Source organism: Aythya ferina (genome assembly GCF_964211825.1).
Source record: "Aythya ferina genome assembly, chromosome: 1".
Taxonomy (NCBI): Eukaryota; Metazoa; Chordata; class Aves; order Anseriformes; family Anatidae; genus Aythya; species Aythya ferina.
Window position 1 is genome coordinate 42,530,289 of NC_140296.1, and position 72,089 is coordinate 42,602,377.

At 36.5% G+C, this 72,089-nt stretch overlaps 1 long non-coding RNA gene across 2 annotated transcripts; it reads right to left on the minus strand.

Annotated features, from left to right (window-relative positions):
* Positions 1–6,684: 6,684 nt before the first annotated feature.
* LOC311430097 lies at positions 6,685–21,190 on the minus strand. 2 transcript variants are annotated; one of them, XR_014688557.1, is made up of 3 exons: positions 21,063–21,190; positions 11,798–11,895; positions 6,685–9,717 (listed from the first exon to the last, which is right to left on the minus strand). It is a non-coding gene; the product is annotated as an uncharacterized lncRNA (long non-coding RNA). The 2 variants fall into 2 exon arrangements; XR_014688558.1 differs by having other exon boundaries at positions 21,036–21,177.
* Positions 21,191–72,089: the final 50,899 nt, after the last annotated feature.

The window sequence follows — 72,089 nt, forward strand, 5'->3', positions numbered from 1 at the left end:
CTGTCTAAAGTAAACATAAGAAACTGAATGCACAGTGGCAGTTACAAAAACTGTTATGTCTAAACAAACTAATCATAACACAATTTCTAAGACACAGTGCTTTATAAATTGTTTGTTTAAGGTGTGAGTTTATGGAAAGAAACATTCCATAATGCTTTCATAAAAAGGAAAGAATCCATGGGAAATTATATAATTGTTCTGAATCCATCTTATTAAAAATATATAGGCATACATGTAAATACATGTATACACAACACGTGTGAAACATTGTCTCTTCTTGTAAGGATGATATCAGGGACAAAATTATGTCCCTGCTTCAGTCAAAGTAACATTTTCAATTGACAAGGACAAGATTTTTTTTGAAATTTCTGATGGCAAATGAAAAGAAATAATGGCTCTAGTGCTTTTGGGTAGTACTAGTATTTTAATTAAAAAGAATGATGTATTGTACTGGCAAAAGTCCCAGTAAGACCAAAATGACTTATAGACCATTTACTTGTATAACAAGTGAAGATCTCCCCAATATCCCATTTATTTTCAGCAAAAAGCTTACAATGGATTCTCAATATTTTACTTTTCCCAAAAGTCCATCCTTAATTCTTCACAGAGAAACAACAAGGTATAGCAATTGGATATAAATCAGTATTTCCCATTATATTCACAACTTCAAATGCAGGTCTTCTGTCTTAGTGTGTCACCCAGACTCCATTTACAGTTTTCAACTTTTTTCAGCTTGTGGATCTCACAAATTTTCCAAAAGCAGTATGAATCCTCATGTCAGCAATTCTGCTGGCAATAGGTTTACTTTTTTGTTTTCCTTTCCCAGATCAAAAGTTGAGAACCACCACTCCTTCATTAGCCTGAGAAGAGACAGACACTACTATTAGGTAAATCCAACCTATCTCAGACACCTATCTTAGGCTGGAACAAATCACCTTCCAGAAGCAGCTGTCCTCTTCCTTCATTGTAGGTAGACCCAATTAGCAAATGTAAATGGAGGTGAATCCGTAAAGCAACATCAAAAACACAAAAACACTGGTGACCAGTCACTAGTGGGGTTTCCCAGGGCTCCTTTTTACAGCCACTTCTCTTTAATGTTATTTAACATGTGGAAAGGGATCTGGGGGTTCTGTTTGATGGAAATTTGAACATGAGTCAATAGTGTTCCCTGGCAGACAGGAGGGCCAACCATAACCTGGCGTGCATCAAGCATTCCAATGCTAGCTGGTCAAGGGAAGTGATTGTCCCACTCTGCTCTGTGTTAGTGTGGCCTCACCTTGAGCACTGTGTGCAGTTTTTGGCACTGCATTATTAAAAAAGGACATAAAACTATTGGAGAGTGTCCTAAGGAGGGCTGCAAAATATGTACGCAAGTCATATGAGAAGCAGTTGGAAGTCACTTGGTTTGTTCAGCCTAGAGCAGAGCAGGCTGAGGGGAGGCCTCATGGCAGCCTGCAGTTTCCTCATGAGGGGAGCAGAGGGGCAGGAGCTGAGCTCTCCTCTCTGGGGACAGCAACAGGACCCAAGGGAATGACATGGAGCTGGGACAGAGGAGGGTCAGGCTGGGTGTTAGGGAAAGGTTCTTCATGGAGTGGGTGGTTGGATACAGAACAAGCTCTACGGGAAAGTGGTCACAGCGCTTAGCCTGCCGGAGATCAAGAAGTGTTTGGACAACACTGTCAGACACATGGTCTGATTTTTGTGTGGTCCTGGGTGGACCCAAGAATTGGACTTGATGATCCTTGTGGTTCCTTCAAACTCAGGATATTCTGTGACTTTGTGGTTCTATAGATATGTATGTAAAGCAACAGAGCAGCCCTGAAACCTCTGTGTCTCACAAGTAAGACTGTGAGTCAATGTGATAAGCCACATGACTAAACACCCTATGTAAATATAACTTCAAAGGCGTAGTCCTACATTCCTGCCTTTAAAATTTTAGATTAATGTTATGAAACTTTAGTTTCTTAATAAACATAGATGGATGGGAAATCTCCTCCATATTTTTGAGATTTGTTTGAAAGCAGTTTCCACTTTATGAGAATTTATTATTATTATTCCAGCCTAAAGAACTGCAAATCTCCAAATTTCCAAAATCCCTATGAATGAGAAATTCTGATAAACATATTGTTGCACAAGCACATACTGATAATCAGCACATGCCGATTCTAAAAATAATATCTTGCAGGTTTTGCACCTGTGTCCACTGATTGACCTCAAGGGTGCAGAGAGCATGGTTGATAGGCTGCAATATCTGGGCAACCTCAGAGTCACCACAGACCAGGGAAAAATATTTATATTGTAAAACAAAAGAAGAGAAAAAAACAATTTGAATGCTTACCAGCCACTCAATTTAATTATTAGCTCTCCACTGACATGGCTATGCACAACTTTAACTAGATCTCTCAAACAAAGCTTGGGTCCTTGTAGTGGATTTACGTGGCAAGGTTTTTGTAGCAGGGGGCCACAGGGGTGGCTTCTGTGAGAAGAATCCAGAAGCTGCCACATGTAAGGTAAGGACCCCACTGCTGACCAGAGCCGAGCCAATAAGCGATGTTGTTTGTACCTCTGTGAAAACATATTTAAGAAAGGGGAAAAAAATAAAAACAAAAACAACACTACTACACAGCATCTGGGAGAGTGAGAGGAGTGAGAAACAGCCTTGCAGGTGCCAAGGTCAATGAAGAAGGAGGGCGAGAGGTGCTCCAGGCGCTGGAGCAGAAATCCCCTGTGGCCTGTGGTGAGGACCATGGTGAAGCAGGCTGTCCCCCTGCAGCCCAACGAGTACCATGGTGGAGCAGGCTTCCATGCTACAGTCCATGGAGGAGACTAGAGTGGAGCAGGTGGATCTGCACTGATGGAGGCTGCAGCCTGTGGAAGACCCCTGCCAGAGCAGATTCCAGGCCGGACCTCTAGCCCGTTGAGAGGAGAACACGCAGAAGCAGGTGAGCTGGCAGAAGCCACTGCCTATGGGGGACCCAGGTTACAGAATCACAGAATCACAGAACTGTAGGGGTTGGAAGGGACCTCGAAAGATCAACGGGTCCAACCCCCCTGCCAAAGCAGGTTGGAGCAGTTTGCTCCTGATGCATGGGCCCCATGGTACAGACCCATATATGGAGCAGTTCCTGAAGAGCTGCTGCCTATGCGAAGCCCAGGCAGGATCAATTTGGCAAAGACTGCATCCCATGGGAGGGACCCCACAGCACAGGGAACAAGAGTGACTGAGAAGGAGTGGCGGAGATGAAGTGCTATAGCCTGACCACAACCCGGTTCCCCTGTTCCCCCGCACCGCACTGGGGGGAGGAGGTGGAAGAAGGTGGATGGGGGGAAGGCATTTTTGGTTTCTTTCCTTTCTTTCTCACTGCTCTAGCTTGTTAGTAATAGGCAATAAATCTTACTGTCTCTCTACTCTGTGTCTGTTTTGCCTGTTATGATAATTGTTGAGTGATCTCCCCATCCTTATCTCAATTCTTTAGCCCTTTGCATCGTATTTTCTCCCCCTTCCACTGTGAGGAGGGGGAGTGAGAGAGCGGCTGTGGTAGAACTCAACTGCCCACCTGTGTAAAACCATCACAGTCCTTCTGGGGACAGTTCAACAGTGACTACTTCCAAAAAGCATAATGGTCAAATCTGCATCAGGTTCAGCTCCTTCCATCTTATCTAGTCTTCCAGCATCATCTCAACAGGCCTTGCCCCTTGAAACATGATACATGATTCCCCCCTCCCCCCTTTTTTTTTTTTGATGCAAACACTTTTGTGGAGAGCCAGCACAAAGATTTAACATAATTTCAAATACTTTGAACAGAGACTTACTCACACATCCTCAGTGCTGCATGCTATAGGCACAGCAGTATGGATGTCATACTAGCAGTATACAGCTAGCAGTATGGATGTCAATCATCCTGCATTATTTGGCAAGGGATCCCTCCTGGTCTTTCTTACTCAGAAATACAGATGCCTCCCAGTGTACATCCCAGGGTTTGAATGCTCTGTGCTGCAGAAAGGCCAAGAGTCCTGAGCATCTCCCTCCTACCTCAAAGGCTGTCAGACTGTCTAGTAAAATTTGTCAAATAAAATTTTAAAACAATTTAGCCAACTGACAAGGCAGGAAAGCAGAGAGTAGTTTTAGGCTTAGTTCTGGAAATTCCAGCTGTTTTATATTTACACAAAGTAACAGCTTGTAAGATGAATCTTTAAACCACTATTTTCCAGTTTGGGAAAAAAGAGAAACTCATTTGGCTTATAATAAAGGGAACTATAATACACTTCTCATCTTGCAGAAAACAGGCCTCAAAAATAGCTCAGAATGGCCACGTTCAAGAACTCTGGCAAATTCTTGCTTTGGAAATGAAAGCTTCTCACTTTGCCTTAAAACCAGCAGATGTAACCAATCAACTGATAAATTTTATAGTTTATATCTCATAGCAGAACATTTCTCTTTGTAATATCATTGGTGTTGTACTAACATAACACACTTCTGCAGTTCACTTGTGTAAGTTAGGAAGAAATCAGCACTTGTACTAGAACATCATATCTTCTCTTAGTCATATACTGAAATCCACCACCAACTTCATCAGTAAATCTCATAGGCAGATGTTATCTTTAAAATTGTCATGTATATGATATAATCCTATAATCCACATACAGAGGACATGTTTCAGAGCACATTCTATTCGTTTCTTCCTTGGCATAGATAACCTTTAAAGGGCCTACCTAATATCAAAACTGAAAACATTTTTCTATTGAACAAGTAGAATATCTCAGTAAACAGATGACTCCTACCAGACAAAACCTAAGGATATCCAGGGTTTATGTAACGCAGGTGAAATAATGGAGTTGAATCTAGCTGAAAACAGAGGTATGTAATGCTAGAGTGTTTTATGTAAGTGTCTTGTGGCCACATCAAAAAGAATTTCTCAAGCTTTAAATATTTAAGACCAAAAGAATTGCAGGGAGAAATCAGTCTGAACGGTTCTTGTTTCCATGAAACAGGAAAAAAAAAAAAAAAGGCAGAAAAAAGCAGATGTCCATAATGTCCATATTACTCTAGACTGGCACTTCAAGATTGTCTAGTGGGAAAAAAAAAATTAAAAATAAAAATAAAAATAAAAATGCTGATTTCTTAATGTCAGGGAAAAGCTATTTCAATTGCTTTTCTGTGGGAAAATGGTGATACTTGGTAACCAGTTAGGTCGATCACAGCTGGCTATTTCCTATGGATATATCAGGAGATACTGTATTGATCCACTGTCAAGTTTTCTAATTTGAAGAAAATTGTTTGACTTCAGGGGGGCACTACACATTGCTTGAACTCCACACTTCCTGGTGTGGGGGGTTCTTATTTATTTATGTTTAACACCAGAAACCTCCATTAATCAGCTGTAGAATACAAGCAGAATTCCAGCTGGCCTTGGCAAGAGACTCTGCTGGGAAGTAACCCCAGACAGCTTCACTGTGGCAATTAAGCACTCATTCATTAGTAGTGTGAAAATATAAAGGCTGTCTGATGAAAACAGACATATATTACATCCAAACTTTTGAAGGAAGGAATTCTGTGTTAATTTCACAGATTGTTTTGACCAAATTAATTTATTCCAACCCTGCAAGAAGGTGGCTTGAACTGTAAATAATGGATTGTGAAATCTAGTTTCAGTTTTCCTAATGAAAAGTTTCACTGGGTAACTCTCAGGAACAAAAACAGGCCCACATTTTTTTCCAATCTACATGCAATCTTCAAGTTCACAATTTCCATGAACATTTTATAAAGGGAATTAATCCAATATCATAGATAGACCAGACCAGCTGCTATTGCAAGTTGCTCATGCTGTTATTTAGAATTAAGCTTAACTAGTTAAATTAAACTTAGAGAAGTTAAGAATTAAACTTAGAGGAATTTGCAGGTTTTGGTAACATTTGTGTTTAGAGCTCAAATACCAAGGGCTAACTATTTTAGCCTCAGTAGGAAAGCATCATTTACAGACAGAGGAATGAGGGATAGGGTATGACCAAGGTCCTGGAGAGAATCAGTGTCACTGAGTGCAATTTTGTTGTCAGCCATCCTTCAAGAAGGATGCGTCTGACCTTATCCTTATGAAGAGCTTGATGGTAACCAAATGGGCTGCATTTGTAATCACTCTTGTACTTTGACTCAGGAGACGATTAGTCTTGTAGGCTTTAAAAGAAAGTAAAATGCAACCTCTGCCAAATGCTCAGCCACTGGAGGCATACATGAATTCTACTATTGAAGTATTTTACATTGTATCAATTACTGATGGAGAATAGTGGAAGGGCAATAACTAAGACCTCTTTAAGACCCTTTAGTTCTGAAAATAATCTTGCAGAAGTCTGAAATACTTTAAAGTAAGCTGTGGTTACGCTAGTTGGCATAAAGAGCCAACAGACCATTAGCCAGATGAAAATTGCTGCAATGTGACAGATGTTTGACTCCATTTCTGCCTGAAGGCTGGTGTAAACTAGTAACATCAGTTCTTTGCCAGCTGGATAATATTTGTATACACGATACTATCTCTTGCTCAGGTAATACAGTGACTGTCCATTCCATGTTAGCCACTGGAATGAAGGAAAGAATTAGCCTAGGCAAAGGATAATTAATCTTATTAAAACATACCAAAACACAACAACTGGAACTCATTAGACTAAAACAAGATTGAACTTCTGGTCTCAGTTTAATTCCTTGAAGATAAGTGTCCAGAAGTAAGCACTTTTATCCCTGTGGCACATTTATTAAACATCTTAAAAGAGAATTAACAATTGAGAATCAGCAAAAAGTCCAAACAACTCATTTTAACCATGCAGAAGTATTCTAGGTCAGCACAAATAAATCTGACAAGGTAGGGTGGAGAAAATTGTGTTGAAGTGTATTTGTTCTGTAGTAAAAGAACAAGCCATTCAGTAAAATTATTTGGGAATATTTACCGAGCCAGGTACATTTCACTTGAAATAGAAAATATTTTAATATTTTGTTTCATATGCTGAGCAAAACTCTATATTTTTATCTTGAATCTCAGTATTTTAGTGATCAAATCTTCTTGGAATTTACATTAAAAGGCAAATATTTTATTATTCACTGTCTATATGTCTTGCTTCTGTCTATAAAATCTTTTTTTTTTTTAATTTTTTTTTTTGATAGTTTTCAAACTCTTCCTTTAGAATCTGTCTAGGACAAGAAAACCTAATGTGTATCACAAATGTATTCCAGCAGCTCAGTACAAACAAAATGTTGCAAAATTCTTTACTGAATCCTGCTGTAATCAACCAACAAAAACCCCTTCTCTCCCTTCTCTAATAGCTATACAAACTGAATACTCTGATTCTTTATAATCATTATTCTAGGTAATATTGCTCTCAAAAAAAAAAAAACAAAAAAAAAAACCACAAAACAAACAGAAAAAATACTTGTTTGCAGTCAAAAGTAGCTTGCATTCACTGGTACAGAACCACTGTCATTTTCAGAGTACCAGACGCATGCAACTACAGAAGCTATATAATTATAAGGCTGTTCTTTGGAATGTAATATTTGAAGAGTAACAAAACTCATAGTTTATTCGACCTGCATATAAAACCATAGAAGTATAATACATTTATCATATTAAAAATGCATCATTAAAGTTTAAAAGCAGGTGCAGTTACTCAATAAGTTAATGGTATAGTCTGAACACTCCACTCAAGATTGTATTGTTGAATTCCCGTTGGGATAAAACAGAAAGAGAAAAACAGAGGGAAGGAATTAAAATGACCTTGCACCAAGGTGCTGGTGCCTGAGCCTACATTGCTGGTAGGCTGTGGTTGAGCTCCACTCTGAGGATCTTTATAGCACTGCATTTCAGTACTGTGAATGGATGAACGCTACAAGTGAACGTGAAAAAAAGCAACAGTCACTATGGAGAGAGATGTGGGTGACTCTACATGTACACTAGGGCACAGTTTTTCATGACAGTAAGCCTTAGGCAGTCTGTTGAAGGAAGAATAAAAGAATATATATCAACAGGAAAATATTAAAAAGGGAGCAAGTGAAAATTTCCCCTACCATTTAGGACTCATGTACATATATATAATGAACCTGTATGATCCCTAAGGAAATTGAATAAAGAATAGGATTTCCAATTTATATAGAAAATAAATCAGTGACATTATCAAAACATCTGTGGTTTTGAGCACATGCCTTTTTTTTTTTTTGTTAGCTCCAAAACAAATTTATTTCATATCATTTAACTAAAACTAATAATTTAATTTAAAAAACTATTATAATTTCTTTAAAGGACCATTTGTTTGGCTTCAGATATAAAATTGTCATCAGATGAAACATGTCAAAACTCCCTTTTCCTTCATCTGTTTTAGCCAAGAGTTCAGCATAATAGGAGTGGTTAAGTAGATCGGAGCAGTTTTTGCTGGGATCTTTACATCCTCCCTATTTGAAATTCATGATTTTCTCATTTAGATATGGCTTAAACTGAAGACCTTAACTGTATCTCCTCAGCATGTGCCTATCTAAAGAGTGTGTTTGATATGCACTGCCACAGAGCTTGTGGTTAAGTTTCCTCTGAAAGGTATCTGACTTGTTCACATCATTGCATGTTAAAAATGGACCCAAGCATGTGGGAATATTTGTGGGATCAACCTCCATACTTCACCAGAATGACCATGGCGATGTAACCACAGACTTCAGTGGGAAGCAATGCTGGATGAGTTTCCAACAGAGACAAAATTTAATTTGATGAACTTAGATGGCAGTAAACCATGTAAACCACACTACCTACATGATAGTGACTTGAACCACAGAAATTTGAGGGAGCTTCTTAAGCTCTCTCAAACTTATGTGAGGAAGCTAGCTTGTTATCTCATCAGGACAAGGCTGATAGTAGTAAAATAGCTACCAGGTAGCTAGATTGTTTCTAAAGAAAAAAGATAGAGCTGGAAAACTGGCTTGGAATTGAAAGCCTCATTTCTGTTCAGCCTGCACTCATACCACAGGTGTTTAAAACCCATGGGTTTTCAGGGTCTGCTTTATTTAAGACAGAACTGCAAGTATGTAGGCCACTTAGTACCAGGTAACATTAATGGTTTTATTCACAGATAAAGTTTATAAATAATGAAGTGGCCAGCTCAGGAAAAAAAAATAAATAAAAAAGGAGGAATCGTGTTTATCTTCTGTTCAGTCTTTTCTTTTCTTTTCTTTTCTTTTCTTTTCTTTTCTTTTCTTTTCTTTTCTTTTCTTTTCTTTTCTTTTCTCTTCTCTTCTCTTCTCTTCTCTTCTCTTCTCTTCTCTTCTCTTCTCTTCTCTTCTCTTCTTTTCGGGTGGCATCAGATAAAAATCACAAAAACTAAATATCATTTTTGACAAAAAGGAGGTGAAGGGGAAAGAGGGGAAAATAATTAATTTAAAAATACTACTTCAATCATTCTGCTGAAAATTATTGAATGCTTCATCAGTGATAAATGATGTTTTAGCTGACCCCTGATATTGGTTCAAAAAATTTTGTAATGTCTGTAAGGCATTATGAAACATGAAAGGTTTTTGAAACTGCAAGTTCCCACAGCTTCTGGACATACTTGCATACTGGGGCATTGCTTTAGTAGTAGAATCCTCAGTGGGAATATATAAAGAGCTTCTGAAAAAAAAAAAAAAGGCACAAGGTTGTCCACTAGGCCATGGAAGAATTTGTGTCCCTCTTCCTCCTTTTCAGAAACCATAGTTCTCTGGAAGAGATGAAGAGATATTTTGATTCTTTTTCTTCAAATGTGCTTAAACAGGAATGTACAGAAGTAGCAAACTAAGCACAAAACTAAATTATACATGTATATGCATGTGTGTATTATAGAAATTGTCTCCTTCGATAAGCAAAGCTGTGTTTTGGAATGGATATGGATATACACTTTCAGAACATAGGCCACATATCACCAGGTTATATTGATTACAATACTATCACTGTGTAAAGAGACAAAACTGAGGCAGACTTTATAGACCAAAATCATATCATTGAAATGCAGTGTATTGATTGTTGTTTAATTGAAATATAACCCACAAGCTAAAAAGAAAAATATTTTAGATGTGCAAATTCTTTAACAGTAATTTGCACACATGCATCAAACACAAAAGCATTTAAGGTGGGATTTAATACCTGAAGCATTTAATACCCAAGTACGCACAACCTGACAGTGTGATGATACATATGCGTATTCATAGTGATACATTCCTTTAGTTTCCATAGCTCTTTCTCTGTATAAGAGTGTTTTTCAAGCTTCAAACTAAATAATGCAATGTATGTTTGAATTTCCAAATAAGTTTATACTTTTAAAAGAACACAGCTAAAGTCTAGAAGCAAACAAATTTCTAGTCCAATTAGAAGTTCAGAAAAAAAATCACTAGAATATTCATTATTCACATTTCCTTAATTTCACTGGACAAGTACACTACAAATTAACCCAGAACTCATTATTACTTTGGAGGCCAAAATTATTATTCATTTTCTGCCCTTCAAACAAGAAAACTTAGTTTGGTATGCTCTTAATTTTTCTACTAACATAAAATGGAATGGCTAATTTTTCAGCATTTGCTGTTCATTATTCACTAAAGAAAATTATCTGTTTTATAATTTATCATTGATGTTCTATTTATGTACCATGAGTGGTTGTCATGGTTTGTTTTTCATCTTTCAAAAATTAAAGATGTACTAGTTCTTTTGTTGTTATCCACAAATGAAAGAAATGAAAACTTGTTCTTCAGGTTTCAAAATCCACATATTTGTGCTGACAACATATTTCACTCTAAAGAGAAGTCACCTTCATTGTGAACTTTGCCTAGTTCCTGGTTTATTGGCTAATACTTTAGATAGTACATTTTGGGGAACACTACATAAATTACTGTTTGATCCTGAAAATTTGCATTATTTTATGAATACGCTTACAATAAAGTTACATATTGATCAGTTTTAAAATCCTTTCATAACGATTTTCCAAAGTAGAAACAAAGATTTATAGACAGATACCTGTATTGAAAACTTAGCTTTCATAACTGCTACTCCTGATTTCTGTGTTGTCCTTACAACTGTTTGTAGGAAATAATAATAATAATTATAAAAAAATCAAGATGTTCAAATTCATAAACAATGATAAATTTTGCTGTGCATACAGAAAAAGTTACTGAATAGTCATACCACAAGTTGGTGTAGACATTATCCTGAAGACAGTACTTCATGTATAGAAAGCCTAAGTTTGAGAATCTATCCTATGAATGACACTACAGCAGAGATGCAGGTGCCTATTCAAATGACTAAATATACATGACCAAAGACATCTTTGGTGTTTTAAATAATACAGATTTTTTACACAAAGTTGGCAGATGTGCCACAAAAAGTACAGAAGACTGCATCCTTTCTGAGCAGTAGTGAAAGGAAGGATACCCTGTGGAACTGAATATGGTCATCACAGCTATCATTAGGAAATCAAATCGTTTCTCCCATGATGATGCTGTAGTTTGAGTTGTAGTTTCGTGATGGTGCTGTCGTAACACTGATGATACAGTAGTTTGGTATTTTGTCTCTGCCAACTCCACTTCTATATTCTATGACTACCAAAGAGTTTTTGGATAGACACGTAAAGTTTTTAGATGGTAAAAATAATAATAATAATAATAAAATCTGAGTTCAGTCAAGCACAAGAAATGCCAAGATCAGTTCTGAGAATGTCTTCCAGTGATATATGTCAAATTCATGTAAGTTCTAGATTCATGCTTCTGTTATTTTATGAGCACTGATTCCCAAGAATCACTGATGCCTACCTTAATCGTGTTTGCCACAACCCATCTATGTGATCACCACCTGTGGTGTAGCAAGACTGGTCAGGCAGGAGATCCTTGGCTGATATCTGTCTTAATTCCTGTATAAAAAGTTACATGGGTACATCCAAATTAGAAGCTAGTCCATCAGATTATATAGTTTACTGGTGTAAATTATATAGTAGATTATTATATAGTTTATTATGTAGATTATACAGTTTACTGGTGTCTCAAAAAACTTTGTTTATTGACAAGATGTGAAACTGAGTAGTGACAGACATGCATTGCAGCAAAAAGTTGATATTTTGAGATTGTCATTTAGGGAATTATTCAAAAGTGTAACATTGTATTTAAGTATGGTTGATAATTGGTGATAACACTACCAACATGCCTCTTATATTTAAGCACTCAAGGTATGTAGGAGTTAGGCATTCAAGTGACTTGTTCCAAGAAATTCATCTCCACGAAAGTGGAGTCTCATCAGAAAATAAGTTGACTCCAGAGGGAAAGAAGACATTAACGATCCCAAATTCTTGGTAGCCAAACCAGATCCATATATTTTCTTAAAAAGAATTCTTCACAATAAACATCTGAAATAAATTTAATAAAAATGAAAAAAAAAAAAGAGAAAAATGTATTGTGATACTAAAGCTTTTTATATGAGATTCCCAACTAATCACTGATAGTCATCTTAGTAACAAGTTTGTTCATTTACCTCTGCTTCAATAAACAGTAAAACAACCACAAAGATATTAATTACTTTCTGGGATAGTAAAATACTATTATCTTCAATTTTAGTGCATATTTACAGTATCATTTGCAAACCAACTGTGTAGCACACAAACAATACTCATTTTGTAACACAGAATTCCTTCTTGAAAATCTCAGTATTAACACCCCCACGCTTGAAGAACTAATTTAACTGGGCGTGCAGCAAAAGTTTCACAATGTAGGTATTATAAATAAATAAATCAAAAACTCAAGAACATCAACATGTTCCACACCACATGTCAAATATGTTTTAGAACATCATAACATGTATTCCAGAGTGAGTTCAGCAAAAATTCTGCACAATGCACCAGTATCGTAATACTCTTTCCTGTAAAAGTAGTTGGCAACAAATGCATCCCAGCAAGTCTCACAGTCCCCATGCAACACAACACATTATTTGGATTGCAAGTATTGTGTAGCAACTGTGGCACACCCCGTATGTGATTTCTACAACTACTCAAACGATGGATTTTTCCGTTCATATCTATTATTTATGTCAAGGGTGGCTTTTCCCTTGGTAACCATTGATAGGCCTTCTAAACAGTTTAGGTGAGCTACATATTAATACATGCTAATGTTCTGAAGCAATAACTCTTCTGAACTGATACTACTATGGACTGTAATGAAATACATTGCAGACTATATTCAGCCCACAATGGGTGGAATATGGATTCTGCTGTCCTGATTTACATTTAAATAATGACTTGACTTATTGCTAATGAGATTCTAGAACTCTTATTTTGTTTTTTGTTTTAATATAGTTTGCATTATACAAATTTGTAGTTTTGATGGTTACTTTAGGTTTTTCATACTGAAAAAATACCCTTCTCTCTCTTTTCTTTTTTTTTTTTTTTTTTTTTTTTTTGCTTGTTTTAATGTAAATTCATTAGTGCTGGCAACTTTCTCTTCAGTTCAGTTTTGAAAAATGGTGTCTACAGCGGATTTTGAACAATAAAAGAAGAAGAAAACATCTTGATTAATTTTATGTTGATCTAAACTTGCCCAATAAAAGGTCAATTTTTAATAAAATTATTGATAACATTTAATTCTACAAATGTGAGGAACTCATGCACTCTCTAGCTCTTCTGTTTCTAAAACATTGGAGATAAGAAGGAAGGAAGGAGTATATTTGGAATTTAAGTTGCCTTTTTTTTTTTTTGTAAATATTTGCTTACTGTCTACTTCGTTATTCTATTTTCTTTCCCCTGGAGCTGTATAATATTTTTGTACTTATCCTTGCAGTGCCAAGTGAAGAGGGATGGAAGGATTTGTTCAAGGTCACCTGAGCAGTCTAAAATGATGCTGGAAAATGAATTTTACTAGTCCCAAGTTAACAAGTTATTAAATCACACTTCTCAGTGTAGCATTACATTCCAATTTGAATTTGGGGGTCCATGGACTATTTTTGATCTTTATTTTATGAACGCATGCAGAAAGATGGAAAGGATTGAAAGCAAGATGTCAACAATAAAAATAAAAAGGCCTTCTGTTATTGCTAAGATGTAAAAATAAATAAATAAAATAAAGAGCCACAAACAAGCTTAATTTCATATGAGAGAAAGGCAGGACTACCTGGCACAGAGCTTCTCTGTGCAACAGAAAAGTATTAAATCCCATTCTCTCAAGGATGCTACCAATTTGTATCAGTTCACTACCATATACAAAGTAAAAATCCCCTTTCAGTCTGCTGTTTGGTTACCAGCATTAGTCTAAGCATGTTAGTGATCCATGTTCAAAATAAGGAAGTAAATTTTGGCAAACATAATATTATTGCTACCTGATAATGAGGTCTTATTTAAAAATAACAGAGCACATGAAAGCATATGGGTGTGAATTTCCCTCTGAGAAAAGGGAGCAGATCAGCTCTCTTTCCCTAGCTCTTTTCTCCCTTTGCAAGAATGAGGATACTTAATGATGTATTCATAAAAAATGTCCCAAAAGCTATGGTTTGGGAGGAGAGGAAGGGAAGTGCAGCTTTGTACATTAAATATTAAATGCTTGAACATGTTTACATTTCCTTTGCCCTCTTACCTTTCGTATGTTGTTTTTTCTTTTTCTTTTTTTTCTTTTTAATATATTTATTTTTTTTTCCTGCAATATGAACTATATCTGAGTTCTTGTCAATCCTGGGCTCTTTTTGTAGAACCTACTATGTGGACACAGCTGGGGCATGTGAATGCTTCTCAGAGATTTGGGAAGGAGAATTTTCACCCTCTTTTTCTTATAGAATAAGATATGCCCATAGCCTCTTATATATTTCAGGTTTAGTTTTGTGACTTAGAGTTAACTTATACCTTTAAAGAAAGTAAATAAATAAATTTAAAAAAAAGGGAAGGGAAGGGAAGGGAAGGGAAGGGAAGGGAAGGGAAGGGAAGGGAAGGGAAGGGAAGGGAAGGGAAGGGAAGGGAAGGGAAGGGAAGGGAAGGGAAGGGAAGGGAAGGGAAGGGAAGGGAAGGGAAGGGAAGGGAAGGGAAGGGAAGGGAAGGGAAGGGAAGGGAAGGGAAGGGAAGGGAAGGGAAGGGAAGGGAAGGGAAGGGAAGGGAAGGGAAGGGAAGGGAAGGGAAGGGAAGGGAAGGGAAGGGAAGGGAAGGGAAGGGAAGGGAAGGGAAGGGAAGGGAAGGGAAGGGAAGGGAAGGGAAGGGAAGGGAAGGGAAGGGAAGGGAAGGGAAGGGAAGGGAAGGGAAGGGAAGGGAAGGGAAGGGAAGAAAAGAAAAGAAAAGAAAAGAAAAGAAAAGAAAAGAAAAGAAAAGAAAAGAAAAGAAAAGAAAAGAAAAGAAAAGAAAAGAAAAGAAAAGAAAAGAAAAGAAAAGAAAAGAAAAATAATTTAGTTCAGTTCTATGAATAACTGGGCACTTAACATCCTAATTCTGATCCCAGTAAAAGAGTAATTCCCTTGAAGTCAGTGAAATGGTGCTGGATTTACCTCAGGGCAGAATTTGGCCCCCCACTAGTGATCCAGCTATTAATAGCTTTGCATTGAGAAAAATCATTCAATAAAATAATTACCTGTCTTGTCAGTGGAACCATTTTTTTAATGTCCTACATAAAATCCTTAGACCAAAATTCAAAGCTATGTAGAATAAATTAATTAATTGGGGAATTAATTGGGCCATGTTGCCTTTTTTAAAACTAAGCTGTGTTTTAGTTATATTTTGTTATGTGCCCAGAGGCTCCTGGGCATGGGTGCCCTATAAATACAAATGGATAACATATTATTATTAATAATAAAGGTACCACAAAATAGTTTCACTGCTTTTTCTATGCAGCTCTTAGAACAATCACAGTTGAGGGGCAGTGAAGAAACAGTCCGGGTTGTGAGAACATGCTGTGGAGAAGATTGTTTTGCCAACAGCGAGGACTATGTTTCAAGTCATTGTTCTCCCCTTCTCCTTCACCCTCCTCCCTGGTCCTTCACAGACCTTCATCTCTGTTCCTGCTTGGCAGCATCCGGTAGTTCCCATTTCCATTCAACTTGCATTCTCTCTGATGTGATTCCTGCAGGAGCTGATCTCAGGCAGCTCCTCCTTCCAAGCTCTCCTCCCCTCTCAGGCCTGAAAACCTTCTGGTCTTCTCTGCTCAACCCCAGTCCCACTACACATACACAAGGTGTATGGGGTGAAATCCCATGGAGCTGCAACACTTTGTCTTTCATTCTTTCCTCTCTTTTATAAGCTATATATTTTAGTGTGTGTGTGTATGTGTGTGTGTGTGTTTCCCAGAGTTTATGAAAATATATCTTATATATACATATATATTTTTTTAACACTTAAAAAGAATCTTTTGACTTCACCAATTCTTTATGTAAAAACCCTCCTGGCATTTTGACAGCAAATGATTAAAAGCCTTTCTCAGTATGTTACAAGTAAATATGAATTTTAACAAGTAAACTTACAGAAATGAAATATTCTATTGTTGTCTAATGCTAAACTAGCTGTCAAGTTTCAGACACTTGCACTTAGTATAAGGAATGATTAGAATGAAGGTATGTTAAAAAGAAATACAGTCCAGGTTTTACCTATGTGTTGCAGATATAAAATTGGGATTTATAGATTCTTTGGATGATATCAGGAGTAAAGTGGTGATTCTGCTCTGGGATTTTACATTTTGCTCCACAAATTAGTATATATCATGTGCCTCCGTTTGTGTCTTGCACACAGCAGTTCTCAACAAGTTTCCAAGTCAGGGTAGAGGAGAAACTTTGTTAAAAACAGTGTATAGACTATAGAAAATACTTAAAAATTACTTTTTACAATCTTACAGGAGGAGACAGTGAGAGAAAGACTTGAAGTGTCAGCTAGGAAGAGAAGCTGAGAGGTCAAGAATTTTAGCAGCTTTCTGATGGGAATGTGGGAAAGGAAAGGGAGGGATGGGTACTGCTTAAAAATGCAGATGAAAGGAATAAAGCAAATGATTAAATGGAAGGTACTGGATGAGCTGTCAAAGGCACACTGTGAAGTCGTAAGAGACAGCGAGGCCTCTTCACCTAAGCAGAGGGAACAATGACAGAACATGGTTGAAATAGCATTTATATTCTTCACTTGCAATCCCTCCCTTTTTATCTGCTTTCTAATCACCGTGAAGAATACTAGTATCCTATCTGTCACTCAGGCGCATAATCCCAATGTCATTGATGACTAAGGTATCATTAACCTTCTAGCAATTTCTTCAACAGATCTAGCAGTTTCTTGTTGCACAATATCTCTTACATACAGATTTTTCCACCCATTCATCTTTTTTGCTGGTGTTCATTGTCTAACACACACAAAGTTAAAAGTCCTTTTCATTGATCTTGACAAATGCTTCCTTGGCCTGTTTTTACCCCTCCAAAGTGCTGCATTTACCTAGCTCATCATTTTGGCCAGCTCTTGGAATTCTTTGATGGCTCCCTCATCTCTATTAAATGAAAGTTTAAGTATTTCTTTTTATCTCCAAAGCCCTGCACAATCTTCTCTTTCATTTAATTCTCAGAGGTGGACCAAAGGTGCCAGTTCACATGGTGTTATATTTTCAAGAAAGCAGCTTATCATACTTACCAGTATTGTCTTACTGCTTCCTTGTATTCCCCTATCTGTCACTATCTGTGTGTGATCCATCTATATCTTGTAAGTGCTACTTGATGGGACTGGGATTTTTGTGCCATTTTAACATAGAGTGCTCAGTACACTGAAATGCTCATCTGCATCTGAAGTTCTTAGTAAGTTGTTACAATATTCTTACAGTAAAATATAGTATCATATAGTGTCATAATAGAATATTTAACTCTATGGTGCAACACAACAGCAAGAAAATGAAAACAAGAAGGGTAAAAAGCTGAAGAAATAGCTGTCAGTTATCAGAGTTACTCTGAAGATCAAAACTAAAGGAAGTCTGCACATGTGAGCATCTTGGTTTGAGGTGGATGAACAGAAGACTTCCTTTAGAATTGTCTCTCATACCAAACACGCTTAAGCACCAAATGGTGTCATCTGTAAGATTTAGTTCTCTGCATCAGACCTTAAGAGCTGAAGTAGCAGACTAGATGTGAAAAATCATAACCTTCTTGGACACGAACTGTTCTCAAGATGTGCTAGCTCTTTTGTAATGCCGTTTTAGTAGCACTTCCCTAATTTTAGTGTTGTTTTTTACAGAACTGCCTCTACACTTGTGAAAGAAGCAGGTTGTGGACCAGTGAATTACTTAGATTTATCAATATTCAAGTGTTACTTAACAACACTTTGATTACACCAAAGTTTGTAAGCAGATATTAATCATTTACTACTCCTGATAAATTAGGCCTAATTACTCTGAATGTAACATTATATCATGTTTTCTTGGTGATGTTTTGAATCATATTGTTTTCATAGGTCACATCTTTAAATGTCAGTCTTGAACAATCTAAATAGTTCTGTGATAACACTAGATTTCCGAAGATGTCATGTTAGTGTTTAAGACAGAGCTCCCTTTAGATAAGTTTTGCTTCAATGTCATATGAACTCAGACAAGTTCAGAAATGAGAAGCTAGGAGTAAAACACTGCACATGCATATGGTGGAGTCTGATCTACTAAGTTTTATGTTGTTCTCTTTGGAAAAGAGAAAACGAAAAAATCATTTCTATGCTTATGATCAGAAATATCAAGACAATTTATACATTAGACTTCTAGCTTGCCTTGTGAGGTATTGGAATTTGTATTCTGAAGAGAGCAAAATGGGATTGGGATTAGGATGCTAAATAGATACATGGATAAATGCACAAAAGTCTTTTTTCTATTCTTTTTTCTTTCTGAAAGGTCATCATATAAGCAATTGAAGTCTGATATAATCTCACAGACTATGTTAATGGATCTATATCCAAAGTATCTCTGAAAGTTATAATGAGTTCAGTTTTAGAGAAACTTTTGCAAACCTTACCCTAAGATCTGGAATCTGATATCTCTCTACAACACTCCACTCCAGGGTTAATTGTCTAACTTGAGAGCTACTGATGCTATCCCATATCAAAGGGGGTTAAAATGAAAAGAGAAGAAAAAGAAAATAAAATATTAAAAGAGAGTCAAAGGTCTCAGTACCAAGTCACTAGTTTATATTCTTTTCCCTGAGCTCTTTCTGCATCACAACTCTACACACTTTTTCAAAACCTACGATTTCTTTTTTTTTTTTTTTTTTTCCCATTTGGAAAAGAAAGTAAAAATTGTGTGAAGAATAATGTGAAGCACTGTCTTCAGACTAGATTTAAACTCACACTTGGCCTAATTTTAGTTTATAAAATTCCTTTGAGAAACTAACTAAAATTTAATATGGGAAGGTGTGTATAACGCAACTATTATAAAGAAATTCAGACATTACTTTGATATCCTGGAAGACAGATTTTGAATTAAGGAGAATGCATGCAATAAAAATGTTACCAAAATTATTAGCATAAGTAACTGAAAAAATGTGATTATAAGAAGGTAAAGTAGTTTAACACACGACTACATTCATAAGTATGAAATATTATAATTCTATTGTCTATTCTTCCTGTGAAAAGTTAGCTCCTTCAGGAATGTCTTAATGAATAATAAAACTGACTTGATTTTCCCACTGCAGTCAACTTTGCTGTCAGGCTATTAATGATTCATAATGACTGTATGCTTAATAGTTTTATGCCAGATAAAAGCCATCCAACAGAAGCAAGTAGCCAGTGTCACTCTTGCAACTGCTCTCTTGATATTTTCAGTACTATTGGTAAAAACAATCTCTAAAAATGCAGAACAGCTGAGCTGAAATGGGAAAATGGTTTTAAATCACTCAATAACATCAGTGCTGAAGTCGTATAAAATTCTTTATTGCGTTACCTCTGCTGTAGAAGAAAACACAGAGGACTAGATTGCATGCTGTTTGTAAAAGTTGTCATATTTTCCTATTCATATAATTTCATATTCTTGGATATTTTATTTTCATAATGCAGTGATTTGGATAACAGAACTAGCCAATGCTTAAATGAGAACACAATGTGTACTCTGAGAATAGCTGAGCAGAATAACACTCAAATCAGTTCTGCACAAGATGATAAACACCCGGACCGCTCTGAAGCTGTAGGAGTTTATCTACAGTATATGTAAATGTTTTTCTTTGCTTTGAGGAAAGCCTTTGCAAGAACAATGTCCTTTAACAAAGGTCTAAAAATGCATGTGAAAGCCAAACATAATAACATTGTTATTCTGCCACTTATTAACAGAACAACGGGTCTTACAACAATTAGATATGAATATTGCAAACTGAATTTAATATTAAGCTGTCTTTGAAATGCCACTTTGCAGCAGGTTTTCAAATGCTTAAAGCACAGCAGGAGGCTAACTCCATCTTCAAATATTAAATCAAAACCTTTTTCTAACCTGATAAATCTTTCTGAAAGCAAGTTCTCTTATTCAAGAGAGAATTATTAAACTAACAGGCAAGAAAACTGAACCTCCCAGCTTATTCTTGGCACAAGGTATATACCCACAATGATTAAAAACAATAATGAAAAGGATTAACAACATTTTAGAATAGTATCTGAGAACATTCTTAACCAAACATAGGTTATAAATTGCTAATAAGTCCAGTGAATTGGAAACAGCACATACTTAAGCATAGTCCCACTCTCTCAGCTAGAAATTTCACATTAAATACAAGTCACTCAGCAATGTTGCATTCGTTGATCCCTACAGCCAGTTTCATGCCATTGAAAAGATCAAAGATCTCCAGGAAATGGTAAATGCAATGGCACATCACTTAAGAATACCACAGAAGAATCACAGAGACACATTCTGTGCTTGAATACCTGCTCCTAATAGCAGCAGGAACTGCATGCAGTCTTGATATATTTGGCCCATATTAGTGACAGAAACCACTTATTAAGCTATATAAAACAATACATCTCACAGATTTCAGTCCAATCCACTTTTTAATGTCCCAAGTGAAAAAGCTTCCCTTGGAAGAAAGCCTAATAGAGACAATTGGCAGGAAATATACCTGGTTATTTTCCCTTCATTTATCTACCTTTTTCCCAGTCTTAGTGCAGTCGTGCCAGGATTTGTATCAGCCAATTCTTTTCCGTCCCTGGCAGTTCCAGGACATTTTAATGTTATGTTTTTCCTTTAAACATTGCTACCCAAGTCTCCAACATTTAGCTTACTAATTTCCACCCCCGCTACCCAGTGTCAACAATTGCTTGTTACCTAATTACCTTGGCTCTTCCCAAACTGCAATTCTGATAATGAAATACCCAGGAAGGAATGCACTGCCTTAGATGGGATCACACCAGAGTCCTAGTGAAAAGGAGTACTATCTTCATACACTGTGGTGAAGTGCTTTGCTCCAAAACTAGGATGGCATTCTTTGGCTGTCACATCACAGTTCAAGTTCATGTTTAATGTCCTTCAACACACATAAAATCCTTTTAGTTTCTGTCTTCCCTTCAGTGTTGGTATTTCAGATTATTTTGCTTTTGCTAATTCACACCAGCTCAGCATGTAACTGACTTTGCTGTTTTCTATCCTAATCTCTCTGGGATGCCTTTTATTACTCTTCTGTCCTTGTCATTAATCCCCTCAATGCATTTACTGTCTCTTCCAAATTATTAATGCAAAGGTCAGATAGAAGACTGAACCCAAACCCCACCAATATTCCATAAGCTATTTCCCCATATCAGGAAAAAAAATAAAAATAAAAATAATAAAATAAAAAAAAAAAAAACAATAATTAGTTGTCTCACATATAATTTTCAATCATTCAGATCATTCAGCTTGTAATTCTCATAACTATGTTCCTTTTGTTCCTTTTTTTTTTTTTTTTTTTTTTTTTTTTTTTTTTTTAATATATATATATGTGAAACCAAAATTTGCATGCATTTCATTTGCTGTTCTCTTTGCTTTCCTTTGGACTATTTCCATAGCACTACAACATTTCTCTGTGATTACACTAAATGCATGACCTCAAAAAACCTACCACTGTTGTTTCCAAATTAGGATACAGGCAGGCACATGTCTCAGAGGAAGGCAGCAGGCCCTGGATTTCCCTCACAGCTGGTAGCTGCTGCCTCCCAGGTGAGACTGGTGCCAACCAAGAGGTTTTAGTTTTTTTCCAGACAAGTTTTTGTGAAGGGAGGCATAGTCTCAGTTGGACAACTGTGCTTTTAGTGGCCACATACTAGCAAAGTCTGCTGTGTGGTCTGAGTGCTTCTCCATGTCTGCTCCACATATAAGCTCACCTGCCTGACTTTAGGTTGGAGAAAAAGAGCTGCTCGGGCAGCCAACAGTGATCTCATCTAGGGAAAGTGGAAATAACAGCACCATGTTTTACCACCCTGTTCACATGGAGTAAATATCAAAATACAATTCAGCTCATTTTCACGATAGATATCTTTTGAGTGTGGGGACCCAAGAGCATTCATGATCCTAGGAAAGGGGCATTATGTCTGGGATATAGAATTTCATTTGGTGGTCATATACATAAATACAGACTCACGCAGAACCTGTACCCTAATAACATTGTGAATTTATAAACTACAGCAAGCTGCATCCCCTCCCAGTATCGGTGCTAACAGGTATATCTCTCTGTATAAATATTTAATCCCATTTAGCTACAGTGTTGCATGCTCATGAATAGGTACAGGAGGCTGTTAAGACATAAGTATCTTTCCCTCATGTATTAGTGGACCTACTTTCTCTGTAGCATATCTTTTCTTAATGCACTTTATAAACCCTGTGTGTTGCCTTTGAAATTCCCTAACTAATATGAACATATTGTGTGTATTTGGTTTCAGCTCTCCTTTTTATGTTCTTACAAGTGTCATCGACTGTCTCACAAGAGCTAAGCTAGCAGTTTTAAATTCTTTGTCTTTTGTGTACTGGGCTACAGCAGAAGTTCATCATTATTATCTTTTTATTTATTTATTGGTTGTTAATAACTTTAAAGAAAGAAAAAAAAAAAAAACAGTTGCTGTCACAGCAGTCTTTCTATCTGAAACTGTGGCATTGGTACTGTATTTTTACTGTGATGTTACTGTCCACCATCTTCTCTTTTCACCTCTCCACTTGAGAGGATACCTTCAATTTTCTTTTCACTTAAGAGAATCATTCCAGTATGCTTCAGCTGTGCCCATCATTTCAGAAATTACAAATGCAATTAATTTGTCTGTTTCTTACAGATGTAAATACTTCAATTGCATTCAATGTAATTCCATCTTCTGCCATATTTTCTTATGTAAAGAAGTTCTTGTTTCTTGTACTTTCTTGTTTCTTTCAGCCTTAAACAGAATAAAACGTGACTTCTTGCAAAAATCAGATCTGATTTAAGATCTACCATCCTATTTTCTTCCTGCAATCAAACAAAACCAGACCAATCCAAACCCGACCAAACCAAATAAAAAGTATTCTTAGAAACCTCAAACTTGAAATATTTTTTAAAAATATTTGCTTAAATTGAAGCCTAAATAAATCAATGAGGTTGATTTCTTATCCATAACTTTGTCTATCTTTTATAGTCATCAGTGCTAGTCTATCCCTTCTCTTACCCACACTGGTATGGGAAGAAAAACTTGCGTTAATATTGGTCTATTTTCAGTTAACTTCTAAAAATCCTGAACTCATTCTAGCTATACTCTATAAAGCTAGTTATAAAGCATAGTCATGTGTGTCTGAGTTGTTCTGGAAATTCCCTGGCATTTCTAAGGAAGCCTGTCATTTTCATGTTATTAGCTGGATATCTGAAAATGGATGATACTACCCTGCCTGAGCCCCAAGTCAACTTTCATTTTCTAAAGAGCCAACAAAAATATTAGACGTCTCTGTTCTTTTTCAGCATTTGCCTTTTAATTATTTGTGGTCTTCAGTTATCTTAATAGGTTGTCTCAACAAGATTACCTTTTCCATGACAAAATATTTGTTGGAGTCACCAAGTTTAAAATGTTCTATATGTGATCTCTTAATTTCCTTTTGTTGCACCTATTGTGTCTTATTTCTTAACTCGGTACCTATCTTATGCCTTTTGCTCATCAACATGGTGTTTGCCTGCCTTAGTTTCCTTTGCCTTTCCCAAATCTTCAACTATCTTGCAAGACTGAGAACCACACTACTCTCAAATGAAACCCAACAACAGATACAGATAAGATTAATGTTTATGTTGTTTAACTTTATCTCATCAAAAAGTTAGGTGTTTAGCCTCTGTTTTTAATCCAGCAAGAATGACATTTCCAGCCTGTGATACAACACATACATGTTTCTAAGCTAGGTGAAATCAATTTCTTACGAGATTTACTGTGGACATACCCAGCTCTTTCCACTACTATTGACAGAGACTGGATACTGATTTTAACTAGATGCTTCCTATACTGAATGGGTTGAATTCAGAAGTGGCAACTTTAATGCCTGCCATTTTCCTTAAAATATTATATTTCAGCGACATTCAGCAAAACTCCACATTGCAAGAAAAATATGTTCTTTCATGCTTTTGAAATCTACTATCATTGGACAAAGGCATGAAAAGTGGTAGATGGTTGTGATTCTATCTTCCAGATGAGCATCAGCATTCATTAATTCACCTTTGTAATTCTCATTCTTTTCCTGACTTCTCTGTCTTCTGGAAGCGGAGCATCTGGCAATCAAATGGATATATTAAATCATGGAGAAGTGAAAAAAATAACACTTCTTAAACCAAAGTACGGAATAAAAATTAACATAATAAACAGTTTGCTTTCTTTTGTTAGGCAGAAATTGTAGATAGTGTGTTTTGCATCATTAGTGGTTATGGTATGATGCAGACTTGGAGAAGTAATGTTTTTAGGCAGTACCCCACTTCCTAAGCAATTTAGTGTTTGGTATCTTTTAAGTGTTAGCTACAATGGATTTCACACAGGCATGGGTGGTGAATATCACCTGAGTGGGAGAAGTGAGTTCCAGTATCTTATAGTAGAGACACGTAACAACACAGATCCTCTACATCCTGAATACTTGTTTTAACAGTCAGTTGGTTATTTATACATAGATAGCACTATAACACTTTAAAAATATCTATACATGTAAGTAGTAATTTAATTGTCCATAGTTGCTTTTCAATGGGTCTAATTTTAACATTTTAGAATTTAGAGCCTACACTACTAAATTCTTTTTTTTTTTTTTTTTTTTTTTTTTTAATAGTGAATAGACAGAAAAAAATAATCCAAAACACATTAACTGCACATGCCATGCATTCAAGGTAAGATGAATCATCTTCCAGAGATGCTCTCTCCACTAAACATGGGAAAATCCAACTTTTAAATACTTTAAACACCATACTATGAAAAAAGAAGAACATAAAAAGAAGACTTAGATGTCTGAGTGGTGAAGCTAGTTTTGTGCTTAGCATTTAGTTTACAAACAGGTTCCAGTCTTAAACTAGAAGAAAAGACAAGATTTCATATATCTTTCTTTTATTGCTTGTTGGCTTCCTTGGGAATCCTCCAGTAGCGTTTTTGTTGTGAGACTTTCACAGTGCTCTCTTCAGCAAGCCTGTGTTCCCAACTACGTGCAGTCACCAGCTTTGGGCCTTGCAGAACCCAAGAAAAAAAGAGGCATGGTGCATTTGGTGGTCCAAATGAGCAAATGAAAAAGTTAAACAAACAACCATTAGGTAGAGGGGTAAGCTTGTTGCAAAGCTTGTGAATATTTCAAGAGTACCATTATACCTAAGTGATTCTTCTGTTTTAGTCCAGGTCAGTTGCCAGTAACCACAAACCACATTAAGTAAGGAATCCACAGTGATTACTGCAGGTGTTACATGAGGACAGACATTGGGAAAGAAAGTCCTCACCTGTCATGATCATAAGCCTTACTGAGGCTAGAGAGAGAACAACACTTGTGACTGACACAAATTCTTCACTCTTTTTATAATGCATCTCCTTTGGATCAGCAGCTGCTGCAAACACTGTCTGTAGGTAGAGAAGTGCAGGTGCTTAAGAAGGGAATTAGTAGTAATACAGGCATCTGCTTGGTTGGGTCTCATGGAAGATCTCTGTAAGCCGCTTGGAACACAGAGCCAAGCCTTGAGCAAACATTTCACTGATGCAGCCAAGTGACATCTAGAGATTCAAAACAGTGAGCAAAGTACATTGGACTGAGAAATATCCTTACCTCAGCAGCATTTGCTTATAACTTAGGCATAATATATGATGCAGTTTCTGAGCTGTGTGATTTATCCAAACATCTAAAAGAAAGACATAACATTGCCAGAAGCTTATTCTGGGGTGTCAAAGCAGATTCAGGTTTTCACATCAATGGCTGACAATCCTGGCTCTTTCACTGAAGAGGCTGTCAGTGCTTTTCAGAACGTGTTCTCAAAAAAAATAGAATAAAATAAAAAAAATCCCTGCACTAGGGGAAATGTCTTAAAAGCAGTTGCAGAGAATTTTCTGGGATTCTTGAAAACAACATATATTGCGAAATGCTGTTCACAAGAGCATTGAAAATTAGCACTGTTCTTTATAGTGTTTCTTGCAGAAAATCACGCAATGTGATTACATACCTCTTGATAGGAGATGTCAGCTCCTGTGTTACAGCCAAATTCTAACCTGTATAATTACCTTCTGCTTATCTAAATTCCTCTCACAATTTCAGCTGAATAAGATCTATTGTTTTAGTTCACATCCTAAAATGCTGAGAAGTGCAGTGCTAATGTACTTATAACCAAAGATAGTCGCATTTTGTTCATTACTTTCATGAGAACTTTCTCTTACAGAGAATGTTAGGCCAATTATCTTTGTATAAGAACTTGATGTAGAATTTTTGCTAACATCAGAAATGAGAGAACTTGTAGCCAATGGATGTCACTATTAGGTAGAAAGCCTGAAGGCTTGATGTCTTTCAATAAAATTAGAATTTTATATTTAGTATTAGTATATATAATTAGTATTATACTATTATTATTATTTACTATATATAATCATTATACTATAATTAGTATTTTATATTAGAATTTTATATATAGTATATATTTATATATAGCAGATATATTAGCAGATATATTAAAATATTATACATATTAACATATATATTCTATTTTCATTCAGAACAGAACTGAATTAAAAAAAAAAAAAAAAAAAACACAAAAAACAACAACAATGAAAATCCTTCTTGTCTAAATTAGGCTAAAAAGTACAAAAGGAACTTCCATGACTTTTCCCTGTCTTAGAATTTACAGTTTATATTTGCATAATTTATAGTCTTTCAGAACCTTCTGCTGCTATGCAGTTGGCTGAGATGAACAGATGAAATGGGTAAGACCTATGCTTTACCAGTAGTCACGTCAATTAAATCTTAAATACTGATGGACTTATTCTAGCACTTTCAGAAATCAGCAGATATTTATGTTTATTAACTTGAGAGCCAAAGCTCCTGATCACTATTTGTTGCTCTCTACTGCTATTTGTTGTTGTTGGTTGTTTGGTTCATATATATATATTTTTTAAGAATACATTTTTCACAGAAGCTAAATCAATCTCTGGAACAACCTCCCCAGGTTTGTGGTAGAGTCCCCATCACAGGAGGTTTTCAAGATGTAGTCGGACAGGGTGTTAGATAATGTCATCTAGGATGTGCAATATCTTACCATATACCTTGGGTTAGGTCTTTTCATTCAGTCAGCCCAGCCTTCTGACAGCTGGCAAAAAATTCTTGTTTATACATATTTTTGTGCTTCATCCCCCTATCTTACAAAATCACAATTATTTTTTTCTGTAACAGTTCAGAAAGGCGAGATGAAAAAAAATATCAGAAAGAAGAGGCCATCGATCATGTAAATAAAACCATGATTGAAAAGGACAGACTTTAGGGTGCAGAAGTAGCCTTTGCTTTGGAATTTCAGTGATCTACTTCAGTTTTGGCTTTCACATATATTTTGAACTATTACACATGTAATATTCAATCCCAACTCTTAGCCAAGTTAATACAACCAACTATTGAACTGATTAACTGATTTTAGTATTAAGCAAAAAAAAAAAAAATCTGTATAAGAAAAGGAAGAAGGAATGATATAGTACCAAGAATGTTCTAGAGAGTATGATTTTGAATTCATCAATTCAAGTAAATGAAAAAAACAAAACAAAACAGACTTTTCCTTTATGCACCTAACTAGGTGTAAAGAGACAAAGTTAATGGTATTGCTACTAGGACAAGTCAGGTGAATAATTTTATCTATGTTCAGTTTTCCAGCTGTAACCTATTTCTTTACCTTACTGGGAATATTATAAGGATAAATTAATTTTAAATCTGTGAGACTCTGAGAAAGCATGGTAATGAGTTCAAAAAGGAAAAAAAAAATAAATTAAAAAGCTGAGTGTATGAACCAAGGCTGACCTGGGCTTCTTATACTACGCCACTACCACCCCAGGACAGAAAGTAAAACTATACAACAGGTAAGGAATTACATGTGTTATACCTTTTGCCATCATGTGCTGCTAAGTTATTAGGCTCCTTTAAGTGTTCCTATTCCCACAGTCTCTATAGGGTCTTAGTAATTTTGCATAATTCTTAATGACAGTTTCACAACAAAACCAACCTACCTATGTATCTCAGAATGATGGGTGGGTTGTGATCTAGTAGTTATGGGTTTCAGCAGCACCTAAGTGAAACACTATTTGTTGTTTATAGTTACTTTTCTGTTAAATAGAAAATCATACACTCCCTGAAAGACTAAGTTGGTGGTATTATTCCAACTCAGTAGTGACTGACATATGCCAATTTACTTGTCATCATATTCATCATGGCAGTATTAACATTTTCCTAACTAAATTACATTTTTTCTCACAAATGAATTTTTATAGCACCTTCTTAGTGCTACGGACATGCATTTACTACACAATAAGATGAAAAAGAATAAAAAGAAAATAAAATCCACATTTATTCATATAAATTATATATATAAAATTTAGTTTGGGTAAACTGGAAGATGCTTTCAAAAATCAGCTAACATGAAAAGCCTACTTGATAAACATGAATCCTTTTTATAATTTATACTCTGATTTTTCAGCATTCTGCAATATGTTCTGACATATCAGACTATTTGATTATTTAAATATAGTTTTTTATTTAAAAAGAAACAAAATAAAATAATCTACAAACATATGTCAAGTGAGATCCTCTAAAAAGACATGAAGCTGTTCATATACTTAACTGAAAATGTTCAGAAATTTAACTGTAAGTACACAGAATTGAAAGTGGATATATTCTATTTCCAGGTTGAAGCAGTGGAAAACAGGAGTTTTATGTACAATCATTTATTATGAATGAAAACTTTCTAAGTTTCATACACATGCTCAGTGTAGCAGCCAGCAAAGAGTTAAAAGTCTTAACTTCCAAATACTTTGAACGTAAGAACAACAGAAATTTAGAAGCCTCAATATCTTTTTGGATATGGAACAATACACACAGCAGATTTTAAAACTGTGGAAACCATAAAAGTAAAGGGAGAACAACAACAACAACAACAACAACAACAAAAGTGTACACTTGCACATTACCATTCTTATAAGTGCTTCCCAATTTGCAGAAGCTGAAATACTGACATTTGGTTTATATTTGGGAAGGAAACGAACAGTTTTTGTTGAGGTCAGCTGCCTTGGGAGCAGCAATAAAGCATGCAAGTCCCTGGGCTTTACTACATGTTAGTGGAGCTCTTTGACTCAGCCACTGTCAAAACCACGTGACTGGTTGCTCAGTGTAACCTCACCTGCTTGCTTACATGCAGCAATGTGTGGCTAGCCTATCACCAAGCAAAATATTAACAAGGTCATAGTAGTGTAACACACTCCTATAACTCAAAGATTACAAAAGACATTAAAATTCTGATGCCCCATTCATAAGGAAAAGATTGTAATGAGAACAGAGAATGGCACAACATTAATTCATTGTATGACAAAGAATATAATGAGAATGGGAAATAGTACAAACATAACTCATTCTTGTTACAGCTTTAAGATTGTAATGTCATGGTTCATATCACATACTTAGAAAGAAAGGTATGGCAGAAGAAGAGTTGCAGTGTTAAACACAGTTAATCTGAATTCAGTACACATTATTATATACATAATATAATACAAAAATGAAAAATTACTTAGAAATGGTTTGTGAAAATTATTATAATTTCTCCACACATTTTTGTTAACATTTTATTAATGCCTCTGATATGGATGGTTGCAATGTGTGTCTATACTTATTAAAAATAGAATTGTTCTCAAAGTAATTTTATTCATACATATCTTTAGAAATCTATTACAATTAAAAACAAAAATATTGAGGACAGTACCTGTGTTTCTCATGATGAATATTAATCTGCCAGAATAGAGACAGTCATTTAGTCATTTGTCTGACACAGAGAAATTAAATAAAAAGTCATAAAAGAAGTGATATATTTACCTCCTGAAATTATTGAATAATTTTAGTTATTGCTCATATACCACTCACTTAGTGATGTGCAATATCCTACCTAATGTAGTAGACTTTATCGAAGCATTTAACCCATAAGACATTAAAAATCTTTGACCATCCATCTGAGAGTTTGCCAAAGCCCAAAGCAACTTGTTTCATTCATTAGGTGCTAGCCAAGATCATCAAATCAATACATTTTATTTTGGTTTTTAAAGTAAAACATTAACTTTGTAGTCACTTCTGCTAACTGAAAAAGGAAATGTCCTCAAAGACATACCCTGTATATTAAAATTCAACGCCAACAGACAATTTCAATGCAGTAATGATACTACTAGACATTAGCTACATAGTTACCTTGCAACAGAGAAAAGTCTGCATCAAGTGGTCCAAAGCCTTTTTTTCTCTTTACTTTCTCTTCATCTTTTTGATTTCTGCATTCTTGATTGCTCCACTGTCTATTCATTGTATGAAGCTGGGAAGCCCTCTACACATTGCAACCCTAGTTTATTAGCAGGGGCCTCCTTTTGGACCTGTTTGACTTCTACCAAGCTGATGAGGATCCACCTCAACCTCTCACCTCTTGGACAACTGATCTACTTAAAAAGGGAAGCCATTAGTATTACAGACTCTGCTTTTAAAAGAAAATAAAAGTATCCATGATCAAAACTACAGTTTAGGGACCAGCAAGTAGAAGAAGAGCCATTAACAGTTTAATAAGCTAACATAAGTAAAAACAGCACTCAAATTTCTTAAGTAGCAGGTGGGAAAACTACATATCTAGTTTATACTTGCAACGTCAGCTTCAGGAAAACACCTAAAACATTACTTTCTGGGTATTGGTCATCAAAAATCTCTTTCTGTGTCTTGGCCACTGTTAAACCCACTGTGATACAAATATCAAAACAGTACAAGGAGAGAAGAAATAATCACATATGTATACAGCAACAGAAGACTATACTCTGGAAGCACTACCTCCAACTCTGTACACAAGTATATTATTCTCACTTTAGTTCTCTTTATTTACACAGGGTTTGAAACTCCTCACACACTTGCAGGAATTGCATTTCACCATTTCTTATTTATCAGTGTTTGTTGTATCCATGTATCTTTTTTTTTCTGCATTCACACATAGAATGTGAATTTTTATCAAATAAAATCAGCTTCCAAGAGGCAATTGAAAAGCGTATTTGTAACTTAAAGATGATATTCATGTTTAATGTCAAACAGGCAGCATTTTTAAGTGATTCTAGAGATGTTACAGAACAGCATCACTTTTTTTTCCTTAATAGAACAACTCCATTTCCCATTGTTTTTATAAAGGTATGTGGCTCTGTGTATTGGAATATTCCAGAATCACTGAAAGGCTGAAGCTGGAAGGAACCTCTGGAAATCACCTGACCTCCCTGCTCAAGCAGGGCCACCCAGGACAACGTCAAGATGACTTTTAAACAACTCCAATAATGGACACTACCACCTCTTTGAGCCAATATTCAGTCATCTTCATTGTAAAAAAAGTGTTTTCTGATGTTCAGATGGAATCTCACCTGTTTCAATTTGCACCTATTGCCTCTTGTCCTGTCACTGGGCACCACTGAAAAGAGCCTGGCTCTTTTCACTTGGCTTTGGAACCCTCCCTTCAGGTATTTATACATGTTGATGAGATATCCCCCTCAGCTCTCTTTTCTCTCGGCTGAAAAGTCCTGGCTCTTTTAGCCTTTACTTACAGGAGAGATGCTCCCGTCCCTCCCTCATTTTAGTAGCCCTCCATTGGACATTCTCCAGTCGCTCCACGTCTCTGGAGACAGTAATCCATGCTCAGTTTACCAGTGCTGAGCAGAGATTATCAGTGCTGAGCAGAGGAAATATCCAAAAGAATTTGCTCCTGAATTAGGGAAAAAAAAATGCTCTGGATTTGGAAAGAAAAATAAAACAAAACAAAATTAGTAGATTTCATCCAAAAAGTTTAGGACTTTGAATGTTTGAATGTGTGGTGGTTTTACTCAGGTGGGCAGCTGAGCTCCACTACAAATGCTCTCTCACTCCCCCTCCTCAAAGGGAAAAGTGGAGAAAATATGATGGGAAGGGCTCAAGAGTTGAGATAAGGACAGGGAGATCACTCAACAATTATCGTCACAGGCAAAAGAGACTCAGCGTAGGGAGATTAGAAAAATTTATTACCTATTCCTAGCAAGCTAGAGAAGTAAGAAACAAAGAAAACAAACAAAAAAACACCTTCTAAAACACATTCCACCCCTTTCTACTCCCCCCACCCCCTCCAAGTGGCACAGGGGAACAGGGAATGGGGGCTGCGGTCAGTCCCTAGCACTTCTTCACTGCTCCCCCATGGTCACTCTCTGTCCCTGCTCTATGTGGGGTCCCTCCCACGGGATGCCGTCCTTCCTGAACTGAGCCTCTGGAGGCTGCCCACAAGCAGGAGCTCTTCAAGAACTGCTCCCACATGGATCCATACCACGGGGTCCATCCATCAGGAGCAAACTGCTCCAGCACGGGTCCCCCATGGGTGGGCAGCAGCTCCCACCAGACCCCCTGCTCCTGCATGGGCTCCTCTCCACGGGCTGCAGCTCTGGCCCGGGGCCTACTCCTGCGGGGGCTCTCCATGGGCTACAGCCTCCTCCAGGCCACATCCACCTGCTCCACTGGGGGCTCCTCCACGGGCTGCAGCGTGGAGATCTGCTCCATGTGGGACCCATGGGCTACAGAGGGACAGCCTGCTCCACCAGGGACTCTTCTGCAGGCCACAGGGGAACTTCTGCTGAGTGCCTGGAGCACCTCCTGCCCTTCTGCACTCACCTTGGGGTATGCAGGGCTGGTTCTCACTCCTTACTCTCCCAGTTGCTGTTGTACTGCAGGACTTCATGTATTTATTTTTTTTTATTTTTTATTTTCCCCCCCTTTCTTAAATCTGCTCTCACAGAGGCACAAACAACATCGCTCATTGGCTTGGCTCTGGGCTGTGGTGAGGCCCTTTGGAGCCTGCTGAAACTGTCCCATATCTGAAATCGGGCAGCTTCTGGACTCCTCTCAGAAGCCACCCTCTCCCCTTCCCCCCACCCCAAAATCTTGCCACGCAAATTCACTCCAGAATGATATCAACATCTGAATGTGAACCCTTGCTATATTATTGGCAATCTAAAACAGATTTATTGTGATAAAAATAACATTTCTTTTTCTCTCCTCTAAAAATAACATTTCATTTCTTTTTTCCTCTAAAAGGAAAGTTACAATATTAACAAAACTATAAAATTGTACCACATGGAACACTTAGAGTACTCATTTGTCCAGAAGACTATTATTTGTCAACAATTGCGGTACTATTTTCAACAAATTGGTTAAAAAGTAAAAGAAATTGCATTTATGTGGTTACTGCTTTTTTCTAGTCTGGGTGGATTTATTTGATCCTGTATTTATACAAATAAGTACATTCCAAATTTGGCAAATACGTTTTTTATAGGATTAGTTACATTTGAGTATCCATATTACAATCAAGCACATTGTCAAATTGAGAGGTGCAAAGACAGTGAGAAGAGGAAAAAACATTATTGTGTGAGGGATGTTATGATAGTTCTGTATGCATAATACATGCATCCCAGGAGGCAATTGTGCATCTGTTACATATATTTATGTATTTTTATTTGTAATTTTTGAGATATTTAAGATTTATGGTTATAGATTCTTTCCCCTTAAAGACAATAAAAGGAAAACATGCATCAAGGGTACAATTTTGTTAGTGAATGAAGTAAGTAGGGTGTGAAAGTTGTGCATGTGGTAAGCTCTGTGAAGGTTAAAAAAAAATCTGTTTTAACACTTAGTAGCCTTTCTGCAGTGGCTTTCAAAATACTTTCAAAACAAGGCTAATAGATTTGATCTATGTGCAGCTAAAGTATGGTTCTGTTCATTATAATGACTGAAAGAGGGTAGGAAAACAATTGCTAGATGTTAAAGACTAACAGAGAAATGATGAAGACATTTTGTGAGTGAAAAGAAAAATCCTGAAGTCTCAGGGAGTGAAGGAGGTGATGATAAATGAATACAACAACACAAGGGTAAAGAGACAGAAATGATAAAATGGCTAAAGAGACAGACAGTTTTATACAACTAACTTATTTGAAGAAACAATGCACTGCCTTGTACTGTAATGACATCTCCTGACCATTGAATTTTCTATGAAGAGACAGATGAGTCTTCTACTAGTTTCCATTATACAGCATGTATTTCTTAGTCTCTGTTATACAAGAGATTTAAAAACAACAGCTTCTTCAGAAAATTCTTAGATTTTTTTGGAGGGCAGAGAATAATATTTCTGGTGTTCGGTTTTAACTCTTTGAAACGGTGACTTGAGTATAGCTTTTTCTGAGCAAAAAATGACCATCTATGGGAAGAAACAAACAGGCATGCCTCAAGGCACAGATGAACCAAAAAGAAGCTGCAACTTCGAGGTTATGCATTCTCTACTATTGTCTGTTATATGGTTTCCTGAAGTTTCTTCTAAAACATCTTGTATCAGTCACTGTTGGAGACAGGCTGTTAGACCAGATGAAGTGCTCATCTTATCCAGTGTGTCAAATGCTATATATAAAGCTAAAAAACACAATGAACTTTAAAGATAGATATGGACCAAACCCTGAAAGTGAAAATATAAATTTGATATACAATATATTCGTCTCCAATCTTTGTTATTTCAAAGCAATCATCATCTGCCTGAAGAAATTGAAACTTTTAAAATAGTTTGGTAAGTAAAAAGCTGTTTTTACAAACTGGCATAAAAACATATTTTCTTATACTTTCAATGACAAAGCTCTAGTAACTCATATTTGCCTAAGTTGGAAGGAAGAAGTCAAGCTGTTACCAATTTCTTTCTTCATTGCCTAAATGCAGTTTATAAAAGAGATCTATATTAGGATATAGGATAACTCCTATCAATAATATTATACTGCATTGAAAAATTACATTTACAAATCATATATGAATATAATGGTATATTTATCAGTTAAAATTTCCAGTACCGATCTACCCGTAATTTCTTAGCTACTTCCAGAAATGGCATATTAATATCATTTATATAACACATAATATATAATATAACAAATAATGACTTTCCTATCAAGAAAGAGCAATGCAAATACTTTAGTGTTATACATTGTCTCAACACCTGGCAATATATGCTAAGTGATAAACTGCCACAAGCAACTAAAAGCCTTAAAACAAAACTTGAAGTAACAAAAAATCAAAATACAAACAAAAGACATTAGATAAATTTGTTTGTCATAGATAAATGTATTATTCTCAGCTGAAATAGACATTTTCTGACACTTTTTTTTTGTGTGTGTGTGAGCTACACTATTGGTATAAATTATTTTATAGTATTATTTTATATTTAATGAAGAAATTTGTGTCAATGCTTATGTTACAGAAACAGGTATTCACAAACATTTGAGGGAGAAAGAGAGAAGCACATCTTTACGCATGCTTACTAATCGAATTTCTGACCCCCTAGCAAAATTGTCTCTACTAGCATAATTAGGCATGTTTTAGCACAAGTACTAGAAAGACAGGTATTCTTATACTAAGTATTTTCAGATAGTTTCCTTTGTTATTGTAATGAGAGTTTACCACCTTAAGTTAACAATAGGAAGAATAGAGTCTTTGATTTAACTTTTTTTTTTTTTTTTTTTTTTTTTTTTAACAATTGTGCAGGTTTGTTTGTTTGTTTGTTTGTTTTTTTGCTTGCTTTGGGAATACTACAATAGGAAAGTACTCTCTGAAGGCCTCATATTTTTTAACTGGTGGTGGGGAGAGACTAATTTTGCCCATTGCAGTAGCTCCAAAGAAGATTCAAGTTACTTTTTTTAAATTTTGAAACTTTTAGTTTTCCAGCCTTTTTGTTAAACAGCTCCATTCATCAGTAGAAGGTAAATCAATGGGTTGCAGTTGAAGACAGCTATTTAAGATGTTTAAACCATACATTTAACTGGCACGTTTAAAATTAAAGAGTCAGAGTCAACTCCAGTACATAAAAATGTATAAGCACATAAACTATAGCGCTCCATTCCTTGACTTAAGAGGCATCATACCAGCCACTTCATCTCTCATGGGTATGCCCCAAGTCTCAACACATGATGATTTGCAATTGTTCTTTGTACATGCTCAGTTGTAAGAACACAAAGGTCTGTCTACAGTGGAGTAAACTTAAGACACTGATCTCAGATTTGAAACATTAATTTTAATAAGCCAGCTCACTTATTTTACTGGCTTCATGGTTTCTTGTTATCCTAATCAAGAACAGAACTGCTACTCCTGGCATAGTTGAAGCAATAGTTGAGAAAGATAATTCTGGTACTCAGAACTGTTAGCTCTATTACTGCCAATAGCGTCAGTTATGATGGTTCTTTCTGAAGAAAGACAGCTTTTATTTAGAAAATGAATTAACACCACACCTGATTAGTAAACATTGCGATGCCCAGCAGAGAGCAAACAGAAAGAAATGACTGTGGGTTCCTAGGTTAACATCTTCTAGTGTCTCAGGGTTAAATGTCTATTCAAAGGAAAAGCTGAAGACCAATGGAGAGTTCTGGCAAAGGGGCAGGGGGGAGAGGGAAAGAAGGATGTTAGAATGTTAGAATGTTAGAATGTTAGAATGTTAGGAAGGAAGGAAGGAAGGAAGGAAGGAAGGAAGGAAGGAAGGAAGGAAGGAAGGAAGGAAGGAAGGAAGGAAGGAAGGAAGGAAGGAACTTTTCCTGTTGTTCATTTTATTTCTATTTCCCCCAGGAAATAGAATCTTTATGAACAAGTGAAATTTTTGAGTTAGAGGGCTATACCACCCTTCCACATCTAGTCAGGAAGTGCCCGTATGCTGGATACATTTGTCCAAATGGAAACACAATCTTTATTTGAAGCTAGGTGACCATCAGTAACAAGCGTTCAAGATGTCTGAAAGAGGTGACATAAATCTAATCCAATAAGTAGCCACTCAACCACTCTTTAAATATTTTATCTAAAATTTTATTTATTTATTTATAAATGTTATTTATATATTTCATATATAAATAGGCTTTCTAGTTTTAATCAGTAACTAACTAGCAGATTCCCTGCTCTAGCACAGTTATTCCCATTTATTTCGGACCTCAACAGCACATTGTGTTTCAGTTTCAAGCTGCCTCATATTTCACCTGTGCTGTGTGGAAAAGCTAAATTCTCCATGACTGGTCCCAGGGATCTGAAATGATGTATTTCCATGGTGAATGCTGCATACTGTGCAGATTCCTGTTTCTCTCTGAACCCCGAGAAAACTGGACATGTTTTTGAAAGTGAACTGCCATAACTGCAAAGGATATTCTAGCTGGTTAGCATTTGTAACTCATATGGCCCAACGCTTTGCATATAAATGGCAAATATTGTCCAGAGTTTGTAAAGACTACAAAGACAGCATAGAAAATGGCTAGCACTGCTGTAGTTAGGAAAACACACAGCACTAATCTCTGAGCAGGTACTGAATGAATAGTCAGTTCTGGCTAATATAATCCCCAGAATCAGATGTCTTCTTAAAATCCATTACGAAAGTATTCCCCTTAGAACAGTAGTTAGTTTCATCAATTCACAGCTTTATGACCTAGCCAATTAATATGAGTGATATCCTGACTTCCGCTCATAAAAACAATCTCTCTCTAATGCTAGTATAATTTGGAGATATAATACTCAAAGAACTAGCTTTCTGAACACTGAGGATGATACTTTGTAAGAGCTCATATACCATTACGCAAAACCTGGATTTCCAAGGTGATGAATTTCCTTTTGAAGACATATGACTGAATAGCACCCACTAAAAATGCATGAAACATTTAAAGTACATAGAGGAATCAGCATTCTGTCAAATACTCCACACACAATTTTCCTCAGACTAACTAAGATGGTAATGCTGAGGTCTCCAGTTTCTCTGCATGTTGCTCTAATTTTTTATACATAGCCTGTTACAGTGGGCCAAATTTGATTTAGGGACTGGCATGTTCATCTCAGTGGAAGTTGCATTCAACTTCCACTAAGGCCAAATAAGGCCTTAGATATGATAGCCATTGCTCTCTAAAAATTTATATTTCTTATATTATTAATTTGTTGTTGTTGTTGTTGTTGTTGTTGTTGTTGTTGTTGTTGTTGTGGGGGGACCTTATAGCAGCACAAAGATAAAGGCTATTAGGATAACTATATCAGGTAGTGGTGCTGATTATTTTGTTTACTCAGCCTTAAGTAAGATTTCCTGTGAAAAAGTTGGAATTTACTCACCATGGCAGATTCTGAATTTTTAGTATTGCTGAATTTCTTCAAAGAATATAATGCAAGAATGGATTTTGTTGGATTTCACTCTCAAAGGACAGTTTCTGCCTGAATTAATTTTTTATTTAGTTTTCTTTCACATTTCCATTCAATTCAAATTTGGCATATTTCATTAAGATGACAGATTTGGGTTTTTGCTTTGGGAAATATTACAACTTTTAATGTTATAACATAACTTGCAAGAGAGACAGAAATTTGATAGGGAGAAAACTGGTATCAGCTTCTTCAGAGTATAACATATGTCCCATTGTACTATGGACAGACATTTTAAGAAAAATGACCATTGTCAGATATTGTCTCAACTTGATTACTTGGCAGTTACCATTCACATACACATTCACATACACATGCATTCACAGGAACAAGTGTGGTGTAATTTGCCCTTAGAGAGTATTTGGAATATCTTTACCCTATCACCAGAATTTTAACTCTGATTATCTCCGTTCATCGTTTAATAGAGCCTCTGTCTCCCTATCATCCTCCCATCTGATAACAGGCAGGATCTAGGGATACCATGTTCCTAGCCATAGTACCTCACTTAAACACCTGAGTGTGGGACAGGTAGTTAACACCCTTAGCTGTTTGTATGACTTCACACAATACCAGACAGTTACTATTAATCTTATCATGAAGCAAAATATTTACTAGATAGGTAGCCATTACACTCCAGACAGTTGGTAGTATATCCTTGTTCATACTGTCAGCTATTGAGATTTCAAGAGACACAGATTTTAATGACTGCTTCCAACAGTCAGAGTCAGACTATGATGCCCCTGCATCCTATATGTAGGGAATCCAGCCATCTTCAAAATCCATCCTTCACTTAGAGACACTTGAGACAAATTAATTCTGGACAATGTAACCACAAAGCTTTCTGAAATTCAATTACTATGTGTTATATGTTCTGTAAAGCACTATTCCCACATGTGAGAAGCAATTTTTTCATTACTATTACTCAACAAATATGTTTGGAAGGGCAGCTTGTATTTGCTAATCATGGTGACATAATTTAAAAATTCAGCCTCTAACTATCTGTGGGTCAGTAGTTTTGGATATTGGAGGTTTACTTCTGTTAAAAGTCACAATTAGGGAATTGACTTGGTCTGGGTGACTTTTATTCTGGAAAGAAACAAAGAGGAAAAAGGACCTGACAGGAAGAATCCCAAACTTACGTACAAAATAAAGTAAATGAAAATGTGGAAAATAATTTAAATTGCTTGACTGTCATTTAACAAATTTCCCAGTGAATTGTCCCATTTTTCTACCTTATATGGGGGTTTATTATCCTATCTCATCTTATCTAGGTCACAACCTTGATGCAAAAGTACTCGTTCTCTGTTCTGTAGAATTATTTACATTGCAGAATTAGAGAATTTGGATATTAGAACAAGTCTTCTGCAAGTTTCAGCTTTCATAGCTGTGTAGATTTATCTGAGCTTAAAACCTTATAAATAGGCAGCTGAAGGGTCAGTCTGTCTGAAAATATCTATAGGCATTAGAGATCAAAGCACTGTAGAGAAAAGCTATTTAAAAATGAAGCTACTTAAATATGAGTTTCATCATAACAAAACAACAAAACAAAACAATCAAAACACATTATAAATATCCTGGAGAAAAGAGCTATGGAGTGATCAGCAAATGAGCTAATTTAAACTTCTTTTTTCCATCTATACCTTTCTGTAGTAAGTTCTGTCCTCCCCATGATTCAGAGAAAAGTGCACCCCAAGTAGTTAGACAAACAACGTTGTAATTTTGTCAAGGCTGAGAGAGAGATTTGATTCATAATTTCTAATAGTAGAAATAGAAGGGGAAAAAAAAGCCTTTAGTGGGGATTTTCTTGGATTCTATTTTATTTTATTTTATTTTATTTTATTTTATTTTATTTTATTTTTATTTTATTTTATTTTATTTTTACTTTTTGGTGTTAGTTTAGTAAACTGGGAACCTGAGCAAGTAAGGCTATCGAGGGCTGCATAACTTCTGCACTTGATCACAGCACTTCACAGTTTCTCACATAGCTATGTTATTTACTTGCATGCAAAAATATGTTGTCTTATTCTTTCATTTTGCAACATATATCTGATGGGATCCTGCAGATAGCAGAGAACTCAGTTCTTGTACCCCAAACATGAATTGACAGACTGAGTTTCCTTCCTTCTCAGAGATTTTTTTTTCAAACATGAACAGATGGAATGTTTAGAGGGGATACATTTGAACTTTCATCCAGATTTATAAATTGATATCTTAAAAACAAACAAACAAACAGCAACACTAAACCATGTTGGGCCTATTTATTTCTTATATTCACAGGAATCTTTATATTTCTGCTTGCCTCTGCTGTGCCAATTTGATTTATTTTCAGACATATCTGATCTGGTCCACAAGGGAATCACCAGACACATCACAGAAGCTTCCCAACCTCTTGGGAATATGATTGCTTCTTTTTCTTATGCTAGTTCACTTTGTCCTCCAAGTAAGAATTCAAATGTCAATCATTTTTTGTTCAATTTCATGGGCTAGAATCACAAAAATGGCAACCAATCCAATTGCAAATTACTTGATGAATCTTCTTTGAAGAGTTGCCAATAATGCTAATCATCAAATGGTTGAATCCAGCTCTGTAGAAATGCATTTGTGAAGAACAGCAATCTCTGTGACTTTGACAAAGGAACTGCTGACTTGCCTCACTGTTTGTCTTTTGATGTGAAAGAGCAAATCGATTTATAGAGCTTTTGCTTGCAGATGTAGGATATGATTAGTATGCAGAAAGACCTTTCTACAGTGTCATTTGTTTATTTAGCTGTCTCTGCACTCAGCCCTGATTGTATATACTTAATTAATGTATACAAAGCTAAAAGAAATAAAATCCTGGAATCATGATCATAGAATACTGTACTATATGTCATTCATCACCAGGAAAATGTTATTTATATTTCATTGACTACAAGGAAGGGAAATGTATACATTTAAAAAACTGTTTCAAAAAAGTCCTTATGTTTGTCAAAACCAGTCAGTTATAGATACACCAAAAAGTGTCAATGAAAGCTGTTTGATTTAAGTAGGAGGTTCTTTTTCCCAGTGTTTAAATTTTTATTCCAAGCAGTTGTTGAGTCTTTATAAAAAGTACCTCTGATGCCTTCCTGAGGTCAAAGTACTCTGTAAAACATCCTGAGAGACCTGCATCATTCCGTTCTTCAAGGCCTTCTGATTTCGTTGCTTGGAAATTTTAGCTGAGAAAGAGTTTAAAGAGGAAGGCAGAGACACTAGAGACCTTCATGTCAATAATGAATGATCAATAGAAGTCACACACTAGAAAATTGACATTCAGTCAGCAATTCTGTGTTATTCATGCACATTTTACATTGTCTATTCAAGTTTCTTGTGGAAAGTAGACACAGATAGAAAGGCATAAAAAAGTAGAAATCGTCAGAATATCAAATAATGAAATCCAGAGTGACATCTAGTGACATGCTGCATCAGAAGCATGAGCATTTAATTGCTTAAATATACTGATTTTACTAGTCATATTAATTACAGCTTTCCAGAAAAGTTATTTAAAAAGGCGTTACAGAAATTTCTAACAAAATACATTCTGTAAGCTTATGAGACCCTTTGGAAATTAACTTACTAAAATGTTTGCTCCTGTCTGTTATTAACATAAATTCAAGTGGCAAACAAGTTTTCTACAAAAGCACTTTACAAGTTTAGTATCACTTATGTTACAATTAGTTTGTCAGTACAGATTCACCTTATAAATAACTTCCAAACCTGAACTGGAAGAGCTTAGACTCTTATATCTTTCTTCCATAAGCACCAACTTAAAATCATGAGTTTACATAATTTTTGAGGTCTTTGTACCATTTTCAAGATTGCAGAGCAATGTCTTCAAAGCAAGTTGCACTCAGCCTTCTGTTCTAAACTTTTCCATTGGATTATCTGGGAGAATCTGGTGTCTGGAAGTACTAGAACAAAGCAAACTTTTATTTAAAAAATGAAATACTGTTCTCAACTTAGTTTCCATCGAATAGACAATAATTCCCTTTATTAAAAAAATAAGTAAAAGCAATTTATGTTATTAAAAGAAAAATGAAAGGGCTGTTGAATGAAACAGGCTGTTGAACAATAAAATACTTTATGGAATTGTAAGCAAATTGCTAAATATACCTTTCAAATAATATTTTAAAATGCCTGGAAAAAATATTTGCAAATTATTTTATAGTTAATATGCTTCAGTAAATAGGAAAGTACAGAAATCACTACATGTGAATAAAACCCTTTGACTTGTTTGGTGAATGAATGTACAAGTTGTTTTAAGAAAATTTGCTAATTTAAACCATATAGCCATTCATCTTTTAACTTTAGTGTGTAAGAAATGCTTATAATTTTTGCCTTTTCACTAAAATTGGTGTAGCACAGAGAGAAGGCAAGAGAATCATGTTAGACATAAAGCTTCCACGTCAGTAACTTTTAAATTCAATTAACATGAGTGGAGAAACAGAAAGAGAGAGAGACAAAGAGAGAACAAAATATTTGGACAAAAGAAATCTATATTTTCTTTTGGGGGGGGTTATCTTCTTTATGGATAATGAACTAAGGTAAATTATAAATTGATATTATAAGTATATTGTAATTATAACACAATTGTCCTAAAATGAATAAATCTTGTATTTTAAAAATGATTTATTGTGTAAAGACCAGCAGCAGGAAAGACACTAGATTTCTTTCTCTATTTTCTTATGGGTTTCTACCTTCTTTTCTCCCTACATACTCAGACTTTAAAAACTTAACTTTCTTTTGGAGACAAATAAAATTTTCTATAGATGTTTCTCGCAATTACTCTTATGCACTTGCAAATCTTGAAGGTGCAAATACATTTTAGGTTGTATTTTTCTGTAAATGTTCAACTCTATAAAGAAAAAATCATAGACATCAGTTTCAAAGAAGTAAATACTAGATAAAATTTAGAGAGTAACAGTCTATTTTTATTGTTCTGTGTTGTTGTTGTTTTTTTTTTTTTTTTAAGTAGGATTAACACAGAAGGTAAAAGTCAGAAGGTGCTTGCTCAGTTCTTTATGCTCTAGAGCAGCAGAGATTGCAGTAATCTGGCCAGGTAAATTGAATTCAGTGGTTTTATTTCATTAACTTTGCAGAAAGGAATGTGTACAATGAAGTGTAACTTTTAGTCTTCATTGGATATATCCTTCCAATCCACACATATATCCAATAATTTCCTTTTTTCCATCCCTTACAGAGGTCCCCATGTTTTACACATCAGTTTCTCTTCATTTCTTCTCCCTAATTTCTCCTGTGTTTCTCCCCTCTTCCCACTCTTTATTAATTCATATCCCTTTCATGTCCTCACTACCAATTACAGGAAAACTTTACTGTACTGTGGCCAGCAGGTCAAGGGATGTGATTCTCCCCCTCTACTCTACACTTACGAGACCCCACATGGAGTACTGTGTTCAGCTCTGGGGCCCCCAGCACAAGAAGGACATTAAAACAAGTCCAGAGGAGGGCCACGATTAAAGAGATGGAGCACCTCTTCTATGAAGAGTGGCTGACAGAGTTGGGATTATTCAGCCTGGAGAAGAGAAGGCTTAGGAGAGACCTTATAGCAACTTTCCAGTACCTGAAAAGGGCATACAGGAAAGTTGGAGAGGAACTTTGTCAGGGAGTGTAGTGCTAGGACAAAGAGTAATGGCTTTACACTAAAAAAGGGTAGATTTAGATTAGATATAAGGAAGAGATTCTTTCCTGTGTGGGTGGTGTGTGTTCTAGTTAGATTCCAGGGGCTGAAGCTGATTGGTTCCACTCGGCAAGGACCAGATAATATATATATATATATATGTCTATATGTATAAAGTAAGCAAGTTTTATTATGACCAATTTATGTACATACTAACCCCAGGGCAATGACAATGGTAGCGACAAGCACAGTGCTTTTCCTAATCATTGGTTTTCTGGTGGAAAGAGCTGGCAGACACACTACTTGAACAGGCATCCCCGTTGAGGCAACATTGTCCTCAGTAGTGCATCTCACTCTCCTCTGGGGGAGTCCCAATTTTATCCCCTCCTACCTGGTAGCTGTTCTGACACGTGGGTCCAACATGTGTCGCAAGGGCCACCAGGCTCCTCATGGTGTTGTATAAGCATGTCTACAAATGTCTATGTGCACTATTTGAGCTGGGGGCTGCACTTGCTCCATAAAGGTTGTTACTGTATCCTTCATTGTCTTCCTCTGCTGCCCTTTGGCCTGCTTTTCCAGATGCAAGTGTTGCGGGCACAAGCCAAGCCACAGAGTTTCACCAGCCTTGCCACAGTCTCTCCAGCATTGTCTCAAAGCTTGGTTAATTCCACATTTTTCTTCCTCTTTTCCCCTGCTCAGCAACTTACACCCCCAGCGCCACACGCCTAAGGATGAGCTATTCCACAATGGACAACATGACCACAGTCATAAGATCACTGTGTTCTTAGCCAGTGAGGCACTGGGACAGGTTACCCAGGGAAGCTGTGGATGCCCCATCCCCAGAAGCGTTCAAGACCAGGTTGGATATGGCTTTGAGCAACCTGGTCTAGTGGAAGGTGTCCCTGCACATAGTTGGGGGGCTGGAACTAGATGATCTTCCAACCCAATCCATTCTATGATTTTATGATTTACCATTAATAGTAAACAAGTTAACCACCCAGTTAATCAAATAAGCATATCAGATAATCAAATAATAGCCCTTAAAAGAGGGGTGACTCTTTTTTTGCAATTGCTAGTTAAATGAGATTGGACCATTATTAACTTTTTTCAAAATGACTACCCTTCAATGATTTTTCTGAGCAAGCTCAGGAAAAAGTTGTCTCTCTTCACAGTCAAGACGGTGAGACCACAATTCCATCAAAACACAATAACGAATTTTGCACTTTTCAAAAATCGATGCATTAATTCACCAACAATTTTCATAAAACATTTTTTTTACTCAGAACTTCTCATATGGTTTTAGCCAGAGCATTGGAGATTACACAACTCCACACAAACTAGCACAATTGCATCTCTAAAGTACTAAAAGTACTGCACAGAAGCTTACTTGTGACCTTCCTAACACATAAAATATCTCCCTTCCAGACTGAGGTGGGAAAGCTGTTACATGGAAATACAACCACAGAATTTACTATTTTTAATTTGAAAGTCCTGAATGGGTGTTACAATTTGACGTTACATATTTGATTACACTTACTCCCTTTTTACTTTTACTTACTCCCTTTTTACTTTTCCTTTCTAATTCTACAGACCTCTCTACTGTGTTCAGAATTCCCTCTTCCATCCTCTTTGTTCCTTTCTCATTTCCATCCTCTCCACTGCATTTCATTGTTTATGGGGAGTTCTGGCAGTTTTGTCTCTTTCAATTGCTCCAATCTGTGTGCATATAAAACACAATATTTCTATCACAAAGTAAAATAACAAGTGCAACAAGAAATCTGAGCTCTAGGATGTATGTAGTAACAATTACAGCAACAACTGGTTTGTCCCATGAAATCTGAGACCCTCAAATACTGCTCTGTTAATTAAATAGAGTTAATTCAAATATGTCATGCCTTGCACTTTCTCTGAAGCTGCTAGTGCATTATTTTCCTAAGAATGATGACCTAATTAAATAGATTTTGGCAAAGGCTCACAAAATCTGCACTTATTTCATTCATTCAGGAAAGACCTTTATAATTCTTTCATAACTGCAGGTGAAAAACTATTTCTCAATACCTCTTCAATGCATAATGAACATTAAACAGGAAATACCAGCTCAATGTGCCTTTATTATTTTTCAGATGTTGAAAAGGTGTAGACCAAGACAAGGATTTATTAATAGGATTTGGGTGCCTAATGGCCTTAGGGTTCCTTGAAAAACTCAAGCCAGAAGAAGAATGTTCTCAGCATGTTTGCACAACAAGTTGATAGAATCATTTCATGTATTTTAATCACAGTCTTCAGATTAATGACTGGCATGAGAGTCTCCAGATTTTCCTGGACTGGTTTCCTAGTTCTTATTTTGGTATCATTACTATTTATGATCTCTTAATTTTCCTTATTCTTATTAACTTTGATAATCTTTCTCTTATCTTGAGAATTTTGATGCCTTGATTCATCACAATGTTATAAAACTTTCAGGAAATGCTTGATTAACTAATTGTATGAAAGAGAGGGAATGATAACTTCTTTCTCTGAACACAATTTTAGCCAAAGCAGTTGTTGTGGTCTACAGAATGCTACTCTTTTTGGGCGTATGTGTGTGTGAATGCACATTAACTTTGTTCAGAGAATGCCTACAAAATTGGTCTCCTATGTAACTGATGTGGAAAAAATGGCATGTCTGCTGATGCTAAAAATCACTGGGAAACAAACAAAAAAAAGAATCCAACACAAACATCACTGATTTCCAATACCAGAAGACTGCTTTAAGTACTGTCATATAGAAACAAACTTACTGTGGTTTGCCTCTTTGATATCTCCACTTTGATTCCTTTTCTCTTCATTTAACAAAGGAGCAAGAAGTAGCCTTTGCCAAAACTAGTGCCTACCCTTGCCATTGAAGAATGAATGATACAGTTTTGAAACATTCAGTCTGAGAAACACCTTCTCACAATTTCTAGGAGGAATGACTCACATTTCAACCCAAATTATAAAGCATAAGGGAAAAGAAAGGGGGGATTGAGTGGTAGGGGTGGAGGGGGAGAAGAATGGGAGCAAAAAGAAAAAACAAAAGAGAACAAAAAAAATGAGAAAGAGAGCAAGATGGAAGCTGCCCTGTCACAGTTGTAAGAAGCAGAAGCAGATGGACACGTGCTTATAAATGACACGTTGCAGGATTCTGAGATTCTGAACATGCCTTTGGATTTCTTTAAGAGACGTTTGCTAATGGTTTCCTAGAACTCATGGGGAGCACAAAAGAATAATTTGTAGGCATCTAATATTTTCAAAAGGTTGGTGCTTTGGTGCTCTGATTCCTTTAAATGATGGTAGGTACCTATAGTAAAGGTGTATAGTAAAGGTGTTCCCCCACTTGGGAATTGTAAAGTATATTCCTGAGTCTCTCCTTTATCATAATTTAAATCATCTCTCAATGTTCAAGCTACCTAGTGTTTCAGAAGTAATTAGTCTCCATAAATTGAAAACGAAATGAACTGCAAATACTCAACAATCTTGAAAATATGCTCAAATATTTAGATGTCTAAATACAGGTTAGAAAGCCTGTTTTGAAACAGGTTTGAAAATGTGTTTTTACAAAAAAAAGTACTTCCTGATACAAGCAGACAATATAGCTCTACAAATATCTTCCTTTTGCACACACACATACATACACCCAGGAAAAACAATTTTTTAAAAAATAAAAATAACAACAACAAAAAAGAAACAAACAAGCATGCAAACACAAGCATTAGGGCAGTAATACAGGTGCTTAAATATAGGTTTCTAGTGCCAACTACATCTAAATTAGAGAGGGAAAACAATGATGGACACCTGACTATTCCGGTGAAGAAGATGATATTTATCATGTAAGTCACAAAGCACTTCTACTGTTGCTTATACAGACTTGCAAAGACAGTAATTTACCTGCAATCAGAGGCTTGCAGGTATACTTTACAGTACTTTTTGAGCTGATAGTTTGAAAAATGAGATTAAAACATTTATGTATAAACCTGCTGTTAATAATTTATAACACTATACTTTAGCTTAAAATAAATACTACGATTTAATATATTAAAAAATGCAAGTAATACAATTTTGTAAGTATGTTTATGTAGTCAGTCATACATGCACACACACAAGAAAGATAACATTGTACTCTGTGTCAATAAATCCACTGCTGCAAAAGCAGTGTGTATGCTTGTAAGACTAGACTTACTTCTTTCTGTTTCTACTGCTGTACGAGCACCCTCAGTGTGATGCTTTGGAAGCTTTGGGAGTTGTAATAATAACTATACTGCAGGAACCAAATGTGGCAACATTTACAGGTCCTTGAGGAGCTGCTTTTGTGCTCTCCCTGCTACACACATAAAAGAAAGAATCCACTATTAGAGTAACTTTGGGAAATCATCAGTTTAGATGGTATATCATGTAACAAAGGGAGATTTCTGGGTTTTGAATAAAAGGCAAAAGAAATTAGGGGAAAAAAAAAGTGTGAAAAAGGAGGAAATATTGCACTGCTTGTGGTTTGATTTCTCACAGATGCTCACACCAACATCACACACATTCAGCAGTCTACATGCAAAAAAATTGGCCATTCATTTTCTCCCAGAGGCTCCTGTAGCTTGACACTTACCTTCCCTCCCGCACAGCATTCTCAACCTTGACTAGAAAGGTAGCATACCCAATATACATTTTTAAAAAACAAAACACAAAAAATGAACAAGAAATGTTAACAATGGAATAACATACCAGAAATTATTTCTAGAAAGGAAAACCTTAAAGCTTTTCAAAACAGGCAGAACATTTCTGCTGTGCAGATAAACATCTCCTTGGAATTACCTGTTTTCTGACACCTGTGTGGAGAGACTGGATAAAAATAAACAAACAAATATATAAATAAATAAGGAGTTATTTAGTTTATTGTATACCAATGAGAATAATAACCGTTAATGCAATATCTGATGTTCTCATTAATGGTCCATTTCTATATGATAGTTTTATTGCACAAATGACAGAATTACGAGCATTAAATAATATTGTATTTAAGAACAAGACAAGCCATATACTTTCTAAAATCAGAACTATTTTATGTGGGGAGGATGAAAAAATAGGTTACTCTTATAGGGCAATTTTGAAGGAAACTGTTTACCTGCAAAGGATTTTCCTTTTCTTTTAAAGATACTAAATTAAACACAAACAAATTGAATACAGAGAAAACACTTTAAAAAAATCAGTTCAAAGCATGTTGCTAGATAAATTAAAAGTCTATATCCTCCTGTCCTATAAAAGTCATCTAACCTTGGAATTTTAAGAGTAGGTCTTACTAAACTATATCTGAAAATATCTCAAGTACTCCCACAGACACCATGGAATATTCTAGGCCACAAATGAGAAAAAAGAATGATTGCTTTAGAAAAAGTATTGTGTAGTATAATGGTGCCCTCACTCTTTAGCCTATATCATCATTCATTTCTTCTTCTAAATGTATATAATTACATTTTAAGATGTTCCTTAGAAGAAGCTTAGTGTAATTGCTATGATCCTGTTTAATAATGCCATGAGAAACAAAACAACAGATCCAAATAAAATATCCCTCCTTAAAGTATAAGTCAAAGGCTATCCACATGGAAGACTGAAAAATAATCAGATTTTGCATTCTATCCTTTCAACAATACAACTGCACTTTCAAATATGCTTTGTTGTTTTCTTTTAATTCACAAAAATTAATCTTATAGATGTAGATGCCAGATTTGCATTAATTAAAACTCCACTGTAGAAGCCAGGCTTAATTGCAATCAAATTTGCTTAATTATGCATGGCGAGAGATTCCCAAATGAGAAAGGTTTTAGTAAGGATTTTTGTTTTTTATACTGACAGAATAAATTGAAATTGTCATTTTTTGTGTTTTATGTAACACTTGTAAATAATTTGTGGAGCACCTTAAGTCTTCTATGTAAAGCAATGTTATTGCTTAAGTAATTATAACAATCTGCATTTTTCATTGTTAATTGTGGGTGTCAGCCTCATTAATTTTAATTTACAGCCTGTAATGAAATTAAGAAAATTTTGTGCTGATCTGCTGAAACTCATCTTATAGAAAGTTACTTAATAAAACTGAAGTTCAGAAAAGTAAGGAATTTATTCTTGCATTGTCAAGATAAGTAACAAATGTTCATTTTTCTTACAAGTTTCTCTTCTAATTTTAAATCAATATCAAGTAAAGCAATTTGTGTCAGAAAGTTTGAGAAAGTTAAATCTGCAAATTTTTCACTTTAAAGAGCAATTACATAGAAAGGAGACATAATATGTAGTTTTATTGCCAGCAGATAATATGTCACTCAAAAAATTTGTTGTAACTCTATCTTATTGTTCATACATTTTTATTATATCTGTACATTGGTTGATTAGTCAGATGACTTCACTCACTATATACTGAACATTTAAAAAGGCAAATATTATTAACATGAAATCACAAGGTAACTCATCATGAACTGCATGAAACAAAAAATAACAGTTGTGCAAATGGAAATAATCAGCTTCCATATTCCCATTACAGCTACAATAAAACAAAACAAAACCAAATTTGAGATCCATGAGTTGAAAATGTACTGTCCTATAAGCTGCTTCTGTTGGATCCAGAGAACGATGTACTGCAATTCTGATATTTCCAGTATGCATGGACATGAGCATGCCTGCCACTGTGGCCATGCCTTGCAAAACTCTGCTGTAAGCATGAGACATCCAAAGGGCTGAACATCATGTTCAAGCCTATAGTCCTTGCATTAGAATGCATTACATTTTAAAAAGACTAAAAAAAGTTAGTTTTATATTTGTTTTTTTGCTGCTCTTCTGATGGTAATTATTTCTAGCATGGTATCCTTAGCTCAGATCTTCATCCCTGTGTTCAGGAAAGAGGCTTAGGTTTAAATCTAAGAAGCTATATTTTTAAACTGTCTAGGGAAAGTCAAGAAATTTTCTTATCATTTTTTCATAACGGGCACTCAAATTTGGTTAAACCTTCTTGCTCTTTTAGGGAAAGCTCCAAATTCAAGACAAATATAGTATACAATTCTAGGTCTGCAAAGTACATTAGTTTCCTGTGATCAGAAATTACTTTACAACGCTAGTTCTATTCCCCTATTTAAAAAAATACTCTTCTGTTTCATAGGGACAGTACTAAAAAGCATTAAACACACTCACCATTCATCTTAAATTATTAATTTTTTTGTGTGTGTGACAAATACCAATTTAACTAATACATACAAGATTTTAATGTAGTATTATAATCTAATGTAGTCCTGAGGGAGTTGGCAGATGTGATTGCTGGGCCACTTCCATCATCTATCAGCAGTCTTGGTCATCTGGAGAGGTCCCAGAGGACTGGAGACTTGCTAATATGACACCCATCTATAAGAAGAGTCATAAGGAGGACCAAGGTCAGGAAGGGTGATGGCACAGATCATCTTCACATAACCACAGAATCGCAGAATCATTTAGGTTGGAAGAGACCTCCAAGGTCACCTAGTCCAACCTCTGACCTAATACTAACCAGTCCTCCACTAAACCATATCACTAAGCTCTGCATCTAAACATCTTTTAAAGACCTCCAGGGATGGTGACTTCACCACTTCCCTGGGCAGCCCATTCCAATGCCTAACAACCCTTTCGGTAAAGAAGTTCTTCCTAACATCCAACTTAAACCTCCTCTGGCACAACTTTAGCCCATTCCTCCTCATCCTATCACCAGGCATGTGGGAGACAGACCAATCCCCACCTCACTACAGCCTCCTTTAAGGTACCTGTAGAAAGCAATAAGGTCACCCCTGAGCCTCCTCTTGTCCAGGCTAAACAACTCTAGCTCCCTCAGCTGTTCCTTGTTAGACTTGTTCTCCAGACCCCTTTGTTGCCCTTCTCTGGACTCACTCAAGCACTTCGATGTCCTTCCTGTAATGAGGGGCCCAAAACAGAAATGTATTTTGAATCCAATCACACAGCATGTGCCGGGCAACCAGGGCAACCAGGCCCTGCCAGCATGGGTTCATGAAAGGGAAGTCCTGCCTGACCAACCTCCTGACCAACCTCCTCTCCTTCTATGACCCGCCTGGTGGATGAGGGAAAGGCTGTTTATGTAGTCTACGAGGACTTCAGCAAAGTTTTTGACATGGTCTTCCAACAGTATTCTCCCAGAGGAGCTGGCAGCCCATGGCTTGGACATGTGCATGCTTTGCTGGGTTAAAAACTGTCTGGACAGCTTGGCACAGAGTTTGGTGGTGAATGGAGTGAAATCCAGCTGGTGACCAGTCACCAGTGTTGTTCCCCAGGGGTCAGTATTGGGGCCCATCCTCTTCATCCTCTTTAATATCTTTATTGATGATTTGGATGAAGGAATTCAGTGCACCCTCAGTAAGTTTGCAGATGACATCAAGTTGGGGGAAGTGTCTATCTGCTGGAGGGTAGGAGGGCTCTGCAGAGGGTCCTAGACAGGTGGGATTGATGGGCAGAGGCCAATGGCATGAGGTTCAGCATGGCTAAGTGATGGGTCCTGCACTTTGGCCACAACAATCCCATGCAGCACTACAGGCCTGGGGGAGAGTGGTTCAAAAGCTGTGCAGAGGGAAAGGATCTGGGGGTGCTGGTTAATGTTCACCTGAACATAAACCAGCAGTGTGCCCAGGTGACCAAGAAGGCCAAGGGCATCCTGGCTTGTATCAGGAATAGTGTAGCCAGCAGGACCAGGGAGGTGATCATTCCCTTGTACTCTGCTCTGATGAGGCTGCTCCTCAAGTACTGTGCTCAGTTTGGGGCCCCTCACTAGGAGAAAGACATGGAAGCCCTGGAGCAGGTCAAGAGAAGGGCCACAAAGCTGGTGGGTGAAAGGTCTGGGGCATAAGTCCTATAAGGAACAGCTGAGGGAACTGGGGGTGTTTGGTCTGGAGAAGAGGAGGCTCAGGGGAGACCTTATTGCTCTCTGCAGCTACCTGAAAGGAAGGTGTGGGGAGCTGGGGGTCAGTCTCTTCTCACAGATAACTAACAATATGACTAGAGGGAATGGCCTCAAATTGCACCAGGGGACGTTCAGGTTGGAAATTAGCAGAAATTTATTCTCAGAAAGAGTACTCGGGCATTGGAACAAGTTGCCCAGGGAGGTGAAGGAGTCACTGTCCCTGGGGGTGTTTCAGGAAAGGTTGGACCTGATGCACAGGGACATGGTTTAGTGGGTGTTATTGGTGGTGGGGTGATGGTTGGACCAGATGATCTTGGAGGTCTTTTCCAACCTTAATGCTTCTATGATTCTATTAATAAAGATTTTTTTTTTCTTTAAATAATCTTATATTTTTCCCATCTCAATTAAGAGGTTTTGAATATTTGAAATATAATTTTTTAAAGTCAATATTTTCAAGATGTGAAATTATGTTAGAAATGTAATGAGGGGAATCATGTGAAATATAATTACATAGTGTGATATTCAGGAAATCTGAAAAAGCTCTGACAACTCGGAGAAAGAAAATTCCAATGTGATAAATTTTCCAGTTTCTGGATGCTTTCAGTAAAACTATCTAATAGAAATCCAAAGTCAACAAATTCTACAGACCTGAAACCTTGCATTCTGTATTATTTTACCTTTTTGATTATAACTGGAAGATAAATTCTAAACAGTAGGGTTTTTCTTTGTTGTTTTGTTTTAAGTTCAAATAAAATAAAAATAATAAATCATTTCACTCTTTGTTATTGCACACCTAAAATTCCATGATGTCTCATTGATTTTCTTCCCAATTGTACTCACTTCAATACAAAAATACCTCACACAATCAATTAATTTTTCATTTAATTGCCAAAATACTTTTTGCCGTACATTTCTGAAACTTTCATAAAATGTAGTATTCTTAAAATTAATCATAATGGCATAGTCAACAACCACCACTGGCATTGTCTATGGTCACTTTATTTAGTTTTTTTAAAAAACATATTCATTCTTTTGTTTTTCAAACCTCAGCCCTTCAAACTGTAACTTTCCCTTCCTCTGTTCTGCTGAGTTTGCATCATTGTCCCAGCCATGCAAGAAAACAGAAAGATATGGCTTAATTAGGCTTCAACTTTATTAATTTAATTTATCTGGGGACTATCCAGCAGCAATTTCTACAATACAGGTCATAAATTTTTCATTAATTATTTTCTCTTGGAGGAGGGCTGCCATCAGCTTTCAGTCCCAAAGAGGGACTGATGGTGATCCACCACCATCTTTAAATGACAGTTAGGAAGGAAAGGTTCTCTTCTTGTCACACTAGACATTTAGAGTCTTGCTTCCATCTCCTTTTGGGAATGCTTTCAGTTTTGTTCTTCTCTAAGTCTACTTTGCTAAGGAAGTAGATCTTCTGTGGCAGTTCAAGTACCTGAGATAAATTTTACTGTCTTGGAGAGGCTGATGATGGCTAGGCCAGACAATTTAAGCTATATCCCCTACACAGATTTACAAGGCTGGGTGGCTGATCTGAGCTATCCACAGAGGTTTCCTTCACCTGGATTTCCAAAATCTATGAAGGAATCTATGATGGAAGGGGAATTCTTTTCTCATTCTACTGAAGAAAAAAAAAAAAAAAAGCAGAAGTTTACTCTGGATCCTATTTTTGAATTGTAGCCTCTTTGCGCATGTTAATATTCACAGGGCTCATTTTTTTTCTTTTCTTTTTTTCCTTTTTTTTTTTTTTTATTTTTGCTGGAAACTATCCATTGTGGATTTGCTTGTCTTTCTTTTTAACCAGTATTAGGAAGCATTCACTATGATGATCCTTCACACACTTATACTTTGGATGAAAAAACATTATATGATATCATAAAATTTAGTACAAAAAATGTGAAGGAACAGAAATAACAATGGGGAGAAGGTGTTGTGGGGAGAAGCTGTTATTTTTCCAGCAACCAAAGGCACTTGTCAAATATATAAAATATAAATATAAAAAAAATTAATAGAATATTATCATTTAGTCTCTACATTTTATGCTATATAATATTATAAAATATATTTTGTACTTTTAATTATATGAAGAATTTAGAATAAAATATATGTCTGATATGTAATATAAAATGTAGCTGACTCTAAGAATTTGCAATCTGAACATGTGAAAACTAACATGGCAGGGGAAGAAATAATACGTTACTGGGAAGATGTGAAAGGAAACTCTGAACTTGTGTTCTGCTCTCTGCTGTTTTTTCCTGTATATAGAGCTTTCTACTCTAATTGAACATTTGAATGGAAAACATAATCTTGTAAAGCAGATGAGTTCCAGAACTTATTGCATGGTCTAGAATATGCCTGATCCATCACAACACTGCAAGTGAAGGACAAAGGCACTGAAACATTTAACTGTTTTATTAAAATATTAAACAAAACTCGATGCCATACATTTTTTACTACTTTAAAGAGGTTTTATTTTCATTTTAATTTTTCACGTGGGCCTGTAATGAAGCAGTTATCGATGTATTTTTGAATGTGTTGAAAACCGGTAGCAGAGGCCTCAAAGGATTTTCAAGATATTGTAGATGATGTCTGAATCAGATTCCCACTTTTGTGTTTAAACCAAGTGTTGGTGGTTATAATGGATGAAGGTCTTTTCAGTATGCAATAAAACTAAGAATGTAATTAGTAATTTATGTTATAAAATAGTACAGAAGTAAAACTGAACAGTAATAATATAGGCTTCTAATATCCAACATGTGAGCATGGTTTCCTGCCTAAGTGGGTAGCAACTGGTACTCACTCATCTCTAAGGCCTACTGAATTGTGACATGTCTTCTGAGACATGTACAGAAAAATGCCATTAGGAAGTGAGTTCCAATCTACATGCAGCATACATTTTTTTTTTCTTTCTTCTTGCAATATTACTTAGGACTTTTTATGTTGTCTTCTGGTAATAAGCTTTACTTATGTTGAGAGCAGGAATTACAGTGGAGCATAAAGTAAGCTACATTATTTAAAAAGGTGAAAACTATTACATTATTAGGCCCAGTCTCACAAGTTTTCACTTTTTTGGCTTTCCACCCTTTCTCTTTCCTTTCCTCATTCTCTTTCATTCCTCTCCATTTCCTTGAGCAACACCAGGACAGATTCAGCCTCTCATTTCTGACACAGCCAAACTCCAGTTTGTTGTCCTGGCGAAGGCAAATCAAATGCAAATCACATCAGCTCTGCACAGAGGGTCTGTATTTAAACTCTTACAAAAAGAGATAATCTTTAATCTTCTCAAATGTACCCAGATGCTTACCTAACACTATTAATGTTCTGTGAGGCACACATCAGTATTGCACATAATAAACACAAATGTGTATTTGAAATCTTGGGTCTAAGGTTCTCCTTACATTTTACATGTATCGTCTACCAACATGGGAAAAGAAATGCTCCTGACTAATTGTGACATGTTCATGTAGGTTGTATGAACCAGCACAGCAGCTTTCAGATTTTCCTGGATATGTAAAGAAGGGTATCAGCAACTTTCTTAACACTTGAGCTAGCATTGAAACATATTCTACTGTTATTTTTCTTTATATTCTCAAGACTTTATGACATTAATGACACTGAAAAATGTGGGAATGGCAGGAAAAAAAAAAAAGAAAGAGAGGAAGAGAGGGAGAAATAAAGAAAAAACAAAGAGAATGAAGAGAGAGAGAGAGAGAAAGAAAGAAAGAAAGAAAGAAAGAAAGAAAGAAAGAAAGAAAGAAAGAAAGAAAGAAAGAAAGAAAGAAAGAAAGAAAGAAAGAAAGAGGAAGGAAGGAAGGAAGGAAGGAAGGAAGGAAGGAAGGAAGGAAGGAAGGAAGGAAGGAAGGAAGGAAGGAAGGAAGGAAGCTGGGAAGAGGGATAGAGGAAAAGAGACAGAGGAAGAGAGCACTCACAAGAGAGAAAAAGGGAGCAAGAGAGGATGGGAGGAAGAGAGGGAAAGAGACACAGAATGAGGGGAAGAAAGGGCATGACAAAGAAATGAGAATGAGGGGGAGAGGTATTGATGTAGAGACGGAAAGAGGGGACACAAGAATGAGAGAAGGAAAGAGAGCACAAGTGAGAAAGAAAAGGAGAGAGATCAAAGAGGGTGCATGGGGGAAAGTGAGAGAGGTAGAGAGAGAAGAGAGAAGGATAGAAAGATAGAGAGCGCACAGAGAGAGGAAGATGGGGGGGAGAGACAGGGAGAGAGAGAGAAGGAAAGAAATGCCTGTTTGGAAAGGAAGGACTGGCATTCTTTTTTAATTATCTCTGGATACACAAGATAGAGGAAAGAGTTCTATTTCTAAACTGTGACTTAATGACAAGTTGATGTGTAATACTTTGCCTGAAGACCCAGACAACATAGTTAAGAAAGAGACAAGTAAATTGTAGGTAAGAAATAAAAATAAATGTTTCCACACCTCTGACATAACTGTAAAAGTTAAAAGGCTGTTGATAAATTGGAGACAAATGACTATTGTTCTGGCAAAATAAGGAATCTTAATTCATTTTCAGATAACAATATTGCCAGCTCTTGCAATTTTATTTTGAGCCTCACAATATTTGATACTTTTCTTAAAGACCTAGCTCCTACATTTATACTAATTAAGAGGCTATTAACTTTCATTTAAAATAACATGTTTTTAGTCCTGATACTTAAGCAGAAAAAAAAATAGAACATTTTCTAAAAGTGTGAAAGACAGAAGTCAAACAAGGAAACAAGGAGAACACCAAAGAGGTTATTCAAAAAAAAAAAAAAAAAAAAAAAAAGTTTTTCTCTTAATTTCTGAATATTTGGCAATGCTATACCAAATATAATTAAGTTAGAGATTTATTAGGTAATAAAAATAGCAAACTTGATAAGAAACTTCTACACTGAAAAAGCATAACATGCTGAAAATCAGCCAAAAGAAAGGGAAATTCAGAAGGATTTCAGTTTGCAGTGGAAACCTTTACTTTTTTGTTACTTTCAACAAATGATTCTGCAGAGTTTTCCAACAACAATAACAATGAAAGACTAATTTTAAAAAAATGGTTTCAGAAGCTGATATGTTCCATTGACAACAAAATCAAACTACAATCATAATTTTCAACCCTTGGATCTATGTTTGAATATTGTTGAATTCCAGTCCACCACCATTTTAATGTCCCCAGGCTTCAGTGATCTGACATTGTTCAGGTGGCATAAGACCGTACTCCTAAAAAGACAAATTGAATAGACATCTCTAGTCATTTTTTCTGTTAGTTCCAGTTTCCCTAAGTTGCAGTCATCTAGCAACCAAAACACAATCATTTGCCTTGATCTCAAGCATACTCTGAAAGAGACAGTCAATGAAATAATATACCATATGAACCAACTCTGTTTCCTGGTACACAGATCATCCCAACAGTAGAATGAATATGTGAGTGGTTGGCCAAATACTGTGCAAATTATGAAGTCCATCCACATTGCTTTGACAAAGGAAAATGAGCCCTTGAAGCTCATAAGCCTTAAAGGCCATACATATTTAGTTCAATAAAACAAGGAATACAACCTCAAGTGTGTGTAGCTTTGCCCTTTACTGAGGTTTCCAAGAAAGAACAATGACCTACATTGTTTGGTACCTTTTTAACCACAAAACCACCTCAAAACAAATAAACAAACAAATATACACAAAACAAACAAAGAAAAACAAGACAAAAACCAACACAAACACAATAACAGAAACACAAAAACAAAACAAAAGCAAAAACAAAAACATGGAATTTCAGATACGTCTACCTGTTACATGTGCTTGTTTGTTTGTTTTTTCCTATTGTTATTTCTCCTTTTTTTGAGGAAAAATCTTTTGTCTCTGTTAAAATTTGTGATTTATACTGACCATATACTGCTGCACCACCATCTGAGTTTCCAGAACATACAGAGATCTTCATTATCAATATTCCAGTGCCTAGATTCACTGGGCACATCTACTTTTGCTGTAGTGATACCATAGCTGATATCATAGCATGTCTTTTGGACATGATCCCAGAATGATTGAGGTTGGAAGGGATCTCTGGAAGACATTTGGTCCAGTGCCCCAGCTCAGGCAGAGTCACCTAGGGCAGGTTGCCCAGGATCCAGATAGCTCCAGGAAGGGAAAATGGGCAGTGTAAGTCCTTCAGGTTTGAACCAGGCAAATCTGGTAATTCCAAAAACAGAAACAGCAGCCTAACCAAAAAGAAAAAAAATAATGTCATCATCATCATATTCAGCAGCTTAATCAGAACTCCAATACATAGTTACAGTAATACCGTCAACATAGTAATGCTGAAGTGAAGCCCAAATTCCCAAGTATCAGACATATATTTTAGGCAATCTGTACATTCTACACTGGTCTTTAACACTCAGCTCCAGCAAAATAATGTCTGGAGAAGCTGTACTAATTGCTGGATGAACTTTAGCTTCTTGCCCCAGCTAGCTCCTGCATTCCACTCTGGCTTCACCTTCTAGGTGTGATTTGAAACCTAATTCTCCTTGCACTTTTCCCCAACTACTAATTAACTGCAATGCCTTTTCTACATGTTTTCCAGGGTAGACTGAGAACACCTGCAGCTTCATGGAAAGAATCATAAGTCCTTTCCATCTACCAAGGAGTGGACAAATGTTTGGTACATCTACCGGTGATGTACCAAACATACCAAAGGACAACAGAAAGGGCTTCTTCAAATACACTGCAGATAAAACTAACTCTAGAGGCAATGTAAGCCCACTAATGAAAGAGGTAGTACCCTGGTGACAGAAGATAAAGAGAAGGCAGAGTTACTGAATGACTTCTTTGTCTCTGTCTATAACGCCGGAGGCTGTTCTGAGGAGCCCCATACCCCTGAGGCCCTAGTGGAAGTCGAAATAAAGGAGGAGTTTGCCTTGGTTGATGAGGGCTGTGTTAAGGACTGATTAAGCAAGCTGGACATCCATAAGTCCATGGATCCTTATGGGATGCATCCACAGGTGCTGAGGGAGCTGGCAGAAGCCATTGTTAGGCCACTCTCCATCATCTTTGGTAAGTCATGGTATCAGGAGAGGTGCCTGAGGACTGGAGGAAAGCAAAAGTCACTCTGGTCTTCAAAAAAGGCATGAAGGAGGACCCAGATAACTACAGACTGGTCAGCCTCACCTCCATCCCTTGTAAGATGATGGAACAACTTGTCCTTGGCATTGTCACTAGGCATATCAGGGATAAAAGGGTCATTAGGGGCAGTCAACACGGCTTCACCAAGGGGAAGTCATGCTTGACCAACCTGATAGCCTTTTATGAGGATATAACCAGGTAGATAGATGATGGAAAGGCAGTGGACATGATGTGTCTTGATTTCAGTAAAACATTTGACAATGTCTCCCACAGCATCCTCACAACTAAACTGAGGAAGTGTGGTCTGGATGATTGGGTAGTGAGGTGGACTGTGAACTGGCTGAAGGGAAGAAGCCAGAGGGTTGTGGTTAATGGGACAGAATCGAGTTAGAGTCCTGTATTTAGTGGAGTCCTTCAAGGGTCAGTACTGGGACCAGCATTGTTCAATATATTCATCAGTGACTTAGATGAGGGAATGGAGTGCGCCGTCAGCAAATTTGCTGATGATACTAAACTGGGAGGAGTGGCTGACACTCTAGAAGGTGGTGCTGCCATCCAGTAGGATCTCGACAGGTTGGAGAATTGGGTGGGAAGAAATGTAATGAAATAAAACAAGGGCAAGTGTAAAGTCCTGCATTTGGGCAAGAACAAGCCCAGACATCAGTATAAGTTGGGGGCTGCCCTGCTGGAGAGCAGTGAAGGGAAGAGACACCTGGGGGTCCTGGTGGATAGTGGGATGACCATGAGCCAGCACTATGCCCTTGTGGCCAAGAAGGCCAATGGCATCCTGGGGTGTATTAGAAGGGGTGAGGTTAGTAGGTCAAGAGAGGTTCTCCTCCCCCTCTACTCTGCCCTGGTGAGACCACATCTAGAATATTGCATCCAGTTCTGAGCCCCTCAGTTCAAGAAGGACAGGGAACTGCTTGAGAGAGTCCAGCACAGAGCCATGAGGATGATTAAGGGAGTGGAGCATCTCCCTTAAGAGGAAATGCTGGAGGAGCTGGGTCTCTGTAACTTGGAGAAGAGGAGACTGAGGGTGACCTTATTAATGTTTATAAATACGTAAAGGGTGAGTGTCAGGAGGACAGAGCTAGGCTCTTCTTGGTGACATCCAATGATAGGACAAGGGGCAATGGGTAAGCTGGAACATAGGAGGTTCTTTTTAAATATGAAACGAAACTTTTTTTATGATGAGGGAGACAGAACACTGGAACAGGCTGCCCAGGGGTTTTGGAGTCTCCTTTTCTGGAGACATTCAAAACCTGCCTGGATGTATTCCTTTGTGACCTAGGTGTTCCTGCTCCAGCATGGGGATTGGACTAGATGATCTTTCAAGGTCCCTTCCAATCCCTAACATTATGTGATTCTGTGTTTCTGTGATATTGGCAATGCACTATTCATAGTTCTGCATTATTCTGTCCCAGACCTGGTCTCTGATCCCAACTTCCAAGAATAAGGAGAGGAAAAATTCTGCATTTACCATGTTCCTCCTCTGGAGGAACAGAGCATCTTGAAATTGTCTATTCATGTCTACACACACCTATTCATTGACTTCTCATTTGACCTACCTGCAAATATACTATTTGGGTATTGCTTCTCAATCCCTCTAATCACTGTTATCTCTGGGCTTAGAGTCAGTCATTCCTGAAATGAACAAAGCATCATAATCTCTTCTGTTTCTTTCCCACTTTGATTCCTGTTTTCTTACACAAGAGACCACAAAGGGAAAGGCTAATCTGATCTAGAACAATTTCTCTCTCTCTCTCAGGAGACAGAGCCTTAACACACAGGTGTTTGATCCCGTGGAAGGGGGATCAAGTAATAAAACTGTGCCCAACGGAGGTTTACAGAATCCTCCAAACTCATTTTAAATGCAAGATTTTAAGAATCATCCATTTCCTGTATTTTCATCTATTGGAAATAAGATACGTACATGAAAACTAGATTTCTTGACATCTATTACTAAAGGAGTAAGGATAAAAAGTACAAGAACTGGCTAAATTAACCTAGAAATTATATATATTTCAGCACTGTGGAAGAAATAAGATGAGAAAACTCTTCTTCCAAGCTATTTTTATAAGAAGATACCTTTTTTTTTTTTTGAAAGTAAAATTTCTTCACAAAAATTTTTTCACAAAACTTTTAGGAACTATCCTTCAAATTATTTGACTCTGAGTAGCTTAATAACAAATCATACTATATCCTTACCAATCACAGCACCTCCTAAGAACTGAGAAGTCATTAGCGTGATTCTTATATTTTTTAAAGGACTGAGGGGATGTCTTGAGAATTACCATTTGTTACAGTGGCTGAAATTCAAATAGACAAAATATAGTGGAACATTTGAGGAATCATAATATATTGGCAAGGGAAAAACCAACAAGCTTTCTGTAACAGAAAATTGTGCCTCTCTAATGTGTTAGAAGGTTCTGAAAATATTAATAAGATGGTAGATGAACGTGACCCAGTGGACATAATTTACTTGGATTTCAAAAAGCTTTAGAAAAGGTCCCTCATAAAAGAATATTAAAGATAATAAATAACAATGAAGTAAGGGGCAAAGGCTTGTCATGGATTAAAAAGTGATTAAATGATAGGAAATAAATAGTTATAACCTCAAAGAAGAGATATATTAATAATGGAGTGTCTCAGGGGTCAGTACTAAGATCGAGTTGTTTAATATATTTTTTTTAATAATTTGGAAGAGTAAGTGTACTGCAAGGTGTCAGAGTTTGCTGATGACATTGTACTATTGAACACGTAACCACTTGTATAACCTTCTAGTCATCATGCCAGTCTAAAGAAGAGGATGTACTGGCCTGAAAGTCACTGACGACAGGAATCCCAGTGAATACCACTAGAGAACTTCAGCAACACACTAGGAGGGAGCAAAAAGTTACGAATTTGTCTGTACATCAGCTGTACTGATGTTTGCTGTTCCAAAGCTTGTCTGGAAAGTTGAAGAAAGCATACTTATAGGACTCAACAATCTGACTACTGTTCTAGTAACAGAAACTGCATTTTTCTTTACCAATTTATGGATAGCTATGAATGTTTATTAGTCATAGCATCATGAGCAATCCCTTAGAACAGCGTTTCATCCTAAGACACAAATCAAACAAAGGCATTAGAACCAGAACTAAGTATTCTGGTTCAAGATTTCACTATTTTAAAAGTTTCTTTATTGCTCATCAGTAAGGATCAAGCATCCCAAGTCTTAGCGCCGAGAGTTTCATATCCCCAAAGAATTGTACTGATTCATCTGAGACTTGACTGGAAAAGATAGCTCTTATGGTGGGATCTTCTAAAAATGCAGTCCCACTCAGGAACAAACTACTACTACTAATCTAGCTTCCTTTAAAAGCAAGAACAACAACAGAGTTTTCAATGCTAAGTGTGAAATTGTTTATCTTTCCATAACAGCGCTTTTTTTTTTCTATTGCTAATTCTTCTTACCAAAACATAACGGACAGAACCTTTTCAATCTAACCATGTCTTCTGTGTCTCATGTCCCAGGATATGTTCATCTCCCACAGGACAACATCTCTAAAAAAGAAAGGTCACAATTCATTGCTAATAAATGTGAAATGCATTACTGTCATTCTAGACACAGTCTCTCCAGAGTGGAATAAAAAGTCTGCACTCCTGAAAAGTTACCTTCCAGACTTTCCATGAAACAGAAGAAGTAACAATAATCATCCAGATGAAAAACTCTGGCCAAATGCAGTCCCAGCCTTTCACACAAATCATACCTTTTCAAAACCAACCCTGCTTTACTCACACATATAAAGCCTTATCCACAGCTTTACCTCTTATTGCCTTCTTGCAGAAGAAAATACCCTAATATCAGATGGCTGAAGTGGATACAACGTAGACAGAGCAAGGACCTTGATGCTGTTGAAGCAGTGTCAATGTCAAGCAAAGTCAATCAATGACTTAATTTAGAGGCCAGTGTAAGTGTTTGGGTTAATGTGTTATGCATTACATAATAATGGTAAATAAGCTTCATCATTTGGGACACTACTACTGAAGTTGCAAGTATTTGCTTTATCTGTGTTAAAAATTGAAGAATTATCTGATTGCTTTAGGTAGATACCATAAAGTATTTGGCTGTGGCTTCATTTGTAAGCTGACCACTAGCTCTTGAAAGGCCAGCCACTTTATCCTTTATATAGTTCTCTATTATCCCAAATATCATGGGAGAAATTCAGTCCATGCACAGGTTGATGTAACTTGCAGCAACTTGGCAGGTAGGTGTAACCACAAAATGAGGGACCTGATTATGGCCCAAGTCATACACATAGCAAAATATATAGTTTTAAATGCATTAAGTTTAATCAAGCAATTGATTTTAGAATTTGCAACAAAAAAAAAATAAATAAAAGATCTTAATGTCAGTCTTTATATTCTTATTTTTAAAAGTGCATTAGCAAGAAATTCTACCTCTTTGTCAGCTGGCTGAGAATTACAGTATGTTGCAGTACAATTACAAAAAATATAATTGCAAATATCAAGGGAAATTTAGGCTATAAGGGAAAATAAAAAAATAAAAAAAAAGGAATATGACTGTGGAAAATTAAATTAATAACACATTAAAGTATTAAAAAGAAATCTACTGTCTATTATAACTAAATTGTTTGCATAGCTAAAATAAAGAGACAATCTCAGTGTTTGTGGTTATGAATGTTACATGGCAATCAGAAATGGCAAAGGAGAGAAATAGTGCAATTAAGGTTACAGTCTCTTTGTTTCTCCTACATATTTTCACATTGAAATTAATTTAATCCTTATCATTTTTATTTAAAGCAATGAAATAGGGATTTATTATTCATTCTACCTTACCCTTAGTTTCTAAGAGACAACACAATGACAGGTTACCAATATAGCCATGATATGCCATGTCATGGCATATGCTGGGAACACTTTTTATGTAGAAGTCAATGGGAGTGGAATTAGTCCAGTGCTAAAAGCTTGTGAAAAATCTCTCCCAGGATGACTTTCTCAACATCAAATAGTAAGTCTGTAGCAGGACTGGGATTGGAATCGCATTCATATCTTCTAAATCCCAGTTAATTGCCTTAATCACATGACTTACTGGAGCTCTCCTAAATAAATTCAAACGTTCCCATCAGTTCTTCACCTGTAGACCCAGGAAGTCTGATCAGAAGAAATCTGAGACATCTGCATCTATGAGTAATCTCTGTCAGATTTTTTTTTTTTTTCCCAAACATATATGTGAGCTGTCATTCCCAAAAAAGGGAAACAAACTCAAGTGGAATTCAACAGAATGCAAAAATCAAGACCCTCAAAAGCACATTTGTTCACGTATCTTTTTTTTTTTTTTTAATTAGTATCTTACCAGTTAAAAGCACAATTCACTTCTTATGTGTCTGTACTGTTGCTTTCTTGCAAAAATGAAGTAAGAAAAATACAGAAGTGTTAATTTCAACTCAAAATCATCTTTCTTCAAAAAGAAAGCCTCAGAAAAAGACAAAGCTTCAAGGACAATTTTTTTGAAGGTTTGAGGGCCACCTGGACTAGTTGTGACATCTGTACTAATTGAAAAAGCAAACGAGGCCACAAAGGACTGTTCTTTGTCCATTTAATCAATTTCCTACTCAATGCATTGTTCATTCTTAGAGACTTTAATGCTAGAATTGATTTTAACAGCCATTACAGAAATACGTAAGTCAAAGGGCTCTTGACCTCTTTTAAGCTTGACCAATGGGAAAAAAGATTATGGGTATAAGAATAAATCAGTAACTATGATTCAAATTCCTTACTGAAAAATGCTGTCTGAATCACTCTACCCATGTGGTTGTGGTGACATGGGCTAACTGGAACACAATGTGAAAAATAACAAGATGATTATTGCTGATAATGTCTGATCTGGACTCCGTAAAATTATCTCTGAAACTTTCATTTCACTTCAGTAGAGAAAGCGCACAGTTGCCAAATGTTTATAAATAAATTCTGAAACTGGATATTTGATTCAAACAAACAGAAAAGCCCAGAAAGATGGAGAAGGTATTAAGATCCCCTTTAAGATGCCATCGGGCATGGTTATTGGATAAAAATAAAATAAAGGAAAAGAAAATATGGAAATCTGTACTTCTCCTTGCAGTTCCACATTCATCAGTAAAGAGGGAAATGCTGGGGAAGTTAAGGCTTGAATACATTTTTCTCATTTTAGCAACTTCCTCTTAACAGAAATATTTATCTAACCTAGTATTGACATGGTACTGGCTAGAGGTGAGAAAAAGATATAAGCTGCATTTAAAGCAGAAAACATTTAAAAAGGATATGTATGAAAAATAAAATAAAATAAAATAAATAATAATGAAAAAAAGCTATTCTTATTTTCCTACTTCTGAATGTTTAGGAAATTTCATCTTCAATGGCAAATACTTTAAAATTGCAGGATTTCTGTCTCACAAAATAAAAGAGGTTCTGTGGAGATGAGAGTCCATCAAAAAATTATTATTTTTTTTTTAATGGCACATATATAGAAAGAGAGAGCAATGGCTGTGTTATACAACATGTGGGGAGTGACTTCTTTGCCTTCTGTAACATAAGTGATTCCCTCATGTACTGCCTTCTTCTTCTTCTGTGTTCCAGGGCAATGAGAATTTGGCCCCAATGAAACAGATTTACAGTATGACCTTTGCACACATGCATGATATATTGTGATGACAGCCACTCCACTGTGAAATATGATGCTATGATCTTTCAGTTTTTTCCCTTTGGAAGATGAGCCTTACATGATTAGATTGATAAGTATCAATGTATCAGAAATTGTGCCAAAATAACAGCTACTGGTATGTTGTACTGTAGGAACTTTGAGGATATTGACATAGTTCTGGAAAAACAAGCTTAAGGGCAAGCCTCAAAAATCAAATAACATAATTGACGGATTATTTGATTCAGCTCGTGGTTAAAACTTTCTTCTGTTACTGAGATACACTGACTTACAAAAGACCTTTGACACTCCACGGTAAAGTGTATGGTTGCTTTAAGATCTTTTTTCTTTACCATGCATGCTTGAAATTTGTTTAGGCTGACAGTTGTTTGTCATGGTGTCCGCAATATTGTTATAGCATCAGACATATTAAACACTGTATCTGTTCTTTAAGGAGATTACCTGTATCTGTGATATGTTGCACTATTATGACACAAGGCATACAATTTAGCAATTTGCTTTTATCTGGAGATTTGCATACACCATAAAGCAGAAGGTTGGTGGGGCTTTTTGTTTTCTTTCTTTTTTTTTTTCTTCTTTTCTTTTTTTTTTTTTTTTCTTTTTTTTTAATTGGCAAACAAGGGAAGTGGGAAACAAGTGGTGGTTTTTGTTATCCCTATCCAGTGACACTGTTGAGCACTATATATTCATCTAAAAATGTGGTTCGTGTTTGATTTTAATCTTCTTATTTTCATTCTAAAAGGTCAAAGCTAGGTTGTGCCCCACTGACATAGCTGCTGTGAAGTAGGTAAAATATCAGTCATTCTCTCAAAAAGCTCTAAGTAGACAAAACATAACTGCTGGATGAGACAAACAGGCAGATTAAGGTAGGCTGAGAAAGATGAGTCAAGAGATAGAAAAGAATGTGCAGATATATAGTGTCATAAGTTCTTAACGCTTACAAAATTTACCTTTCAGCTGCATCGTGATAAACCTTTATGTTTAAGTTTCTGCATTCCATATAAACTTTGGGTGTATGCCAGGTCTTTATGCAGTCTTAGAGTACTAGATAATGTAAACATTATGCTAATTTTTAATACTGTAAGTATGATACAAGCGAACTCTATCTTATTTTTTATATGACATAGTTCTATGTATTTTTATGATGTCTCATGTAATATCGTGTGTCTTAAGAAGAAGAAAAAATATATACCCAAAATAATATCCAAAAGATATAAAATTAACCCAGTATTGTTTTCTTATTAAGGTTTGTTTGTTTGTTTGTTTGTTTGTTGGTGATGAATTGAAATTGAATTGAGTTGACTTGAGTTGAAAAAAGTTAGAGTTTGGGCCAGGGTACTGACACAAGATGATGTACATATATATTATTATGTACAGCAGGATTGCATAGCATGGCAAATAGCATGTTCTTAATATATCTGTGCATGGTTTTGAGATTATGATGGGCCAAGGAGTATTTCAGTAGGTTCTTTGGAGGTGACAGGCCTGTTTTGGAAGGTAAAAGAGTTTTTCTGTACAGATACAAGTTATGTCATGCAAGGTTTGGTTTTTTTTGTTTGTTTGTTTTTACTGTTGTTGATACAGATAAAGCTGTAATTCTGTGCAACACTGTTCATATTCTCTATAACAAGATTTTGTAAAACAGGTGGTTCAGAAAACAATGATAAAATTAATGGAAAATATCTAAAAGATTATTAAGGGTATTTGAATTTGTTAACTTAGTACAGAGGTCAAACATTGTTCAAAGAAGCTGCTAAATCTTGTAATTCAAATACAGCTAAACATGTAGTCCCTTAGATGTGTAAAAATCTCTTCCACTTCCCTACACGTAGTCTATACTTTGAAGGCTTCTTTCACATCTCTGAATATTTGGAAGAGTTTTCAGCAGACATAGTGCTTATATTCCCTGGAAAAATATGAGTACATTTTTAGAATAAACTTCATCTTACCTTGAAATATTAGCCATAAAATGAAGTGTTTTAATTTATGGCATCGGAGTGCTGACAGCCTTACCTACCCACAACACCAACACCCACTTCCATGGCTCCTATTTGAAGTGTTAATTCCTTCCAATATTCAGTTAATGTTATTAAACACAAAATGCATTCACACTTCAAAATAGAAAATACATGAATGGCCAAAAATGCAAGTTAATATCAGTTATAGGAAAATATTTTTTTTTTTTTTAGAAAATACTTCAGAGGAACTTCATCTTGGATTTCTTACAACTGACTTGGGATTTACTTGGCTTTGGTATTCCTTGACTTTTTATTCTTACAGTTATGATTGCAATCCCTAAGCCATTTGAATCAGCATTTAATTTTCTTAAATATCTTCTTAATCTGTGATTTTTTTGACAAATTCAAATAACTGCAAGTGCAACAAATTATGAGGTTTTGATATGTTTCTGGTATCCAGGATATCATTAAATAAGGTTGTATAATTATCTGTTTTGGTGCCAATTAAATTCTCTCAAATGCCAGCCATCCAAATTGAATAAAATTATAGAATCACAGAATCATAGAATATCCTGAGTTGGAATGGACTCAATCCTGGCTCCACATAGGATCACCCAAAACTCAAACCATATGTCTGAAACAGTTGTCTAAATGCTTCTTGAACTCTTGCAGTGACCATTTCCCTGTACAGCCTCTCCAGCCACCCTCTCAGTGAAGAACCTTTCCCTAACATCCAGCCTGAATCTCCTGTGTCACAGCTTCCTGCTGTTCCCTTGGGTTCTGTTGCTGCCACCAGAGAGATCACCCCCTGTGCCTCTGCTCCCCTCATGAAGAATCTGTAGGACACAATGAGGTGTCCCCTCAGTCTCCTCTTCTCTAGGCAGAACAAACCAAAAGACTTCCTCATATGTCTTGCCTTCACCATCTTTGTAGCCCTCCTTTGGATTCTCTCTAATAGTTTTATGTCCTTTTTAAACTGCAGTGCCAAAACACACAGTACTCAAGGTGAAGCCACATCAGTGCAGAGCAGAGTGGGACAATCACTTCTCTCAACCAGCTAGCAATGCCATGCTTGTTGCACCCCTGGGTATGGTTGGTCTTTTTGGTTGCCAGGGCACACTGCTGGCTCATGTCGAACTTGCCATTGACCAGAAGACCCAGATCCCTTTCTACAGGGCTGCTCAACAGCCTCTCATCATAGAACAAGGCCAAGTGCTGCATCCTGCACCTGAGACACAACAACCCCAAGCAGCGCTACAGGCTGGGAGATGACTGGTTAGAAAGCTGCCTGGCAGAGAAGGACCTGGGAATATTGGTTGACAGTCAGCTGAATATGAGCCAGCAGTGTTCTCAGGTGGCCAAGAAGGCCAACAGCATCCTGGCTTCTATAAGAAACACTGTGGCCAGAAGGGCTAGGGAAGTGATTGTCCCCTTGTACTTAGCTCTGGTGAGGCTGCACCTTGAGTACTGTGTTCAGTTTTGGAACTGGACAAAAACTGTTCAGTTTTTGGAACACAAGAAGGACATGGAGGTGCTCGAGCGAGTCCAGAGAAAGGCAACAAAGCTGGTGAGGGGTCTGGAGAACAAATCTTACGAGGAGCGGCAGAGGGAGCTGGCTTGATTTTAGCCTGGAGAAGAGGAGGCTCAGAGGTGACCTTACTGCACTCTATAGATTCCTTAAAGGAGGCTGTAGCAAGGTGGGGGTTGGTCTGTTCTCCCACGTGCCTGGTGACAGGATGAGGGGGAATGGGCTGAAGTTGCACCAGGGGAGTTTTAGGTTGGATATTAGGAAGAACTTCTTTACTGAAAGGCTTGTTAGGCATTGGAACAGGCTGCCCAGGGAAGTGGTTGGGTCACCATCCCTGGATGTCTTTAAAAGATGTTTAGATGTAGAGCTTAGTGACATGGTTTAGTGGAGGACTGGTTAGTGTTAGGTCAGAGGTTGGACTAGGTGACCTTGGAGGTCTCTTCCAACCTAGATGATTCTGTGATTCTGTGAACCATGGAAACATTAAGGTTGGAAAAGACCTCCGAGATCATCACATCCAACTATGCCCCTACCACCAATATCACCCACTAAACCATGTACCTAAGCATCAAGTCCAGCCTTTCTTTAAACACCCCCAAGGACGGTAACACCACCACCTCCCTGGGCAACCTATTCCAATGTCTTACTACTCTTTCTGAGAAGAAATTCCTCCTAATTTCAAACCTAAACCTCTCCTGGTGCAACTTGAGGCCATTCCCTCTAGTCCAAATGCTAGTTATTTGTGAGAAGATGCTGGACCCCTAGCTCCCCACACCTTCCTAGTTGTAGAGAGCAATAAAGCCCCCTTGAGCCTCCTCTTCTCCAGACTAAACAAGCCCAGTTCCCTCAACTGCACCTCATAAGACTTGTTTCATAGTCTGTACATATAGCCAGGGTTGCCCTATCCTGGGTGCAGAATCTGGCACTTTGTTTAAACTTCATTTGCTTGGTTATTGTCCTGCCCTCTAATTTAGCAAGATCCTCGAGGGAGTAAACAGCTCCTCCCAGTTTAGTGTCATCCGCAAACTTAGTATACCTTCAAGTCCTGCATCCAAGAATAAGTTATATTATGTATGCATCTGATAGATTTGAGATATAATAATGCTTTCTTTGCTTGTTTTCCCATAGGCACCAGCACTTTCTGCAGCGGATTTAAACTTTCAGTTCTGCTATTATTACAACTATGATCTTGTTAAAGACCTTAGGCAAATTGATTCCCTCTGAAAAGCTAATATTCATCTGCAAAGTGAGGAATAATCTGTAAATGAAGCTGCAGATAAGTCTGTTGAAAAGAATATTTCAATCCTGTCAGCTACTGAAATACTCCACCAGAAAACAACTGTTCACCTCCACCTGAGGAAGCA